At 44.9% G+C, this 60468-nt stretch overlaps 4 protein-coding genes across 5 annotated transcripts; 1 reads left to right on the forward strand and 3 right to left on the reverse strand.

Moving 5' to 3' along the window:
* Positions 1-1235: 1235 nt before the first annotated feature.
* On the reverse strand, positions 1236-10638 carry ddx4 (DEAD (Asp-Glu-Ala-Asp) box polypeptide 4). Of its 2 annotated transcripts, none has more exons than XM_087836566.1 (23): positions 10554-10638; positions 9887-9917; positions 9757-9808; positions 9596-9643; positions 9465-9518; positions 8387-8407; positions 8249-8308; positions 7955-7999; positions 7845-7874; positions 7715-7759; positions 7336-7371; positions 7228-7263; positions 7100-7141; positions 6874-7016; positions 4584-4736; positions 4359-4513; positions 4146-4275; positions 3903-4069; positions 3631-3776; positions 3431-3530; positions 1906-2176; positions 1704-1811; positions 1236-1630 (listed from the first exon to the last, which is right to left on the reverse strand). In XM_087836566.1, the coding sequence occupies exons 2-23, from the start codon at positions 9905-9907 to the stop codon at positions 1544-1546; spliced, it is 1950 nt and encodes a 649-aa protein (XP_087692692.1). In that variant the 5' UTR covers positions 9908-9917; positions 10554-10638; the 3' UTR covers positions 1236-1543. The 2 variants fall into 2 exon arrangements, with proteins under 2 accessions (XP_087692692.1, XP_087692691.1); XM_087836565.1 differs by having other exon boundaries at positions 8243-8308.
* Positions 10639-15475: 4837 nt separating this feature from the next.
* On the forward strand, positions 15476-29368 carry LOC102780446 (ubiquitin-protein ligase E3A-like). The gene is made up of 11 exons (XM_087836907.1): positions 15476-15786; positions 16387-16431; positions 17121-17425; positions 17507-18759; positions 18900-19044; positions 19951-20156; positions 20317-20481; positions 21331-21486; positions 21566-21639; positions 24166-24309; positions 25865-29368. Exons 1-11 carry the CDS (start codon positions 15710-15712, stop codon positions 25983-25985), a joined length of 2691 nt encoding a protein of 896 aa, XP_087693033.1. The 5' UTR covers positions 15476-15709; the 3' UTR covers positions 25986-29368.
* Positions 29369-30235: 867 nt separating this feature from the next.
* On the reverse strand, positions 30236-40759 carry LOC102780152 (cyclic nucleotide-gated channel alpha-3-like). The gene is made up of 8 exons (XM_087836908.1): positions 40627-40759; positions 40192-40411; positions 37453-37535; positions 36851-36907; positions 34907-35065; positions 33274-33375; positions 33087-33193; positions 30236-32997 (listed from the first exon to the last, which is right to left on the reverse strand). The coding sequence occupies exons 3-8, from the start codon at positions 37524-37526 to the stop codon at positions 31643-31645; spliced, it is 1854 nt and encodes a 617-aa protein (XP_087693034.1). The 5' UTR covers positions 37527-37535; positions 40192-40411; positions 40627-40759; the 3' UTR covers positions 30236-31642.
* Positions 40760-45394: 4635 nt separating this feature from the next.
* On the reverse strand, positions 45395-51103 carry LOC102779876 (sodium/potassium-transporting ATPase subunit beta-233-like). The gene is made up of 6 exons (XM_087836035.1): positions 50890-51103; positions 48817-48945; positions 47401-47556; positions 47031-47215; positions 46857-46940; positions 45395-46767 (listed from the first exon to the last, which is right to left on the reverse strand). Exons 1-6 carry the CDS (start codon positions 50981-50983, stop codon positions 46507-46509), a joined length of 909 nt encoding a protein of 302 aa, XP_087692161.1. The 5' UTR covers positions 50984-51103; the 3' UTR covers positions 45395-46506.
* Between the last annotated feature and the right edge of the window lie 9365 nt (positions 51104-60468).

A 60468-nucleotide genomic window follows, 5' to 3' on the forward strand; every position in this document is an offset into this window, starting at 1 on the left:
AGTGTGATGGTTTGGGCGTGCTCGGCTGCCACTGGGACACCGGACAGAAGCAGCTGGATGAACTCTGAGAGAGACCGTCAGCCCACATAAATGTAGTCACAGTGATTGGGCAGCGTTTGAATCAAGTAATAGAAAGAACTTAAAGTTAATTTGTCCAAATACTGAGTCTCTGAAATGAAGGGATTCTGTTGAAAAGAAGCTTTAGTTCCTCACATCTTTATGCAATCTTTTTGTCCAACCCACTGAATTAAAGCTGAAAGTCTGCCCTTCACCTGCATCCGAGTCTTTTCATTTTTAATGTGTTCTAGTGTACAGAACAGCTGCTGAACCAAAACGGCTCTGCCCATGTTTTCAGCTAAATTGCTGGACATCCTGGTGAGAAGTGACCATCAAGGCAGAGCAGTCACAACCTGACCACTACAGCTACTTTAGAGCAGTATTTCCATTGACCAGTAGAATAAATGTGCTAAATATTCAGCTTCCTGTAACAAATATAAATGTTGGAAAAAGTGACTAAAAAAACCCCAAACATGTTTTTTTTTTTAAGGTTTGGAGCTAAATGTAGAAAAATGTTGCTGTTAATTTCAGCATGTTTCAGTTTACAAACAGCGCCCTCTATGGCTGCTTTAAGAAAAATAAAGAGCAGTACTTTATCAGTTTTGTTGCAGGTAATTGTACGCCTTGGTGCTCTTGGTGTTGACCTAGCGAACACTGGGCCATAGTTTATATCATCAGTCTGTGGGAGGTGGTAGGGAGGCACTGCTAATGTATTGTCCTCGCCACTTATTAAAACATATCTAGTGTATCCACGTCTTGCTATTTCAGCCAAGTGAAAGAAACTGCAGTGAGAGAAACGTATGAACCCTGCAAGCATCAACAGTGCAAGCAGGAAAACAATTAATTTTCCGCTTTCAATCAGGTGTAATTGCACAAACTCAGGAATACTGTGGATATTAAAGGCCTTCAGCCCAGCAACCTCCATGGAAACGCCCCATCTGGGTCCCAGTGCTCAGCGAATGAATACATCGTGAGGTGCTGGGTCCTCCTGATCCACATCAATGATCTCTGGGACTGGAAGCAGACCTGCACACTGGGACTAAGCACCGGTCTGGAAATGGATATAATGTGAATGAATGAATTTAATCGATTTCCAGGCAGCAGCTGGGTTTTCCAGGTGTGTTTGAATCATTCCTGAAGGACTTACTGAGCCGGCTGTAATAAATGAACGTGTTGCTTTAAACATTTATTCAGATAAGAAACAGAACTACAATGAGATTGGCTTTGAGTAAGACACACGCTGTTTACACAAAAAATGTTTAACTCCAAAAAATTAAGTAATAATACTAAAAAAAAAAAAAGTAAAAAAACAAAAAGAAAACCCCCAAAACAAACAGACTTTACAACATATTGATAACAGTACTTTATCTGTACTAATATTTTAACTCTCTGGCCTGTGACAAACTATTCTTCCAACAAAACTAAAAACACCAACAAGCTCAACAATTTAGAAAATTGGGATCATTGCTGTGCGACTGCGCCGTGCTCACTCCCATTCTTCATCGTCAGCAGCCGTCTGTGCTGCCAGCTGACTCGTTACACTGCTGTCCTGGAAAAAGCCTCCCTGTGGACCCTGAAGAAGGACCACAATGTGAAACACTACAACATCTCAGAGAATTCAGTGTAAAACAACGTGAACCAGTTACCTTCCTCAAGTCTGTGGAGGCAAAATGCTTCCTGGGTGGGTTAAAGCCAGAGGGGCCATGGCCGCTAAACGCAGCCGTCTCCAACCACGAGGGAACCTCCTGCTGGGCCTGCCAATCCCAAACATCTCGCTTAAAGCACTCAGGTCTCACCTTACGCACTTGTGGTGATGCACATTGTGTAGTTGTAGTGCAGCGTTCTCACCTTGGACAGGATTGTGACCAGTGATCGAGCCAACTCGCTGTTAGCTTCTGGATCATAGAAGGACACTGCCCTCCCGGTGTTGCCACAGCGGCCGGTTCTACCGATACGATGGACGTACTCGTCGATATTGTTTGGTAGGTCAAAGTTCACCACGAGCTGCACATCTGGAATATCGAGTCCACGGGCACCTACAGAGGTCGCCACCAGGATAGGACATTTGCCAGAGCGGAAGTCTCCAAGCGCCTGCTCTCGCTGCCACTGCTCACGGTCACTGGCAGCCAGCACAGCACATAGAACAGAATAGATGTACAATGAGATCTAGAGCATCTCCAGACATGTGGGGGAAGAAAGGTGAGGTCCACAGTTTCTGCAGCACTAAATACATATGAACAGTTAGGGCTGGGCGATATGGCCTAAAATTCATATCACGATATAATTTGAAGCACGTGTGGTAACGATATATATCACGATATATTCTTTTCTTCTGTATAACATATTTTCCACACTAAAAATCCTTCAATTTTCTCAAAAATCAAGAGTGTGCCTCATGTATGAATTCTGGTTGTGCTCACTGACCTTGAACCGATTTTGGCTGCAGAAATCTGTTAAAAAAATGTTTTAGTGCAACTTTGGTAAGCCGCACTGCTTGATGGATTGTCAGAGCATTACAGCTGCCGTAGTGAGGAGCTTCACGGAGTAATCTGGGTCCAAAACTCCGTCCATTTCAAGTCCCAAAGTCAAACGAACACTAAGAGTTAAAAATGGTCTAAATTCTTTCATCTTTAATTAAATCATCAGCGTTGCTGCTTTACCAGGTGTAACAATTAAGTTTTACATCCATGAAAACAGAATTTATTACATTTAACGGAGTTAGAAGTTAGCAGGAAGTTAGCTCGCTAGTTTACACCTAAACATTTCATACCATGTTCTAATTCAAACGTACAGCTCTGCTATCACTTCCAACATAAATGAAGACAGAAAACTAAACAGCAGTGACGTTTGCAGGGTTACTGAAGTTGGACTACCTGGGATATAATGTTGTGCTACGTGATTGCTAGCGACACAGCTATGTTAGCATAACATTAGCACAGTGAAGCTGGAGGATGAACGCCAACTTTTTTTCACTCGATAAAAGTTAACGTGAAGGATTCTGGTGGTCAGGGACAAATGCTATCGCATAGCAGGATGCTGTAAACGGGCCAAACTTCAGTCAGCTTGATGACATCATCAACATGCGCTATCGCGATAGAGCGATATAGTCAAAATCTCTATCGTTGGCCAAATTTATATCGTTTATATCGCCCACCCCTATGAACAGTATTTAGAAAAAGAAAACTGTGTGTATATACATATATACACAGTTTATTTACAGTTTGGGTTATTGCACAAAATTAAGTATAGCACAGTGTTAGTTTACAGAGGCACGTGTGGGGGTGGAACTGTGTTATCAGTGCATGTGTGAGTACGTCACACAAAGGACAACCATCTTCATGAACGCCACAGTAAACACACAAACACCACTTACCCGTGAATGCTGGTAGTTGGAAACTTCTCCTGACACAAGATTACAGCAATAAAATCCGCCTGTCTCTTGGTCTCTACAAACACCATGGTGCGCTCCGATCCTGCACACAAACCCACAACACACAGTTCGGTTACGCTGAGCTTTCGTTTGTTTTGACCTTTAGTTCTTCTCAACACTGGAAACCCAGAAGCTTGAAATACCTGTTGATTTCAGGAGGTCTAAAAGCTGCTCCCTCTTAGCGAACTTGGTGACCTGCACAAATGTCTGCTCCACATCACTGCAGGCTCCGCCCACAATTCCCACGGCCAAGAACAAATAGTCAGTCTTTAGAAAGTCAGCTGCCAGCCTATAATCACACACACACACACACACACACACACACACACACACACACACACACACACGCACACTGAGATGAGCTGGCAGGCATTCAGACCTGGTTGTATGTCAGGAGTACAAACTGGCAGCAGACCTCTGGATGTCCTCGGGGAAAGTAGCGCTGAACATCAGAGTCTGACGGTTCTCTTTCGATGGCATCCCAGGAGAGCCCACCAGGCGGCGCATGTCAGGCTCAAAGCCCATATCCAACATGCGGTCAGCCTCATCCAGCACCAAGTAACGCACTTTGGTCAAGCCAACCTGGAACATATTTATTAGCATCTTAAAGCGCTGCACAATTTTGTCATCCAATCGATGGTACCTTTAACGGCCTTACCTTTCCTCTTCCAATCATGTCCAGCAGGCGTCCTGGTGTTCCACACAACACATTGCAGCCCCTGGAGAGGTCTCTCATTTGGTGTCCAGTGCTGACTCCACCATACACTACAACAGGTCGCACACATGTGCTGAAGAGTGGAGACAAACATCTTGATTTACCTTCTATCTACATGTTGGTGGAGTTCAGTTATTCTTTGACAAAGAAACGCACCCATAGGCAAACTTCCTGGCCTCCAGGTAAATCTGGTTGATGAGCTCCCTAGTTGGCGCCACAATGATGGCTTCAGGCTCCTGCGTCTCACTGAAGCAACTGGCCGCCGCGCCATCTGCCATCAGCTGTTGAAGGATTGGTAGCAGGAAGGCAGCCTGGTGGAGGGAGACCACATTTAACCATTGTCCACGCGCAGGTCTACACCCAGGTTCAACCAAACCGTACCGTTTTACCAGACCCAGTCTGGGCGCAGGCCATGAGATCCCTGCCAGCAGAAATGATGGGGATGCCGTGCTTCTGCACAGGGGTGGGCTTCACATAACCAGACTTGCTGACGTTTCTCTTTAGGGACTCGCACAGCGCCGCTTCATCAAACGTCTGAGAGAAAGCAGAAGAAATGTACACCAGCATCGAGGGCAAGTCAATATTGCTGTGACACCATGCTTTAAATTACTTCAGGTTTCACACAGCTGTTTGAACTAAGCCTAAGAGCTGCTTCCAAACAGCTCCAACTTCAACCAGTGTGGGAAGTCACCAGGAATCTGACCAGAATGGTGTCCAGCTGCACGGTCATACTAGAAACTAGGGCTGTTCGATATAACCACATATATCGGATGACGATATAAAAACGTCTGTCGTTTCATTTTACACCATCGTTTGTTTCGTGGTGTCGTAAAACAAACAGTTTAAAGCAATATTTTTCATGGTTTTGATGGTCACTGTAGTGGCTATATTAATTTCTTACAGTTCTCTCTTTCTCTTATATTTAATGTAACCACACTACGGACGGACAAGCGCCTGTTTTTATGTGTTTTACAGTAAAACCATCGCGTGGCTCTGCTCTCCACTTGTTTGTTTTCCACGTAACCCTTTCACAATAAAGCTCAAGATCCTGTTGAGACTTTTCAAAATAAACTGAATCACATCAAAGAGTATGCAGAGAGTTTACGGATGAGAAGCAAAAAAGAGCCGTCAGGTGCTAAAAAAATAAAGCTTAGACTCAAACTTTGAGAGAAAACGGCGTCTGTTACAACTTATGTCTAAAAATGTATCGTTTCATGCATCGATTAAAACACTCGAGTCCAGGTAAAGGACGCCCAGCTGGAAACACTAAACACAAGTCGAGCTGCCCGAGATTCACAGAAGTTACAGAAAATGTTACATTTTTGTGATTTATATCGTTGTCAGGACGATAAATGTCTTGTATCAGGATGAGATTTTGGTCATATCGCACAGCCCTACTAGAAACTAACGCAAGTGTTGCAGTCTTGTGTATTAACTTGCTCCTGTGTGCCGTCCTACAAGTTAACAGCCATCTTACAGGCTGCAGAAAGTCTCGCCTTTCTGTCAGCTCAACATTTGCATTATTAAATGGCTCACAGCTGTCCCTGAAATGCATACAAACATCAACTTCAAATAATAAAACTCAATTCTACAAGTCAGTCTCACCACTTGGCAGCCATCTTGGTTTAACGTTAAAAATAATACGTTATTTTGCTTGAGTAAATGCAGGCTCTAACATGCCACAGCAGGCAATTACATTCACACAAATATAACGTCTTTGATAAGCTGCTTTCAAAGCGGAGCCAAGGAGAAATAAGTGCCACTGATGATGGAATCACAATCACAACGTGAGCTGCTTTGGCTTTAAAAATAAGATCTTAACAGGTTTTTTCCACTAGACTGAACTAGTTACACAAAATCTTTCATGAACAGCTGATCTGACCGGACCAACTCCATTTCCTTTTGGTATGCAGCGGTCCCTCGTTTATCGCGGTAGTTACGTTCTAAAAATAACCTGCGATAGGTGAAATCCGAAGTACCCAACTTTATTTCTTTTACAATTATAGATGTTTTAATGCTGTAAAACCAGTCACTACACACTTTATACACTTTTCTCAGACAGATTGAACATTTTCACTTTTCTCTCTTGTTTAAACTCTCAAAGTTCAAATGTAGAAAAATAAGTCCAGTATTAGAGAATGAAACCAAAGGCACCCGCAGGTGACGACGTTTCGTCGACATCGCTGTGTTTGTTGGAGCGAAAACTTACAAACATACAGTGCAGCACTTCAGAGTCACGCTGCTAGCGATCGAAGATTTATGTGAATTTGACAAGCTGAATGCATTCTGGACTGTACAGGAGACACAGCAGGAGATTGACAATGATCTACAGCCAATTGCAGAACACAATGTGCTGTAAAAAACTAAACAAAAGCATGCAAAATTGCATAAAAACTTTAAAAAAAAAATAAAATATAAAAACCCAGCGAAACAGAGGCCACGAAAGGTGAAGCGCGTTATAGCGAGGGACCACTAACGTGTCAAAATCAGTCACAGTGAGCCAAAATTAACTAAGCATCGTCACTAGGATAGCTAGCATACATGTCATGCACCTGTACTGTTTGCATACATCAGTGTGTGACACTGATGTAACCAGTTTTGTACCAAGCCAGCAAAGAACTGCTGATAACAGATTTGTGTACCTCCTGGATTGCCCCCTAACATCTCTTACCATTATAGCTGGTGGTGGGTTGGTTCCACTGACATCCACCAAGATCTCATCGTACTTGTCAAAGTTGACACCGGACTCATAGTGGGAAAAAATGGACTCCTCATCTTCAGAGGGTGGTGGGGGAACGTAGGTAACCCTGGGTCCTGCAGTGAGAAGCAGAAATGCTGCACATAATGGAAGATAAAGCTGGCACGCTGCAGATCTGTGAACATGAAGTTTAACCTACTGTCACTCTCATCTGTCTTCTCTGCAGGTGTATCCTGTTGCCCTGTGTTACACACAGATGCCAGCCACATCAGTAAATCTTTCAAACTTCTGTGCACTGAATCATTGAGGTCAATAATGAAAAACAACCTTGAGCAAAGACCTCTTCATCTTTCCCACGGTAGCCTGCGGCACAACACAAATTACTCTGATACCTCTGACAGATTTGCACATGATCAGAACTGCTCGTTCACTCACCTCCTCCAAAGCCACCTCTGCCACCCTGCTCGCCACCTTTAAAACACAAGTCAATTAACTGCTATTCTTACTCAAACTCCACACTGACTGCAATCAAATTTCTTTGCATTTGTTGAGGCTCAGGAGGTCTGCAGAGCCACAGCGGGCTACTAATCGACCCTCAGCTTTTCCAACCCAGGTGCACCCCGACGTGCACCCACTGGAGTGCGAGTGTGTGAACATTTAGTTTACACAGTGCTTAGGCCATAGGAAAAACAATACATGCATGAATGCATGTGTGATTAAGGCTTGTAGTAAAAAAGCACTAACATGCACAAGTCAATGTGGCATTTGCACGCAGTGGAAACCCCCCCCACCACGAGTGGAATCAGACTCGTACCTTGCCTATAGCTTCCTCCTCTGCCCCCTCTTCTTCCTCTCGACACTGAAAAGCAGAAAATGCTGTAAACACTGTAAACAAGCATTTCTTTCAGTCTACTTTTGTGTCTTAATGGGAATATTCACACTACCGTTTGTATTGTCACCATTCTCTTCATTGGCTGTAAAAATAAGAACATCAAGTCAGACGCGTTCCAGCTCAGAGCCAAACGGACGTACACGTCAATATTCCAGTTATTACCGTCGAAATCACCGTGATCCGTTCTGCCGAAGCCTCTGCCACGCCCTGATAACACACAACTGTTATATTACAATTCCATTTATTCACTACAGCATAAATATGCACACTGGCACAGCATCACCACTGCTCTACTGACTGAACCAGCTTGTTAATCCTCGTTCACGCTGCTAGTTGAGGGTTTTTCTTTCAGTATTTGTAATTTGAAGTTTTCATAATCTGTGAAACTTTATTACAAATGCCAAACATTCCACTGAGATGACCAACAGCATATATCCCCCCCACACACACCCCCACCACGGCCTCCTCTTCGGCTGAAGCTACTCCTTTCTGCTGTATTATTCTGGCTGTCACCATCTGAAAGGAAGAAACGCAACACTCAGGAAACACAATGAGGAAAACTACAACAGCTCATGTAATACTCTTCATACTTACCGTTTGCACCGTCCTCAGCACCTTAAAAAAATAAAAATCAGATAACTAAAATTAGATACCTTCGACAATCGTCTGAATGCACCTACTACAACGTGATAACCATTTCTCCCATCACCTGCATGCTCCTCCATTGGCACCTCTGTGATAAGTACTGTGTGTGACAGTATCAAGCAAACCTTGTGGTCTGAAAACTAGAGCCAAGTGCCATAACACAACATTCTCTAAACAGCCAGCAGGGGGGCAACTGTTCTAACATTGTCATTTTGAAATAAGAGCTGGGTCTGACTGAAAGCACACACTGAGTAATGTCTGGAGCACAGTGCATAAATCTGACACAGAATGATCAAAATGAACAAGAACTGACACGTTTTATTCAGTAGTGACCAAATTGAGACATTAAGACCATGAAGTCATCAGGAAAAGTATTTTCAGAGCTCAGGACTGTGTGCAACAACGGCTTTAACCCCATGGAGGCTGATAAACAGGTTTAATGCACTATTACACTTTTCATCTTTTACACTGTATGGGCCGGTGTCCTGCAGGTCTTAGATGTGTCCTTGATCCAGCACAGCTGATTTGAATGGATAAATTACGTCTCCAGAAGCCTGCTAAGGAACTAATCATTTGATTCAGGTGTGTTGACCCAGGGTGAGATCTAAAACCTGCAGGGCACAGGCACTAGAGGCCTGAAATTGGACACCCCTGCTGTATGCAATCCCAAAAAGCATTCTTCCCCATCAAATCTACTCCAATTTGTCATCCAGAAATGAGGATTATCCAGGACAATTTCACCACTAAAATGCCAAACAGTGTCAGATTCAGTGTTTAGATGCAGCCCTTGCACATCATATCCAGTTTCCCTTGCTCACACGGGTCTTCACCAGGCACCAAAAAAAGAAACTTAATTGCTGCAGGTGAAACTCCAGATGTTTGGATATTTTTTTATTTAAAGCCATGATTGCATACACACACACCTACTGGCTTTTCACCTCACAGCTCATACATAATGCTAATTTTCATACGTGTTTACTTGCTAGGACAATTATACTACTTCTTAAACAAAGTGTTAAATGCGCACCTGAGAAGGATGAGTTTTTAAATCCTCCTCTTCCTCTACCCCGTCCACCACGACCTGGAAGAACACATTTAAATCACTCAGTGTCACGCAAGACGCTTCCTGTAAGGGCTCCATCGTCTTTCTGCACTCACCTCCTTGAAATTCACCACGATCAGAGCTCCAGAAATCTCCTTGTGAACCTAATAACATGTTTGTTTCAAATACAGAATAAAACCAAAATAAATCTTAACCTGCCTCCAATCTTTATTTTAATCCTTGGAAGAAAGAATTAAAGCAGACAAGTGGAACATACCTCCATTTGAGGTGTGGCTGGTGAGTGCACAAGTACCAGAGGTAGCGGTTTCCTGTAAACATGGGCAGTTTCAGTCGGACGCTGCCTGACTGGCTCAGCGAAGTGGCCTTCGGATATTACACTAGCTTACCTGTTCTTCCCACTCGTCCATTCTTGCTCACCTGAGGAAAAAAGTACCACAAGAAATTTTGTAAATCACATACGATAACGAAGACACCCCCCCCCCCCTTTTTTTTTTTTTTGTCGCTTTCATTCCGACATTAAAAGCTAAACTTTTCCTGAGAATCTGGCACGTGACGACTACCACGCGAGAAATGATATGCACTTAAAACAATACAATTGTTTTAACAAACACTTACAATGCTCAAGTGTCTTTAATCAAAACGTCGACTGTTGCAAAGCAAATGTGGCTCTAAATGCTCACTCTGAAGTACAGAAAATGACTTCGCGCTTCTTCTAGCTAATCAAGACACATCGAGCACGCGGGAGCAGGGCGGCGGCTAACTTCCGCCCTCAATTTAGACGCAAACACGAAATAATGCTTTAAGTCATGTGTTTGCACAGTTAAAATTAGTCATTTTTAAAGCGCTTTTTCGAGAATACACTCACAACCAAAAAAAACTACAAGTGGACGTAAAAGGCGACACCTGTTAGCATTGGAAGCGCTATTTTTAGCTATAACTAAAAACAGCAAGACGGGATTAATAAAACTGATAATAACTACATCTTGTTCTTCGAAAATTGGTTTCATAAGTGACAGTAATGTAGTAAAACTAGCCCAGGTAGAATAACCGTACTTTGAGTGTCTTCACAGATGAGATTCTTCCTCGAGGTGCAGCCTGCTCGTGCGCTCACCGAATGGGGCGCGCGCATGCACAGCGCACAACCCGCAAACTTGCAACTTCCGCCATTTTCCCGCCCAACTGGATTTTTGAAAATACAAGAAATAAATATGAAGAATTATAAACTTTCCCCCTGTAAATAGCTTCTAATAGAACATTTTTAAATATAGTTCTGTTGGCAAAATTGTAGAACTTGAAGGCTGTTGCACAACTACTGGAAAATGTCATTCTGCTTTCTTTCAGTTTTTAATATTCCTTTATAATAATAAAAGAATATTAAAAACTTTTTAAAAAGTTGTTAGTTCAAAAAGTTTAAAACGCTGTGTAAAAAGTAACCCTTTGCAGTGGATGTGATATATAAAAGCCTTATTAAACTACCACTAAATCCTTTACACTAAATTCAACCTATTGGCTATTATTTTCAGTGCAATAAAATAAATCTGCTAGTGTTTACCGATTTTCTATCTCCAAATAATATCATTCACAAAAAATTAGAAACTATTCACCTGCTCAATCTCGTTGCGCATAGAGTCTGCACTGCTATCTGCTGGAAAACTACACAATTGCACGTCCACTGCTAAATGTGATTGTCACATTGCACACACTCATACTTGTATTGCTATAACTTTGACCAGGCAATAATTTAAAAAAAAATAGAGCAAATAATAATTGCTGTAAGTTTCTGCTGGGAGGCCAACAGACTGTGTATTCCTATTATTGTTCCCAAGCTCCCCAAGACAAATGGGGAGGACAGAACAGTGTAAAAGCAGTGCCAGATCAAAAATGGAGATTATTAGGAATGAGATTTCCATATCAGTTGGGACCCAAGTTAACAACACTTATCAAACACTGACTCTCTGATAATTGTATTGGAGAGCAGCTCATTGTTCACTATTTTATATGTGCGCTGAAGCACCCAGCGGCTGAACTGCCAACCCTCCAACTAGCAGATGAGCTGGTCTACCTGAGCTACAGCCTGCTGACAAGACAAGAGGAAGGGGGGAAGGTGTGTTAGGAGGCAGTGAGGGTGACAAAAAAGCAGGAGTGTGGAGGTGAGAGGTGGGACTATGACTGATAAAGGGAGATGGCAGATGGTATGTAGAGAAGGAAGGCAGTGTGTTTGTGTGTGTACAGGAGACCAGGTGGAAGGGAAGCAAAGCCAGGAGCACTGGAGGTGGATTCAAACTATTCTACCATGATGGAGAAGGAAAAATAGAGTAGTGGACAGGAAGAGTATGGGAATAGTGTTGTGCAGGTGAAGAGAGGGTCAGACAGGGTTGAGTTTGAAGCTGCAAATCAAAGGAGTGATGTGCAATGTTGTCAGCGTGTATGTCCAAAGGGCGGATGTTAGCTAGAAGAGAAAGCTAGATGAAGTGGAGGAGGGTCTCCCCAGGGTGGAGAGCATTGTGAGGGGGATGTAGGTGAAGGCTGCCGATGGGGAGGTGTTTAGGAGGCATGGTGTTAAGGAGAGAAATGCAGAGCGTCAGATGGTGTAGATTTTCTGAAATGAATGGAAATGGCTGTGGTGAACATGAACTTTAAGAAGGAGGAGGCAGATAGGAGGACGTCAGAATTGAAGAAAGTGAACACAGGTGGACTCGTGCTGAAAATGCAACATGAAAGTGGTAGGAGACTGTAAGGTGGTGGCAGGGGAGGAGGTAGGGAGCATCAGATGGTAGTCTGTAGGATGGCTTTGGACATCAAGAAGAGTAATCAAGTGAAGGTAGAGCCAAGGATTAAATGATGAAAGCTGAAGAAGGAGGAACGTCGCACAGAGTTCAAGAGGGAGTTGAGATGCTAGGGAAGAGTTACCAGCTGGGAAACTACAGCTGAATTAGTGAGGAACAGGTCAGGAAGGTGTTTGGTGTATCCTCTGGACTAAGGAAAGTGGACAAGGACACTTGTTGGTGAAATGACAGCGTAAAGGAAAGTATTTAAAGGAAGAGGTTGAAACAGTCAAGGAGAGATGGGAGTGCAAAGACTGGCAAAAAGGAAAATGCTTCACTGAGGAAGGAGAATGAGACTCAATTAGTTAGCTCCAGATGTCACATCAAATACACCAGAATCTGCCTGACTATAAACAGATCTATAGACTAATGTACACATATACTTGTCATCTGTGTGAGCTAGCTGAAGCAGTTTATGTAAGCCATCTTTTATATCCTATGCCTTGTCCTTAACACTTCACTTATATATTCTTTATAAATGCTAAGATCTTTCAACTTAAACACCGTGATCCATGTACTTACGCAATAAGATAAAATGATATAATCTATATTTATAATATAATATATCTTTTTTCCAAATTGTTTGACACAAGCAATAACAAAATGGGTTATCCATCCATTAATACATTTTTTCCGCTCATCCAGGGCCGAGTTGCAGGAGCAACAGCCTAAGCCCAGACTTCCCTCTCCATAGGCATCTCGTCTAGCTTGTTCCCAGGCCAGCCGAGAGATATAATCTCTCCAGTGTGTCGCGGGTCTCCCCCAGCGCCTCGTCCCAGTGGGACATGCCCTTAGAGATAGGATGAGGGGCTCAGAGTAGAGCAGCTACTCCGCCACATTGAAAGGAGCCAGCTGGGGTGGTTTGGGTATCTGACAAGGATGCCTTTCCCAGGAAATGCCCAGGAGGGCTTCCTGAAAGAGGCCAGCCACCCTTCCAAGAGAGCTCCTGTCCACTGCTATGATGTCATTCTTTTGGTCACCTTGAGCTTGTAAACATAGGTGAGGGTGGGGATGTAGACTGACCAGTAAATGGAGAGCTTTGCTTTTAGACTGGTACAGCGTCCTCATCACTGCAGCCACAGTACTTAATACTGACATACTTAAACCCAGAGTGGGCACTCCACCCCTTTTCCAGCTGAGGACCATGGCCTCAGACTTGGAGGTGCTGACTGTCATTCCCACCACTTCACACTTGGCTGCAAACCACTCCAGTATGAGCTGGAGTCCGCCATAGGATGAAGCCAACAAATCCACATCATCTGTGAAAAGCAGAGATGAGATTCTGGACCACCCAAGTAGAAGCCCTCGTGCATAAAAATTATGAACACAATCAGTGATAAAGGGCAGCCCTGATGGAGTCCAACACCTACAAGGAACGAGGGTTAGGGTTATGTTAAATAAAGCCAAATAAACGCATTGTTCTATAAATAAGAAAGGAAAGGAGGACCATTAAATAGAAAAAACATAAAATAATACAATCAAATACAATAAAAGGTAAAAATTGCAATCACAATAACTAAATACAGAAAGAATCTAGACAATATACCAAGTGGCTGACGTTCAGTTAATAAACAACACTAAACAGACTCCAAATTTTGAATGACCAGAGCATCAAGACTCTTGTGAAACCTTTATGTGACTGTATGTGCACGACTATATTTTGAATGTTTGTGTTTTTGGTCAAGATTTAGAAAATGACCAGTGATCGTATCCAGAACTGTTAGAAGCGTAAATTTCCATTGCAGCTGACGCTCTTTATTATCCAACCCAGATGAAACAGTGATGGTTTGGTGTGGTATATGGGGCACAACGATAGTGGGTCCATTCTTCATCAATGGAAACCTCAAGGCCACTGGATATTTGAAATTGCTACATGATGATGTGTTTCCCTCTTTATGCACTGAAGCTGGCACGTTCCCTGAGTTTTTCCAGCAAGATGGTGCACCACCACATTATGGGTGCCAGGTCCGAGCATTCCTAGATGAACAGTTTCCTGGAAAGTGGATTGGTCGTCGTGGGCCAGTTGAATGGCCCCCAAGGTCTCCCGATCTGACCCCCTTAGACTTTTATCTTTGGGGTCATCTGAAGGCAATTGTCTATGGTGTGAAGATACGAGATGTGCAGCACCTGAAACTATGGATACTGGATGCCTGTGCTGGCATTTCTCCTGCGGTGTTGCTATCAGTGTGTGAAGAGCGGGAGAAGAGGGTTGCATTGACAATCCAACACAATGGGCAGCACATTGAACACATTTTATAAGTGGTCAGAAACTTGTAAATAACTCATGAAACAATAAAGTTACGTTGAAACCAAGCACACCATTGTTTTTCTTGTGACATTACCAATAAGTTTGATGTGTCACATGGCCCTCTTCCTATTGGAAAAACAAAAGTTGTATCCAAGATGGCCGACTTCTAAATGGCCACCATGGTCACCACCCATCTTGAGGAGTTTGCCCCTCACATATACTAATGTGTCACAAACAGGACTTTAATATCACCAACCATTCCCATGTTATTACAGTGTATCCATACAAATGGCCCCCCCCGTACTCTGAAGTCAGGTTGACCTGAAAATCCTTGTCTTTGTTACTTCCAGCACAGACAACTGTAATTACTTATTAGAACGTCCCCATAGGTGTCTGAAAAGCCTCCAGCTGATTCAAAATACTGCAGAGAGTACACTGATGGGGACTGGGAAGAGAGTCATGTTTCTTTTATTAGCATTTCTTCTCTGGTTTCTTGTTAAAGCCAAACCAAGATTTCAAAAGCTTTGCCTTACATGCAGAAACCTCAAAACCAACCTTCATAACGTATACCTTAATTACAAAATCAGAGTGCTCTCCTGGAAAATCAGCTCTCCGGTGGGTTTTGTTTTAAAGGCGTACTGCCTTGACCTGTAAAATGAAGCTTCAAACTGTCCATTTTCATGAAAGCTGAAGCTGTAACTGTGGATGGAGGCTGAGAGTTGATGAGGGAACTCCTGTTTTTCCTCTCTGCCCTCCCTTTACCTTCCTACGAGTGCTTCTAGGCCCAGTATTTACTCTTTTTACTTATTATTACTTTATAAAAAACAACAACACTTGTATATAATATAATAATGATGCAGTCCAGTTCCTTGTGATCCATTCCAGTAGCTCTTGGAGCTAGAACGCAGTGCATTGTGGGACGTAGTATGATGGTGAAGTCAAGATGGCTGCGAAGCTCAGGCAGAGGAGAGAGCCTGTAGTAGGAAGGCCGTGAATGAAGTTTTCTATAGAAAATCCTTCGTCGGTGCCCGATCGGACTTAAAGCAGTGTGCTGTTTACGTTGGAGACAAGCCGCGCAGGACCTACAACACCCACAAACAGCAACAGGATAACAAACTGCTGGCATAAAGTCTCGTATGAATTCCGACGAGAAGGAGGACTGTGAGTGTGCGCCACCACAGGCCGAGACGAGCTCCGCCGGAGGAGCCGATAGGTGGGGATGCTCAGAGGAAAGGCTCGGGATGCTAGGACGATCAGTCAGAGCGGGGGCTAGTTAGCTGTTGTTGGAGGCTGTGTGGACGTCAGTGCTCCTTTGTTTCAGGCAACATATTGGGGCAAAGTTTAAAGCAAGCACTGGTTAAACGAAAACGAAAGAAATCTGCCCGCGGGTTACTTTGAAGACATTACTTTTGTATGAGTAACAAAGTAGGCTAACTAGCATTTGCTGTGTTAGCTTGCTAAAGTGAGCGACAGATTGTCCCAGTGGCAACATTTTTGGGCTTTACCAGCCCGTCCAAACTGGACTATAGGATTTAGGTTACATTTTACAAAAGAGATAAAATGAATAATATATATAGATAATTACATTTACTGCGACCTCAGTCACTCTGAGTGGAAGCCAGTGCTTAGCTTTAAAAAGAGCGAATGTGGGTTTGCTGGTTAGACTGTTGTCCTCTGATAGACAGCTCGACCAATTTCCTGAGCAGGACTCTGACTTTGTTACCCCACAGCAGAGCCAGCAGTACTCTGAAATGTCAGTGTAGTCATCATGACCTGTGCCGTGGTTCTTACCCTTGTTTGTTTGTTCATTTAGAGAACACGAGGAGCCTGAAATAGAAAACCCAGAAGCAAGCCGAATGTAAGTCAAACTCATTACCTTTCATGTGTGGAGTTCATTCAGGAGCTTGGTGTTAGGGTCTGTCCTCACTTCTTTATTTCTTGTCTTCATCTTGTGTCTTGACTAAATGTTGTCAGGTGTATTGTTAGTGTGATACACACCCAGTTCATCCCAGTAGCTGTCGCACTGTTTGCTCATGATGTGAACGTTTGAAGGCTTAAATAAAACATAATGAAAGTACTTCAGGTTAAAGTGCTTTAATTATGCATGGGATTTATGGAGCTTTGAGTTTACATTATCAATTGTATCTGTACCTGTGAATGTTTCAGTGTTTACCAATACGACTGCAGCTGGAAAGCTGCTGTCTTCCGGACAGTTGTATAATTAGCAGAATCAGAAGGTTTTTGTCAACGGCAAAGTTTGAATTTATTCTAAACGCTAATAATAAATCTGTCGTGACACTTGACCTGAAAGTGGCTGGAAATGCAACACGTCCAAAGCTCCATAAGCCCGAGCTCAGCATCCAGCCTGAGACCAAGCTCAGCTCTGGTGTTGTCTGTTGACAGAAACTCTGAGTGATTCTCAAGTGGCAAAAGCATTGCAGTCGATCTCGCGTCTCCCATTATTTCCCATTGCACTCAGTGCTTTATGAGGATCACAGTGGATTCACGCAGTGCTTTTACCGCCTTGTGTTTTACCTCTGATCACAGGAAGCGAGCAGCTGCCAAGCATCTAATAGAGCGCTATTACCACCAGTTAACGGAGGGCTGTGGGAATGAGTCTTGCTCCAACTCGTGGTGTGCCTCATCAGTTGGCTTCAGCCGCATGGATAACAACGAGGCAGCGGTCAAAGCTCTGGAGCTCTACAAAGTCAACGCCAAGCTATGCGACCCACACCCTTCAAAGAAAGGCACCGCTTCCACCTACCAGGAGAGCAGCGCTCACAGCAACTCTGCGTGCAGCAACAAGAAGATGAACCATAAAGACATCCACTCTGTGCGAGACAATTTTAAAGGTGAGCAGATTGCGCTGTTTCACTCGTGCAGTTTGTGCTTTTACGTTTTTCTTTGGTAACAACATTTGTGTCTGTGTGTAGATGTAAATTACCTGACAGAGGAGAAGGTGTATGAGATCCTGGACACCTGTGGTGAAAAGGAGGATTACTCCCCTCTCATCCGAGTGATAGGCCGAGTTTTCTCCAGTGCTGAGGGACTGGTGCAGAGCTTTCGCAGGTCCAAACCACACACCAAGGAGGAGCTCAAGTCTCTCCAAGGTAAGGACGAGGACAAGGACGAAGATGAAAAGGAGGCAGCTGCGAGTTCAACTACAGCTATGGAGGAGGATTCCCCCACCTCCTCATCATCATCGAGGCTCGGCGAGTGCTCGTCGGGAGAAAACGACGTCCAAAAGCTGGCCCCCGATGAGGTTTCGGTCGATATCGAAGCCGTGCGAAGGGTCTACGAGCGCCTCCTGTCCAATGATAAAATCGAAGCCGCCTTCTTGAATGCGCTGGTCTACCTCTCGCCTAATGTGGAGTGCGACCTGACGTACCATAACGTGTATTCACGAGACCCAAACTACCTGAACCTTTTTGTAATAGTGATGGAAAACAGCAACCTCCACAGCCCCGAGTACCTTGAGATCGCTCTCCCGCAGTTCTGTAAGGCCATGAGCAAACTCCCGCTGGCAGCTCAGGCCAAGCTGGCACGTTTGTGGTCGCATTACAGCGCCGAGCAGATCCGGCGCATGGTGGAGACCTTCCAGCAGCTCATCACCTACAAGGTGATCAGTAACGAGTTCAACAGCCGCAACCTGGTCAACGACGACGACGCTGTGGTGGCGGCCACTAAGTGCTTGAAGATCGTCTATTATGCAAACGTGCTGGGCGGCGACCTTGACATGGAGCACAACGAGGAAGAAGACGAGGAGCCCATTCCAGAGTCCAGCGACCTCACCCTGCAGGAGCTCCTGGGTGAAGAGCGCAGAAACAAAAAGGGCCCTCGAGTAGACCCGCTGGAGACGGAGTTGGGAATCCGTACGAGCGATTGCCGGCGGCCGCTCATTCCCTTTGAGGAGTTCGTCAACGAGCCTCTGAACGAGGTGTTAGAGATGGACAAGGACTATACTTTCTTTAAAGTGGAAACTGAGAACAAATTCTCCTTCATGACCTGTCCGTTCATCCTGAACGCCGTCACCAAGAACCTGGGTCTGTACTACGACAACCGCATCCGCATGTACAGCGAGCGGCGGATCACCGTGCTCTACAGCCTGGTGCAGGGTCAGCAGCTCAACCCTTACCTGAGGCTCAAAGTGCGCAGAGACCACATCATTGACGATGCTCTGGTCAGGGTATGTGCATTCACGCTGACTTCAGCGTCCCTTTGATTAGTTTTGGATGGTTTCAATTTTATTTATATTGCACCAAATCACAACTGCAGTCGCCTCGAGGCGCTAATGTTTGTGAATGTGTCTTCTGTGTGTGTCTGCAGCTGGAAATGATAGCAATGGAAAATCCTGCAGACTTGAAGAAGCAGCTGTACGTGGAGTTTGAAGGAGAGCAAGGTGTTGATGAAGGAGGTGTTTCCAAAGAGTTCTTTCAGCTGGTAGTGGAGGAGATCTTCAACCCAGATATTGGTAAGAAAGCATCGCGAGCAGTTTAGTTTCAGAAGTGTCGCACATACACGTCGAACTGCTGATGCTGGCTCAATAATTCACCTTGAACGTGGACCTGAGTGTGAAGCTGCGGCAGTACGTGTTTGCTGTTTGGACTTTATCACAGTTCAGTCCAGCTGCTGTCACGCTCCAGCTCTGTGGGCGATACAGTGCCGTTCACTGTCTGCCCGTTAAATCAGAATCCATTCAGATCCTTGATCGGAGTGATCTGGTCTTTCTTAGCATTGTTTCCGGTCAGCCCCCCTTCAGGATTTCATAGACATCGCTGCTGCACTGCTAACTGAATCTGAATCTCTGACTGGCTTTTCAAAGCCTCGTTTTAGGAAACTGGAAAGTAAAGTTTGTGGGGTTTTGCTTTCTTCCACCTAAAGCACAGGTGTCGAACTCCAGGCCTCGAGGGCCGGTGTCCTGCATGTTTTAGATGTCCTTGATCCAACACAGCTGATTTAAATGGCTAAATTATCACCTCAACATGTCTTGAAGTTCTCCAGAAGCCTGTCAATGAACTAATAATTTGATTCAGGTGTGTTGAAATAGGGTGATATCTAAAACCTGCAGGACACCGGCCCTCGAGGCCTGGAGTTCGACACCCCTGACCTACAGTGTGTCAGCTGTCATGTTATCGAACTGTCTCTGGTCAAAGTTGTCTGAAAGACGTCCTTCCAGACCTGAGAGGGTTCTCATGTTCCCATTCAGGTCTAATGGAAACAAGCTGAGTAGTTTTTAGCTAACTTGACATCAGACAAACACAGTGATAGAGAGCAGGGAAACTGATGTGTGTTGCTTTTTCCGTGTGCACATGGAGCGTCTCTTCCTGCTGCTTCGTATCCCAGGATTCACGGGCATGTGCTGTTTTTCCTGCTGCAGGCATGTTCACGTATGACGAGCACACCAAGCTGTTCTGGTTCAACCCGTCGTCGTTTGAAAATGAGGGCCAGTACACACTGATCGGCATCGTTCTCGGTTTGGCCATCTATAACAACTGCATCCTGGATGTCCACTTTCCCATGGTGGTCTACAGGAAGTTGATGGGCAAGAAAGGAACTTTCAGGGACTTGGCTGATGCCAACCCGGTAAGCATCACCTAAGCAGCTGTTTGTGTTGTGCTTTTGTTGTTTTTCTTTCTAATGGATTTAGTTTGGGAGGAAAAGCAGCCATGTTTGTCATGTGATGTATGCTAATGCTGGTGTGATGCTAATCATAACGTGTTGATTGTCCTGAACCGTTGGACAGGTTTTATACCAGAGTCTGAAGGAGCTCCTGGAGTATGAGGGCAGCGTGGAGGAGGACATGATGATCACGTTCCAGATTTCTCACACGGACCTGTTTGGGAATGCACTTATGTACGATTTAAGGGAAAATGGGGACAAGATTCCCGTCACCAATGAAAACAGAAAGGTGAGCTGAATCGTGGAGTCGTTTGTCCTCCTGCTTTTCCACTTCATTCAGCTTATCTGACCCACCCTTTCTGCTGATTGTGATTTATAAAGAGGGCGGAGCTTTAGGGTTGCATGATCCTGTGGTAGCACCTGAGCAGGTCCTGAAACTGTTAGCATGGGGAATTATTGAGCTGATTAGTGCACAGTCCCAGTTAGGAGTCTCCCAGACATGGCTGCACCATGTTTACGTCTGGACTTCCTCCTGGGATCAATAAAGTTTCTATGTCAGCCTGTAAAAAGAGGGCAGTGACATTTCTTCAGCCTTGTAAACCTGACGTTTGGCCACATTTTCAATATTAAAAGAGAACCTGAGGAAAGCTGCTTTGCAGCCACCACTCGAAGTTGACTTTCAGCTCACTGTCACAAAGCGTCGTAGCTTCTCTTTGGCAAAATCTGATTGGAAGAGATTCGATGGCACTGATGCTGTTTAATGTTTGCTGTTTACAGCTGTCATCGGTGCTTTCTGGTAAAGCTTGATGCCTCTTTTCACTGGTTTAGACTCCACCTGGATGTCTTCCATTCGAATTGAGTCGCTCCTCAGCGTGCATGGGCTAGTTACAGCAACGTCCCGTTGTATGCGACACAAACACAACACAAGGTTGCCGAGGTGTGCACGGTGTTGCCATGGCATTATAAAATATTGACTGTGCACTATCCAGCTCTCATTGATTACAGTACTGTACTTTGTTTTTGATGAAAATGGAAATGTTAAAAGTAACACAAAGATAAGGGACGACATGGTCCTCAAGGCCGCTGCCCCTCAGAGCTCACGTTTGTTAAATGTTCTCACTGATGTGTGTTCACGTAGGAGTTTGTTGCACAGTATTCAGAGTACATCCTGAACAAAAGCGTGGAGAAGCAGTTCAAGGCGTTCAGGAGAGGCTTCCACATGGTCACCAACGAGTCTCCGCTCAAGTACCTGTTCAGACCAGAGGAGATCGAGCTGCTGATTTGTGGAAGCAGGGTGAGAGTTTTATTAATGGATGTTTGTATGTGGTAGTGATGTCATTCAGTCGTTCATTCATGTTTGTCTCCCGCTGTAGAACCTGGACTTCCTAGCACTTGAAGAAACAACAGAATACGACGGAGGTTATAACAGAGATTCTCGGATAATCAAGTAAGAATCTGACCTGAAAACCAAGCTCAGCGCTCTGTGTCTAATTTTTATAACCCAGTTCAAACTCCACACTAATCAAAAGCATTTTTATATCATCATAAAGTCACGGCCCACAATCACAAGCAGTGGAGACCAGTTCTCACCATGTGGCGTCCAGCAGACGGTTACTCAGTGCTTCACAGTAGGGCGTGGTATCGCCATCGATTCGATTTGAATCGGGGAAATTTTGCTGCAGTCAGAAATATTATAATTCTTATCATTTATCAGTACGTATTTAATTTTTATATCTATAAAAAGAAAACTGACACTCGTGAGACTTTATTAAAGGTGTGAGCATCACAGCGAGGCCTTTGTGTCAAAGTAACTGAGGATAAAACAGAAAAACATGAAGGTTTTCCTGGTCTGGGATTTATACAAATATTCTGCAGTAAATCAAAAACAAAAGAAAACCATGAATCAACACATGAACATGACCTGATGCTGCTGAAGTGAAGCAGAGCAAAGTTACAGAGGTTTGATTACAGACACAGCTGAGAGTTTTGCAATTTTGCATAATTTTAAAAAGTTTTAATTTATTCAGTATTGAACGGCAGAAATGAGGCTTTGTTTTCAGAAGTAAAAGGGAAAAAAACAGCGTCCGACAGGCTGTAAACTACGGCAGTCTTGTGCGTAACAAGCAAGCGAATAATGCAGAAAACAGATTTATAGACGGGAAACTGTTCTTGAAGTACAGAGAGAGAGAGAGAGAGAGAGAGAGAGCTGTGCATGGAGTGTGATTTTTATCTGGTGGAAGCAAAACAGTAAAAGTCAGAGTGAGTTAATGACGATGTTTATGTGAAGCTTAGTTTGGATCTTCTTTTGCTGCTGGTTCAGTCAATGTTGTTTGGAGAGAGATAAAACCTGCAGATTCAGAATCACTGTAAAAAGGACGTGAACACAAAGCTCGACCCGCCGACCCATCAGAATCAGCGAGCTGTCGGCTTTCAGCCCGACCGTGTCCGTGCCGTCGGTGAGAAAGTCACATCTCACTGATTCTGATGCGTCGGCGGGTCGAGCTTTGTGTTCACGTCTCTGTGCAGAATCCGTGTTCCTGCTCTCATTTACTGTTTCAGCTGTTTGGTGGTTATAGAAATTTTGTGAGGTTTAACCTGAGATTCTGGCGTTTCGGCCAAAATAAATTTATATTTAAAAATCGATTCAGGATTCTAATGAATCGATATCACGTTATCTAAGCCAGAATTGATTTTAATCGATAATCAAAACCCAGCCCTACTTCACAGGACTGCAGTGTGGGAATATCAGCCAAAAGCTGCCCACACTGGGTGTGTGGATTTAAACTCTCAAAACCAATGAATGATTCTTCCTGTAGTGGCGTGTGAGGGCGCTTGTTTCCTCACCGATCTGATACCAAAAGTTCAGGCCGGCAACAAATGGGATTGTGTAGTTTTAAGGCTGCTGTGAATTCCTCTCAAACATCAACACAAAAAGCTGAGCCTGAATGGAAGTCACTGTCCTAAATTCAGCAGGCGTGATGCATTTTTACAGCCATAATTTGCATGTCACTGTGACAGGCGGAAGAAGAAGTAGTTCCTACCAGTCATTTAGATCCTAACGATAAAGTCCACTGTGTTCCTGTTAATGATGGACTACAGATGTCGATATTTTAATCTGAGAACCAAAACTAGAACATAAATATCTGCTGTTGGAAGAATCAATATTTCAGTAACACGGTAGCTTCAGTGAAGTGTTAGATGGGTTCACTGAGGCTGTGTGTCTGTGGCTGACCGTGGAGGACGGCAGAAGCATGAGCTGATGTCATCACAACATGTTCTTCTCCATCACGCTGCTCGTCTCTGTTCCTGCACAGAGTGCAGCTACACAGCCTCTCAGCTTTTAACAGACCATAACTAGCAATTCCCAGCATGCAACTGGGCAAGTGGGAATGTGTTAATTGGCAGTTATTATTGTGAAGTTGATGAAGTAAACAGTATGCTATGCTGGCCCATTATCAGCTCCAGTCAGTGCTGCACAGCTCGGCCCAGTCTGCAGGTGCATTTCCACTGCATGCTCTCCTGCACCTGAGACTGAGAACAGAATCGCCCTTTATTGTCACCGTACATGTGCAACGATGTTGTGAGTGCTCCACAGCAACTGTGCAGTAATAAAAAGTATGAATAGCAGGAATAAATAACAAACATGAGAAATGCATCCAAACGAGGAGGAGTGAGTGCAGCGGGCGCGGCACGAGTGCAGTCCGTGTGTGACAGCGCCTCAGCATCTGACATCAGCACTGCTTCCTCCTCAGTGTGCAGCTGCAGCCTCGTCACCAGGCACAGACTCCACCTGAGAAAACATGAGTTTATTTTGGAAGACAAAAAATATGCAAAGACTGAAACAGTTTTCTTTGACCTCGCTCATCGTTAACTTGTTTAAACGGAGCACACTCGTCTGTGCATCTACTGGCTATGTTTTTAAATTAAATTCATATATATTTGATGAAGCTGTTTCCTCGTGTTTGTGTCGTAGGGAGTTTTGGGAGACGTTGCACTCATTTGGCGAAGAGCAGAAACGCCTCTTCCTACAGTTCACCACCGGCACCGACAGAGCGCCGGTGGGCGGGCTGGGCAAGCTGAAGATGATTATCGCCAAGAACGGCCCCGACACAGACAGGTGAGCCGCAGTCGTCCCGTTTCCTGTCCCTCTTCTGTTGTGGTGCACGTGCGTGCACTCAGTCTTTCTGCACAGCTGACTGTGTCCTTGTTTCAGCTGCAAACATTAAGGAGTGCAGTACACAGTGTTTAAAATGTGCTTATCAGGAAGTAGACGTGAAAGAACGTGGCTCATTACGACTGGTATATTTTTTTATTAGTTTTTCTGTTTTCACAAATAGTACATAATTACATAACATAATAAAGTGTACAATTCAGAACCAAAAATAAAAAAAACACACAATAACAAATAAACAAAACAAAAACAAACAGACTGATAACTAAGCTCAGTTCCATCTAAAATAAATAAATAAATAAATAAATAAAGAGAGAACACAATACCTGTGGTCCCAGTAGTACGTTGCAGTTTGAACCCTCAAGAGAATCCTTGTAACATAATATTAGAAACATCAGGTTCCACATAATTCAAGTATGGTTTCCACACCTTAAAGATTAAATTGATCTGTTCTTGAGTGCAGTACACATGTAAGATATTCCAATGGCACTAGATCCAACACTACTCTTTGCCAACCTTTAATAGTTGGTGCTTTTTCATAAATCCATTGGAGTGGTATATTCTTCCTCGCTGCATAAGTGAGAACACAGTACAATCTATTATTCTTGGATATTAATCGCCGGCTGGGGAGGCCCAGTATGAGAGACAGAGGGTCCATCTCCAATTCACAACCCAAAATCTTCTCCATTCCAGAGAACACATTAGACCAATATTGCTGCAATTTCAAACATGAGCAGAAGCTGTGAGTTAGGGTCCCAATTTCTGTCTTACATTTGAGAGTGAAAGGGTAGGATTATATTGATGTCTGGTGCATTCTGTGTGTGATTTTTAACGGTGTTGCTTTGGTACGATTACAAACTGAGATTGATTTGGCCTAACTCCAGACATCTTTCCACTCTTCATCATCAGTTGCTATACCTAACTCCTTTCCCCATGTGCCTTTAAGCCTCTGTGACATCACTGAAGGTACAGAATATAAAGCCTTATTAAATATCTTCACTTTGTCTGTTAAAAATAATAATTTTTCAACAGGAGAGACTTAATGACTCTCACTAAAGTTAGTACTATGTAAAATATAATGCCTTATCTGTAAGTAGTGGAAAAAGTCATGTTTGGGGAGAATATTTCTCAACCATTTGGTCAAATAGCATAACTACATTGTTGGAGAATAAGTCCCTCAGTCTCTGGATTCCTTGGTAGAGTTGTCTTTAAATTCAGCTTATTTATCCAACAATATCCTTTTTCTTCATCACATGTTGTAAAACGATGAGGAAACTGATCAGTCATCACACCAGTGCAGGTATCTCTGGCATGACTGTTATGAAGTGTGCACACACTGGAAGGATGAACCAGTTAAAGCTGTTTTTGTTGGACATAAAGGAGACAGATTGACAGCAGCAGACACCACAGCCCTTTGTGAATCATGTATTTTGTCTCTGCATACACTCGGTGTTGCTTCGTTCCTGACGTGTTGTCTGTGTGATGTGTGGTTTCTCGGCAGGTTACCGACTTCCCACACTTGCTTTAACGTGCTGCTGCTGCCCGAGTACAACAGCAAGGAGAAGCTGAGGGAGAGACTGCTGAAAGCCATCACCTATGCCAAAGGGTTTGGCATGCTCTGAACCCCTGCTCCCTACAGACTCAGAACGCCCATAAACCCTGCCCTGCCCTTCCTGTATCAGACACAATCTCAACGGTGACCAGACAGGCCAGAGTATGTTTCGAGGAAAAGCAAGTGAATAATGAAAGTGGATACGTGGTTCTAATAAATCTCTCTAATAGATCCGCTGCTGTGCCTGCATCATCACACATCAGTGTAACCGTAGAGACCTCCTCGAGTCCCCGCTCCCACATCCACACATGTGAATGTGCTTTCTGTGTACAGAAAGGATCATTTTCCTCGTTATTTATTTGAAGGGTCACATTTTTCATGCCTGCCTGTTGTGATAAATGTAAAAGATTTAATGCAAATACAGGACGACGCGTTTCCAACTCGATAAACCCGACGACAAACTCTCGCCCACAGCTCCCACAGAGATTTAGTTTAGTGTTCGCTACTACATCGTATTCCCACTGACCATTCCACTCTAGCGTAGTCATTGCTCGTCGTTTCCACCCGGTCTGTTTTGAGGTGAGCGCGTGGAGAGATCGGGTCCAGGACGGCACATCGGATAGCTTGTTCTCCTTCTCAGTTTCGGGCCTTCTTCCTTTGGGGGACATGCAGAGATGTGTAAGTGCACTTAGACATTTTCAGAATGTTTGTTCTTTGGTCACAGGTTGCCATTATTGTTCGTTTTATTTCCTTGTCTGCCTGTGTTGAGGATTCTAAATAAAGTCAGTGTTTATATATCAGTGCATACCGTAGCCACGCTGTGGAGGACGTACACATGTAGACCAGTCGCTGAGAGTCAGACACTCTCCTTGTGCCAACAGCGGACAGGTAGAAGCCCAGCACGTACTCGGTGTCGTAGAAACGGCTCACGCTGCATAGCCCCCCCCCCGTACGTCTGCAGACCTGATAAAGCTTCGTCTGTTGCTGTGGTTACACCTGGAATCTAACGAGCCATCCTAGTTCACGGTGACGTGAGTCTGGAGTGTAAAGCTGGACTTTGATCTGGTCAGCTGATGAAACATCTCCCTACCATCAGGTGACGCGTAAATGTCTTCTCGTTCGCATCCAGGAGCCATGAGGCGAGCTCTCCTCAGTTTGTCTCTTTGAGGGTGAAAGAGGCCGTGCTCGCCGTGCTCGTCGTGCTCGCCGTGCGCCTGCTGCCGCTTTGTTTTGTAAGCTTAGCCTGACTTGCTGTGGACCTTCACACCTCTCTGTTTACACACAGATAACACAGGTGTGTCTGTGTGGACACAGCGCTGTGACCCGATCAGTGAAACAGGTGTAACCACTGTGTCTCTAATAAGGACTGTGAAATCATTTCCCCTCAGAACAGCCAACGCGTCTATTTCGAACGCTTTTCCTCCTCATCGGTCAACAGGCTGCGTGATGTTCTCGTCACGCTGCTTCAAACTTCGGTTGTCTTTTTAAACATCCCGCTGTTGTGTAGTCTGCATATCCATCCTGTGACACAGTCGGCGACGTCATCGGGTCAGGCAGCACGAGCCGTCACACAGAGGCGGGCTTACAGCAACGCTTTGCCCAAATCGTTGACATCACTCACTTGGAAGTGAAAACGCCACTTTGGCAACAGCTCATGTAACCATGGTAATAAAGGTACCATGTAAAATAGCTGCTCCATCAGCAGACAGTTGATTTAAACACTTGATGTCATCGAGTTGCATTAGTGAAATGAAACACAAGCCTGTGGCTGTTCGAAGACGCTGAGATGCACTTCCTCAAATCTACATCCATGTGTGCAGGAACACGGAGACAGGGTGAATGATTTGCTAAACCTGCAAACTACCAGGATGTCTCACTTACAAATGAGTGGTTGTGACCATTTGGACAAACTGGACGTAAAACACGCACGTGAAGCTGTCGTTGAAAGCTTTCCTTTGTGTGACCTCACAGCTCCTACACGCAGCAGGTGTCCACGTGCGTACTTCCTTATGAGGTGCTGGGTGGTGTTGTTCTGTGTACAGAGACCGTTTGTGGCGTGTACCGTGACCTCGCTCCTCCAGTCGCTGTGGTTAAAGGTCTGAGACCATGGACCCGAGTGTGTGGACTGCATCACGTCTATTGCCAGAAACCATCTTTGAACAGAGAGCTCTAACGTCATCTAACCCTGCCTTGTATCTTCTCTCTGGTCATGTGACCGTACCTGCAGTCTGGTAAAGCTGTTCAGAGCAAACGTGTTCGTTTGTGGCGGTTGGCTGGAGGTGGGGGGTCTGTGGTTTGTCCCTGAGACGCTGATGTACCTTAAAGAGGAGCGCGTGGAGCACCACGATGCCCACAACATCCCACTGAGAGCACAGTGCTCAGAGCACCAACCTGAGCCAGTCTTTATCTCCTCCCTCATCAGCTACTCCTAAACTAGTTTAGCCTTCGTCTGAGTCACAGCACTAGGAGTGCCTCAAAATGTGGACAGCACTGGGCTGTGCTGGGCAGTCACCACAGTGCACAGCGTGCGTGCATTGCTCTACGTACTGCAGTAATGCTCACTCATGTGGAAGGCTAAGCAGTGCAGCCAGGTGTAGTTTCAGCTGTGTAACCTTACCCGTACCTCCATGTTTTAATGCTGAAGACGCTGCTTGCTGCACACGTGAGCCGACTGCAGGTTAAGGGGTGGACCTGTCTGGGAACAGGAGGCAGATTTCCTCAATTGGTTCAATTAACAGTTAAATTCTCCCACATAGAAACAGGTGAAAGGCTCAAAGTATTCATTGTTGTGAAACATGCTAAATAAAGACGACTGCTTTTTTCCAACAAGCCTGATTTGACTCCACAGGTTTCTTGGTGTCCCGATTTCAGAGCAGGCCCAAACGTCACGCCACAAAGATGCAATAAGGCAAAAATCTTTTTTACTTTCGATGAGCAGGACACGGTTCCTGTTAGGTGTTTCCTGTGGCACTCGATGCCTCGTTCGCCTGCTCACATGGATCGGAGACTCGGGGTAAGGATCTTGTCCGAGGATATTTGTACCTCCTGAGCTGCTCTCTGGGTGACGTTGAAGGGTGGACATTCTTAAATTTGGGTGGGTCAATGAAATGGTCATTTTGGTTGGTTCTAATGATGGGTTATACACAGAAATGTGCTTGTTGCATTCTTTTGAAAGCTTATTCGTGCTGTGTGCTGGACTGTGTTTGGAAACAAGAAGCAGGCAGACAGCAATAACATTTTTGTCATGATTACAAATAAATGCCAGCTGTAGTTGTTTGTATAGTCTGGCATCGATTTAAAAGACTGCATGTGTAAGTATGACTTTATTCCTCACTCCAAAAAGTTCAGAGAAGAATCAGGATCACACGAAGAGCCAGAAGATGATGACACAGCCAGCAGAAGATCTGTGGCAAGTTCATCATATTCAGTTCCTTTATTATGAGTTCATTTTTTTATAGTAGGAAAAACAAAAGAATACAATTCTCAAGAGAATGAGGAAATCCATCCGCAGACAGCTAAAGATCTCACATGGACTAATGTCCAACCATTCATCCATCATCTTCTGCTTATCCGGGGCCGGGTCGTGAGGGCAGCAGCCTAAGCAGAGAAGCCCAGTCCTCCCTCCCTCTCCACAGCCTCCTCCAGCTTATCCGGGGAACACCGAGGCATTCCCAGGCCAGCTGAGCGGTATAATCTCTCCAGCGTGTCCTGGGTCTACCCCGGGGCCTCCTCCTGCCCCGAACACCTCACCCAGGAGGCATCCTGGTCAACTAATGTCAACACTGTTAATCATACATACCGACATAAAAAACCACTTTAATATTTTGGAACAACACAACTTATTTTCTTTGAAATAAAGCGTGCAAACTCTTGCTTACTAAACTAAAATTGCTCATGTAGTAGATGCTTCCTCAGTGACACCTGCAGAGCTCTGCAATCTAAGCTTTCGCTGCCTCGTGCACATTAGCGTTCCCTCATGCTGACTAAGATCACAGGAGCCTAACTGATCAAATGTTGAATATAAAAGCAGAAATGGAAACCATAAACCCTGGACTTCAAACTGAAGCCTGCATGGAAGTGCCAAAACCTGCAGCTCCTGTAGTCATGGCCCAGACTCAAATTTCAGATGTGAAAATGACTTGTAAAAAACAGTTTTGGTGTCTATTGTTTGTTGTTGAGGCTTAAAGTTACCAGATGTACCAACATCTGCAGTCTGCATGGCCCTACGTCTGCTAACATGACTCGGTGAACTTGAAGTCTCTGCTCGGATGGAGACTTTGGAGCATGTTTCAGGGGAAAGGAAACGCCACTTCTCAAGAGTTTATTGTCACTTTATTTATTTTTTATTTACAGAAAGCACATTTCTTTATATTTCAAATAAAAATGTGATGATACATATTTTGAAATGCTTTTATAATATAATATTTGTGTAGGTGTACAGAGGCCCATTCAGCAGATATGTTCCAGTGGAACCTCCTGATCTATGTTCATCATGGTAAAGGTCTGCCTGAGCTTTAGAAGAAAACTGTTCAAAACTATCAGCACAGCAGTTTGCAGCTGTGCTGAAGGCTGAGGCGGTCAGTTAAGAGCAAGAAAACAGTTACCAGTTTGATTCCAGCTGCAGACACGAATCCGTTCAAGGTTGCATCTGGTATAAAACTCTGTCAGTCATCTCAGAACACGCAGAGGCGAAGCAGCAACAAAAAACAGCTGTTAAATCTCCAGATCTGGTTGTAGTTTCAAATCTCTCTCTCACACTTTAATCACCAGAACTGAAACTTGTCAGGGTGGTCTTGTTCTTCTAAATGAATGTAGAAAATATTCATAAAAGGTCCTTTTTAGGAATTTTTTGACTAATTGCGTCCTTCAGAAGAGTTATTCTGATCACAATAAAAGGAGAAGGTCCTGTATGTGCAAAGCCCAGGTCATGGTGTCGTTGCTGAACGAGCCACTCTGGGATTCTGGGCAGAGTAGTAAAGAAAACGTTTCCCACCAGTATTGGTTGGATGCTCACACCGATGCTAAAATAGTGCTCTTGCTTGACTGCTGCTGTCAATTGGTGGCAGTTTTGTCTTTGCTCTTATTCCAGGTTTGTCCCTCCACATGTTTCTGATCATTGCGTGCAGCCTATTATTGTTATCACTAACACAAGAAAAGACAAAACGATCCACGTGGTGGTACGACCCATTGTTATTGTCTATGTGTGAAAACATTGTTTGAGGGCAGTCTTATTATTTTTGCATCTTTGGAAGTACTGGGCGGATGCAGTGTACTGCACGATCTGATATCCTCGTGTTGGTGTTGTTCCCAGATCATCATACTAAAGGTTGTTCCAGGATCAATATTGCAAGTGACCAATCAGAATGTTGTGATGTCATACTTTTGCGACTTCGGGAAAAACCGGCGTAAAACAAAAAACTGTACTTAAGCTGCGAGAAACCGTTAGGGTCCGCCGATCAACGGACCCTAACCCTGACCCTAACCCTTTAATAAACGCTAAGCAGAATTGATATTGTCCTTGCAACATTGGAATTTCATAAATGCACGAATGGGTTGGTGCGCAAAAGAATAACGTCACAATAATGTGATTGGTCACTTGCAATGTTGAACCTGGAACAACATTTTCATGATGATCTGGGAACAACACCAACACGACGATATCAGATCATCCCAGTGTACTAGTCCCTGTAAAGACGAAACTCCCTAAGTTGCACTGATGGCCAACCTCTACTCATCTACTCTGAGGGTTCTGACCTGGTTTGATAAATTACTGAGGCGCTGCTTGAGTTTACGCTGAGAGGAATCGTATTGATTCGTCAGCTTTCGAAATTTTGCTGACATGATTTCGAAACTGGCTTCAATCTGATCGACTTTGTTCTCCAAGTCTTTAGCATCGGTAGCACCGACAAGCGACTCATCTATGAGATTGTCTTTCATCAGAATGGCCCTGCCTTTGTCCTCCAGAGCATTCTTAGCATCAGGATACTCTGTTAGTGCCTCCATGAGATCATCTTTGGACAGGGCAAAGAGATCAGAATAGCCCACGCTTCGAATGTTAGCTGTTCTTCGGTTACCTGCCTTACTACCTTTGATCCCAAGGATGCTGATTTCTCCAAAATAAGCTCCGTCACTAAGGACCACAAACTGGGTAACACCATCGTCTGCTACTACAGCGAGCTTTCCTTCTTTGATGATATACATTTCCCTACCAATATCCCCTTTCTTACAGATGTAATCCCCAGGACTGAAAACTTGAGGCTGGAGCTTCAGGACCAACTCAACAAGCAAACCAGCTTCACAGTCTTGAAAGATGCGCACTTTTCTTAGGGTTTCCAGATGTACATTAATGGCTATCTCTGCCTTCAGCTTGTCTGGCAGATTTTTTAACACCTGCTTTTCATCGCAGGTTTTCCCCTCAGTCCACAGGTAGTCAAACCACTTCACCACCCTCGCCTCCAAGTCTTTAGTAACCTTCCGAAATTGCATGTACTGCTTGATAGAGTCGATCTTCGCCTGGAACTCTACACGTGCAGCATTCATGTTGGAGATCATGGCTCCAACATTTCCAACAATTGTTGCAAAGATCAAAACCCCAGTAAGAAAGTCAACCACGACAAAAAAGTATTCCACGTCTCGGACCGGCGGCGGTGTCTCACCAATAGTGGTCAAGGTAAGAGTGGACCAGTAAAAGGAATAAATGTACTGTCTGGACAGCTGAGAAAACTCTGGTTTTTGTGGCCCGGGGTAGACCCAAGTGTCTGACCCAAAACCAAGTATTTTTGAGACGGCAAAGTACAGGCACCCGTTCCAGTGGATGATGATGATGATGTAAAGTACAAGATTAGCGATTCGGAAGATGTTTGGAAAATTGGTTCGCGTTTCAGTCCGGTCGAAGAACTCAAAGAGACGGCCTAACCTAAAGAGACGGTTGAACCTCCACTCTGGGTTGTGGATTCCGATATAGAAGAAAGCAATGTCAGTAGGAATCAGTGAGAACATGTCTAACTTGTACTGAGGTGTCTTCATGTACTTTTCTTTCAGGATCTTTTCATCCTTTACAAGAAGTCCTTGCTCCAGAAAACCTATTGACAAACAACAAAACGATAGTCATTATCATATACGGTATTGAAGATTTTATATAATGACAAATTGAAATAGTTTCCATCAGTACCTGTCCTGGCTCTCACAAAGATGTCCATGCAGTAGAGGGCATCTGACGCATAGTCCAAAACCAGCCAGAGTGTTGAATTTTGATACTGTAGCTCATTAAAACAAGCTCTGTATGGAAACAAACCATGACTGAGACCCATGAACACTAACAACGATAAGAGAAAATACTAAATACCATGAATTCAAACCTTGCCACCAGGAATATCAGATTGTAGAACACTGGGACAGATATTGTGAGCAACCAGTAGTAATACATATCCGTGGCTGGGTCCATGATCCACACCTCCTTCCTAAATGAGAAGAAGTTCCCTTTTAATTAAAAGTATGCATTTTTTTTAATTACAAAAAGTTTGCAATGTGAGCTTAATTTTGGTAGTAGTCACAGCCGATCTGCAGCCTGGTTCATGGATAAAGTGAATATTACCTAACTGATTGGAGAGTAGTTTCTGGAGGTTTCAAGGAGGTAATGTGCACATGCAAAAAAGCAGTCTTACATATTTGTTTAATATGTGCGTTGAAGGACATGTCCTGGTCAAAAACGACTCCAAGGTTCCTCACAGCGTTACTGGAGGCCAAGGTAATGCCATCCAGAGTAAGAATCTGGTTAGATACCATATTTATAAGCTTTTCAGCGCCGAGTACAATAACCTCAGTTTGATCTGAATTAAGAAGCAGAAAGTTAGCGGCCATCCAGGTCTTTATGTCTTTAAGACATTCCTGCAGTTTAACTCATTGGTGTGTGTTATCTGGCTTCATGGACAGATAGAGCTGGATGTCATCTGCATAGCAGTGTAAATGTATGCTATGTCTTCTAATGATGCTGCCTAGGGGAAGCATGTATAATGTAAACAGAATTGGTCCTAGCACTGAACCCTGTGGAACTCCATAATTAACCTCAGTGTGTGAAGAGGACTCTCCATTTACATGCACAAACTGGAGTCTATTAGATAGATATGATACAAACCACTGCAGTGCAATACCTGTAATACCTACAGCATGTTCTAATCGCTCTAACAGGATATTATGGTCAACAGTATCGAATGCTGCACTGAGGTCAAGAAGGACAAGCACAGAGATGAGTCCACTGTCAGAGGCCATAAGAAGATCATTTGTAACCTTCACTAAAGCTGTTTCTGTGCTGTGATGAACTCTGAAACCTGACTGAAACTCTTCAAATAAACCATTCCTCTGCAGATGATCTGTTAGCTGTTTGACAACTACTCTTTCAAGGATGTTTGATATGAAAGGAAGGTTGGAGATTGGCCTATAATTAGCTAAGACTGCTGGGTCTAGAGATGCTTTTTGAGTCAAGGTTTAACTACAGCCAGCTTGAAGGCCTGTGGTACATAGCTGATTATTAGAGATAGGTTGATCATATTTAAGATCGAAGAATTAATTAACGGCAGGACTTCTTTGAGCAGTTTTGTAGGAATGGGGTCTAAAAGAAAAAACTTTACTTTGAAGGCAAACAGCCTCTGTTTCCATTTTGTGCACCATTCTTCACAATCTTTACAGAAAATAAAATAAATAGATCAACTTTTTGAATGCTGGATTTGAAATTACACACAAAAGATAAAATTGTCTGGATGTTCCTTTAACACAACATTAAGTTTTGAGCAGTATGATTAAAATGGTATTATGAGCGGTTTTTGCAAACTGTATATTGAACCATTGGTGGACTCTGCAAACTCTTATGTGGATAACCTTTGCTTATATCCACACAACCTTTTCTCTAATAGAGATTTAATTATTTCAGGCTTAATATTATGAAATTCACAATATTCCCGTTTGTTACATCCCCAAAAAGTATGGTGTACTTACGGTTCTTCCTTTTTGTCGTCCTTTTTGTCGTCCTTCTTTTCGTCCTTTTTGTCGTCCTTCTTTTCGTCCTTTTTGTCGTCCTTTTTGTCGTCCTTCTTTTCGTCCTTTTTGTCGTCCTTTTTGTCGTCCTTCTTTTCATCTTTCTTGTCGTCCTTCTGTCTGTAATGTTCATAAACAGGTAAGGGATGTACTCTTAATATCCTCTGTTTTCCTGACATTTTCATCATCTTCTATCTCCTCCTGTGTCAGAATCATCCTCTTCAATCTCATTTATATAGCACCAAATCACAACAACAGTTGTGGCACTTAGGTGACTGTTGATACAGTAGCCCAAAAAGCTTCTAATAACTGGCGGAAGCTGCTAGAAGGTGGATCTCATCCTCGTTTTTACAAGCTCTAGCTCAGAAATGATGTGCTTGTCAAGGGATGCGTCCTGTCTTTAACCCCAGTGATCACCAGACAAAATGACGCCTGAATGACAGTTAACAGTTTAGTATAAAAAGTCAATGCATGAGAATAAAAGAGCCTTAAATTCAACTGAGCTCCTTTGATACAGTCTCAGTATATTGAGAGTAAATGTCATAACGAGGGAGCTGAAAAGGTCACGTTGACACGCTAAATGCTTCTTGACACACTTCTAGTCTTTGTCCCACGTTTAGTTTGTTTGATCTCTCTAAATAAAGTCCTAAAATCAGCCCTTACACTCCACCTGAGCCTCTAGTCGAACTCAAGAATAACACACATCTCTGTCACAAACATCCTACGCTTGCCTTTGATGGCGACGATGCGTTTAGCGATGAGACCTCTGCTCACTGATTGCTCAGCCCCGAATCAGACCCTCATCTGAACAACAGATTTGACGCAGCACTGATTCGGCTGCCTGAGCTGACAGATTTGTGGACAGCTGTAGAAATTGTACACGGACGTGGAGAATTTCTGACTCATCAGTGAGATGATCAGTGTTGGGGAGTAACGGAATACATGTACCGCCGTTACGTATTTAAAATACAAAATATGAGTAACTGTATTCCATTACAGTTACCGTTTAAAAAGGTGGTATTTAGAATACAGTTACTTTGTTGAAATAAATGGATTACACGGCGGTACTTCCCTGTTTCATATTGTGGCGGGTCAGGACTGTTTGGGTTTTGTTTGACAGCTACGTTCTGTTGTTCCAGGCAGCGTTACGGTTGCCATGGTTACAGGGTGACGCTGCCTCTCTGCGTGTTTCCTGGGTGAGAGAGCGCCTGTTGTTGTTGTTGTGCTAAGCTAACAGGCAGAATGCTACAGGTATAGCTCTAAAGAATGTAGCATCATGGGCAGTGTAGTCCGTGCTGCAGGGAGAATGGACTGCCATACCCGTTATGTGTCTGTGAGCGAGGGAGGGAGAAAAAGGAAAAGTACGAGCTGTCATCGAGCAAAAACGGGAGCTGGAAGCATGTAAATATAATAATAACCACTGCAGCCAAGAAGAGAGCCTGACGAGCCCAGCTGTAAGTAAGCTATTAAGACTCGACTGTACACCGTGTTCCTGTTTTCCTCTGAAACAATAAGTTCTGTTGGAGCAGCCTTTCAACGCCTCTCTCTGTCTCTGCTAGCAAAGTTGACCCAGACAACAAAGTAAAGCTAGTTTTCAGCTACGAGCCGACACAGAACCCACCGTATTAGCCAGAGGTCCCTTTACTACGGTTCGGAGCCGCGGACCTTCAGTAACAGTAATAAATCACAGCAATAGTACATTCATGTAGTTGTAAACAGCATGATAATATATTAAGTAATCCAAAGTATTCAGAATACGTTACTCTCATTGAGTAACGTAACGGAATACGTTACAGAATACATTTTGGGGCATGTAATCTGTAATCTGTAGTGGAATACATTTTAAAAGTAACCTTCCCAACACTGGAGATGAGAATAAAGATGTGTGAGAGGACGTCGTCTTACCCGTCATTGTTGTTGCAGTTGTTTGTGTTCTTTGCGGCGAGGACCCGTTGATCATCGCTGCAAGATCGATAAATCATTGCATGGATTTGCGACCAAGGAACAATTTAAGAATGAGCGCGGTCATAACGGATAAACACACATCACACACACACAGGTTAATTATGAGAATGGGGTTTGAACACGTGAATAATACAAGATCATCTGTAAATACATGCAACACGTGTCAGCGTGTCCACAGTGGGAGCGTGTACATGAGTGGCACAACACAGGAAACCTTTAATTCATTTGTGTTTCCTGACATAAAGACGATAGCAGTGCCACCCTGCTCTCTGCTGCAGCTCTCAGGACATTTTGCATGCATCCACTAACTCCTTCATACTCTGCTCCCTGCTGCTTTGTTTTATTCAGCTTTGTTGTGTCAGAGCCTGGAATCAGATTCCTTCGTCCTCTGCTGCGTTGGCTGTGTCTGACTTTGTTTCTGGAAATCTAATTGTCAAACAGTTGAAACTAGTTGTGTTTTTATCACTTTTGAAAACAGCGTATTGGTGTTGGGTCCATTCAGCATAATAATGTTCTGTTGCAGCTTCGGGTTGAAAGCTCACCTGTTCCCCACGGCGCCGTCTCGTCTGCTGAGGACGGGCTCCGCAGGGCCGATGCTGCTTCTTCCAAAGTGCATCCTTGATGACTACCTCGAATAAAAAAAACCAAGTGACATATTGGATTACAGGAAAACACGACCTGCACTGAGCCTGTTTCACTGGGTCCAAAGCTGCATACAGGCTCTGAGGTCAAAGGGCGCTTTGCTCATGTGCATGCAGCCGTCTTAGTTAAAGTGTGAGCACAATGAGCACTTTAAATAGAAGTAAATAACTTTGTACATTTTGAAGCCAAAGTCCCACATTCACAGCACTCGTTGGGCTTGGTAGTGTGATTGAATTCAATTCAGTTCATTTTATTTATACAGCACCAAATCCCAACAACAGTCACCTCAAGGTGCTTTATATTGTAAGGTTGACCCTAGAAAACCCCAACAATCATATGACCCCCTATGAGCAAGAGCTTTGGCAACAGTGGGAAGGAAAAACTCCCTTTTAACAGGAAGAAACCTCCAGCAGAACCAATAAAAACTAATGATTCAGTGCAGAGAGGTCTGTTAACACATAGTGAGTGAAGTAGAAACTCCCAGTGCATCATGGGAATCCCCCGGCAGCCTACATCTATTGCAGCATAACTAAGGGAGGATTCAGGGTCACCTGGTCCAGCCCTAACTATATGTTTTAGCAAAAAGGAAAGTTTGAAGCCTAATCTTAAAAGTAGAGATAGTGTCTGTCTCCCGAATCCAAACTGGAAGCTGGTTCCACAGAAGAGGGGCCTGAAAACTGAAGGCTCTGCCTCCCATTCTACTTTTAAATACTCTAGGAACAACAAGTAGGCCTGCAGAGTGAGAGTGAAGTGCTCTAATAGGGTAATATGGTACTACAAGGTCATTAAGATAAGATGGGGCCTTAGTTAGGTGTGTGATGTGATTTTCAAATGCAGTTTGATATGACTGCAGCACAGAAGTGGTGGTGATTGCATAGAGATGGCTTGGTTTTGGGGTCTTTCTAAGAGTCACATAGTTAGTAGTTAGCGGTTACAGTTAGCAGTAAGTGTATTTCATACTCTTCAGTTGAATGTGCTTCTTTCAACATTAAATCATGTGTTTGATTTCATGTGGACTTGTGTGCTGAACATGTCAAACAGACAGAAATTAGTATTGGAGCAGTTGAGACGCATTTTTTCTAAACACCGGGTCTCTGTGGCTTTTAAACCCCAAAACACGCTGCAACAAAAACTGGTCCACCCGAAGGATCGGGTCCCCGACACAAACAGAGTAACATAGTGTAGCTGTTAGTGCAGGATTTATACATCGCAGAAACCAAACAACCTCTGACTAAGAGGATGCAACAACACAGAAGAGCCACCTCGTCAGGCCAGGACTCTGCAGTCTGTTCACACCTACAGGCCAGTGGACACTCTTTCAATGATGAGGATGTAACATCCTGGACAGGGAGGAACGCTGGTTTGAGGGCGGAGTCAAGGAGGACATTTACGTGAAAAGGGAAAGACCATCTCTGAATGGAGGAGGGGCCTAAGGGTACATTTGTCACCATCTTACATGCTGTGATTGCAGCCATTCAACTCTCTGTGAATGGGACTAATGGTTATTGATCAGTGGTTGTTGATCAATGGTCATGAGAATTTGCATAATTATGATGAAGGTGACCTCCCAGCCCATTGCTCCTTCAGTGGGCTGGTTTCAGTCATTATGCAAATGTCCTGTTTATAAGATTGAAACCTGCAGCTGAGACTGAAGACGTCACCTGATGATGACGAAACGTTTCTCCCACTGAAAACATCCAGATGAACAGAATCAACTTTTGGGAGAAATGAGTACAAACTGCATAAAGAGATAAATGCACCTAAACAGCAGCGCAGTGATCCCAATCACACCACCAACGTCACCACAGAGGTTTGAGGATGAATAAGAGGAAGATATGTGTGTGAATGGGTGAGTGAGGCATGCTGTATAAAGTGGAGGCTACAAATCATCCATAGCCACTAACTGTTGGATGTTCAGCAGCATGTTCTGTTTTATGTGACTTGTTTCTGTCTGGGAACTATAAATGTTTTCTATCTATAAAGTACTTTCTGTATCCACCGCCCCAAACGTGTCAAAGCACATGGTTGGATGTTACTTCCTGTTAAAAATGTTTTTTTCTTCTCACTGTAACCAAGTGCTGAAGCTGTCCGATTGTTGTGGTTTTCTCTGTGCTTTGATTTACAGGACAGATAAAGACCTGTGGAAAAGACTCACAGATTAATAATAACGATTATGTAAGTAGCGGTATATAAATAAAACTGAACCAAATGAAATATGAGATTATAAACTGTAGCGTAGTTTCATTTCAAACCTAAGGAGCAGAAACGTCCAAACACATCTGACCTCAGCTCTGAAAGCTACTCTGTGCCTGCAGTTATTAGAGAGCATGCTGATGACGTCTGTGGCTGATCAACAGAAACATTTGCAGCTTCATACATGTTTCATTTCATTCTTTTTTCTGTAGAAAATGTGTTGCATTCACATGAAATCAGCAGAGTCTGCGTTTAGTTTACGGAGCAGCAGATAAAGAGCTCCTGTCTTTATTTAGCCTCGTTGGCTCTGCGTCTTCTTCTTTAGCTCAAATCCCTTCACTCCCAGATCACAGCAGCTAAAATTAGAGTTTCAACCTGACGTTTAACTCTAACTCTGGGCAGTTGTCTTTGTGCGATCACAGCCACGTCTTATTGTGTAAACTTACCTGAATGTGAGAGATGATGATGCTGAGCAGCTTCAAGCTGTGAAGGGAACTGAAGATGAGCGTGGAATAAATCCCACGTCGCTCAGGTTAGTTTCCTCCTTCAAGAACCGAGCCGAGGACACCTGCTCACGTACTTCTGATGCAGAGTCATGCTTTATGGTGGATGAGCTTTCCCTGTGGTGTGGGAGTTTCTGCTTCTTGTGCACTCTGTAACACCTCCCTGCAGAAGATGGAGGGAGGGGGAGGAGACATGAAGGAGTCGTTTTCTACATACAAGAATCACCAGAGACAAAGAGCTGGTGACACGTCTGTGACAAACCATCGTTTTTCTGGACTTTGTGAGTCTGAACTTCACAGAACTCGCTTGAACTCGTTGAACAGGCGTCACTGCAGCAGTGTGACATGAACAGTGTGTGTTAGTGCTTCAGTACTTACAGTTTGCTTTTGAATCCCACTGTGACTGTGTAGTGCTGGTGTAATCTTCATACATTAAAATGTTTCGACATCATTTCCTGCAGGTAGAGAGTAGAGACACGTCACAATAAAGAGTTACTCTTTATTTTTATCCCTTCCAGTCGGAGTAAATCCTCTTACTGCGTGGACGGCTCAAGTAAAACATCAGACTCCACCTGCAGCAGGGAGGAGCAGCACCTCCTGCAGCAGCTCTAATCTGAGCTGGACCGCGAGCTCGCCGTCTCTGCTGCTCGAGTGGATGTGACATCATCTGACTGAGGTCTCCATCAGTGAGGTAGTGGCTGTGGCTTCACATGAGGAGAAATGATGCAGCTGTCACTGGAAGACGTGCTCGAGTGTGTGTGTGTGTGTGTGTGTGTGTGTGTGTGTGTGCTGCAGCCACTCAGATTAGGAGCTGTAAATGAGATTGGAGTTAAGCTGTTGATGCCTTCTGGCAGACGAAGAAGAAGAAGTGATGATCAGAGTTCATGTGTCTAGTGGCAGAAAACGTTTCATACCAGCAGCTCACCACGACACACTGCTGTGTTCAGTGTTGACCAGTTGAGGGACCTCCCTATAGGAACTGTAGAGGCCGTGTCTACCAATAAACAAAGCGCTGCAGCTCAAATGAAAGTGTGAGTCCTGGTGCTTCAGCAACTACCAACATCTGGTCTGTAAAAGCAGGCAGGCTCTCTCGCTGTCATCTCTCTGCTAATTCCCAGACCTGCTGATGTGTTAACAAGCTGCTGACAGCCACTCGTCTCACTCACCAATTAAATTCATTACAGCCTCAGTGGCAGCTCCACCTGCGTCCCCAGAGGAGCATCCTGCAGCATCATCATCATCATGTGCCTTCATACGAGACCGTCCAGCTTTGCAGAAACGAGAAAACACACGTCTAAATAATCAGCACAGCTGGTGAAACCTGAACGCACACAGATTTATTCTGTGCTGCCAAGAACACCAGTCCCACCTGGTTCCCAGAGCACAGCCAGGTTCTCCTGTAGCGTCAACAGACACAAACCACTGATCGAGTCCTGAGTCTCCTGTTTCCTCCTGCCTGTAGCTGCTGAAGTCTTTGCACACGTCAGTTATTTGGTGCAGACTGAATCTGTGTTGATGCTTTTCTGTGTGAATCTTCCTGATTGTGTAGCAGCGCGTCACAGGCACGGCCTCACGGAGCGCTGCTGCCCTCTTGTGTTCACAAATAATCAGCAAAACATCAGAGGTTCCCAAACTTTGTTTGTTTTACAAGAAAAATGTTCGCGCCCCCCATGCGCACACATCCTCCAACCACACACACATATTTTGCTCCATTGCGGTTTATTTCACACCTCAAACATTTAGTAAACAATTAAGCAAATACAAGTAAACAGCAATAAATTACAGGTAGTAAAATAAACTACTAACTCTTTTACGCTACGTCCGCACCTACACGGGTATTTTTGAACACGCAGCTGTTTCGCCCACGTAAACGATGTTTCCAATCACCGAAAACTGAGATTTTTTAAACTCCTTTTTTACGTTTCTGTGTGGACGAGGAATACAGAGTTTATCAGGCAACATCAAAGGCATGTGGCCTTTTCACGTCACACTGTGTGCACGTTATTGTTTACATGAGATGAATTGAAGAATAGCAGATAGAGACAAAATACTGTTAATCTGACTGTCTGCAGGTTTACACACAGTTACTGTCCCTCTGTTTACAAAGTCAGAGGCGTCACGCTGTCATTATTTTACATGTAGTTGTTTTTTCCTGTGTAATAATGTTCAACATTGCTGTCAATACATTTTTCAAAAAATGCCTCACTGTGCAAAATGGATCTAAAAACATAAACAGCTGTGGGATCCTGTTTGTCCTGATTTGAACGGGGGAACAAATCGCTGCAGGATCAGCCTGATGTTATTTGTATCCTGTAACTTTACTGTATAAAGAGCAAACATCTCCAACATGTCAGGAGTAGTTAGTCATTACAACAAGTGTTTGTGAACTAAACATCAAGAATGTGGGATCCTGTTTGTCCTGATTTAAACAGCCCAGCGCTGCTCCTGATGAAGGGAAACCCAATCCTGCAGGGAGACCTACCTCTGCACCTGTGCAGGTGAAGCCAAAGGGCAGATTTGCTTCATCATATTTTCTCGTCTTTGTCTTAGAATGAAGTTGGTTTGGAAACATATTCAGCGATGCTTCATCTCCTGCTTTAGGTCTGCATTAGGCCCTTCGTTATTACTCATTATTTGTGAGCTTACTGAGCTGCTCAGGGTCACGTATCCGTGGGCACGATACTGACCCCTGGGTTTGTCCTGATGTGTTCAGTGGAGTGTGACTCGTGTATGAATCCTTGGCTGCTCGGATAGAGAAGAAAAGCAGAGTGCATTTACCAAACATGCTTCGGTGTTTCCCACACATGCATCAATGCCCCCCCCGCCTCCTGTAGTAAGACACCTGCTCACTGGTGTTGGCCGGTGGGCCTTGTTGCTGTGGATTGATTCTTTTTGTTTGCCACACAGGTGTGCTGATGCAAACAGATCGTACCTGCGGTGACAGGCGAGCAGGTTGATTTATGCAGAAGGAAAGAGAGCTGAAGGAAAACCAAGCAGCAGAGAACATGTAAAGATGAACAGTGAAACCAGGACACACGTGTCCGGGGGCCCAGAGGAGCTCCGTTTGAAGCAGCTGCTATAAACATGTCCTGTTAAAAAATCATCTCATCCTCCACATAGTGAGTGCTGAAGGCTCACAGGTGCAGCTCGCCGCCGTAGCAGGAGACGACTCAGACCCTTTTAGTGCATCTGTGTTCGTGAGCACACGGGAAACGGATCAGGATCTGTGATTGGCTGCAGACCCGACACCTGAACAAGCTGGAGTCTAAAGTGCTGTCCTCTACAGATTCATTCATTATTAACAGTCATTAACATGAAGCACTAATTCATTATAAGTCAGTTACCAATGAGCCGTGAGACTAACCAGAGCCAGCTGGTTCCCTGAAGACGTCAGTGGTGGTTGTTCTCCAGGCTCACTGTGGCTTCAGAGGAGACTGTGCTGACAGTGTGATGCTATCACTGTGGACAGACTCCTGCTGGTGTCTGTCCACAGTGATAGCATCACACTGTCAGCACAGTGTCTCAGTCTATTCTCTGAAACACTCGATCGGCTCTGTGGATGGCGCCGACCGAGTCAGGGAAGCTGGTCGGCTCGGTCAGTCCTGCAGACTGAGCATGTGCAGAGTGGGGAGGCCACAGGGCCCTGCAGAGATGTTTGAAGGGCTGAGTGCTCAAAGCTAAAGAGGGGCACCCAGAACCAGGGTGAACCACATTCATCAAGAATCTACTCGCTTCACAACTCTCACACCAAACCCATCATAAAGTAATGACAGAAACATGTTACATGTTGTATGTTACACATAAAACACGCACACATACAGTAACATTTTATAGCTTCTCCAGAATACTGCACATGCTGTGGCCACAAGTTTGCATCATGGTGCTGATCCAGAAGCCTTCCTTGTTATTCCTGGAGCTCTAATAATAAAGTAATGAGAATAAAATTATGTATTTATGATGATTCAGTTTGCTTGTATATCCACTCTGTGCAGGTAGAACGCTCATTAAATGTTTATGGTAAATGGCCTGTATTTGTACAGCGCTTTACATTCACACACTGTAGATACAATCATTCTGCTGCTGTATGATCAGCATTTCTTATATCTATCATCATATTTGGAATAATCTCTAGTATAGTCGGTTTCTGTTTCTTAATGTATTTTCTTTAAAATGCACTGAGGTTTTTTAATATTGTAATTGCAATAATTCATGCAGACATGCATAACAGATCGTTTGTAGTGATGCTTTTAGTGTGAAAGCTGCATGCCAGATCGTTTCATTAAGGAAAAATGGTGATAATTTTACACACATTAAAACAAAAACAGCCTCAAGTAAAGGCGCTTTGCCCCCCCCCCGCGCGCCTGAAACAACACCCCTGTGTTCGCCGCACACAGCAGCTTGCTCCTGTAATTACAGAAACTCAACACTGGACACTCAATAACCGAACAGGAACAGAAATCGTCCAGTCACGGCGCTCTGCCCCCGAGCCAACAACAGTTCATTCATCACGGAGGCCAAACAGGAAGAGGGGGAGGGCCCTGTCCTCTGTCACACAGGAGGGCCGGACAGAGCTAGCAGACACTGTACTCAGTGTTGAGAAAGACTTTGTTCACTGAAAGCAGCTTCTGACCTGTTTCCATGAAGCGTGAGATGGAGCTGAGAAAGAGCTCGACAAGGAGTTAAACATGAAGTTCAGCCTGGATGACACGAGCACGCTTAAAGCTAACTTTGTGGTCTTTTTCTTGTCATGTGACTGAACATGAAAGGTCCTGCACACATGCACTCTGCAAACAGGATGGCTCCCAGTTCACCTGCTGAATGTCTGCTTAGACACAGTTTCCTGTTTTATAGAGCCGATAGCTCGAGCTGGATCCTCTCTTAGCTAGCTGCTATAGCTCTAGGCTGCTGGGGGATTCCCATGATGCACTGGGAGTTTCTCCTTCACTGTTTAATCATTAACTATCAGTCTCTGTCTCCTGTAGTATGTAAACACTCTGCTGCATTACGAGCATGACATGAAGTATAAAGGATTATTCCGAGCTGCAGGACTCCAGACAGGAAGGACAGAGCCCCGCGTTGATGGCGTGCAAACACATGATGCAAATCTGACGCGGTCACGAGAACAGACAAAGAGCACGACAGCAGAGAAGGTCCAGTCGGACTTTATTGGTTCTATCTGATTAAATGAACAGATGAAAAGTTGACTGGAGGTAAATTTACGGTCGAATGTTTTACATCAGCATGAGATCCTACAGAATATGAAAGCCGACATCATCGTTCATCGAAGCCACAGAGCTCTGCGTGAACTCGATGTCTTTGGACAAATGCGTGGACGTCAGGACTGTGGAAGTTAGCCGCCGTTTAGCTCTTCGTTACGCTCGCCTACATTCACGGCCAGAACATAAACTCAGAGTTAACCATCAAAGGTCGCGAGGCAACACTGCGTCGCTTCTGATAAAGACTCTCTTACACTCGTCACTTTGGTATTGCATCATACATTACAATATTTTGCAAAGAAATAAAATGTACAACTGCATAAATATAAAATTCTTCCAACATGTTTCATGGTTTCAAACATTCAGAGAGTTGCCAACAAAACAAAAACAAACCCTTTAGTTAGCACCGTCGCCCTTACAACAGGCCAGGGTCTAACACACTGAACGCGTCGACATTCAAGGCAGAATCAAAGGTTAAAGGCAGGAAACAAATAAAACCCAATCACACAATCGAACGATTTAAGGTCTCCCATGATCAGCTGTAAAAGAAATAAAGAGGAAAGGTTTCCTGGAGTGCAGCGTTTTCCTTACATAGATCACAGCTAGGAACCATTTTATTATTATTATTATTAATATTAAGGACATGTCTGAGACACGTGGCTGAAGCTCGCTCCTACAGTAAGACGAGGTTGAAGGACCAGATCTGTGCACTCCAAAAAACTAGCTGCTAAAACCACACAGGCAGCGACACAGAGGGGACAGACGGCTCGCTACGCAGCGCACAGACTCAGTGCAAATGTCCCGTGGCTTGTTTAGAGGTATCGTTTACAGCACTAAAGATTTTCATTGGCCCTATCGCTACTTTCCCCTAAATTTGATTCTAAGGCTAAGACAGAAATACAGAAGCAAGTGATGAAAGCAGATTACACAACAGCGTTTCCCCTTCACTCAGTCAGCACGAGCTAATAGCTACAGCCTGCCCCTCTCATACAGCTGATTGATACTACGGGGGTGCGGGGCGGGGGAGTGGTCCTGATGGCGGTCATGATTCTTCGACCTGGATCTTGACCTCAAAGCGTCCCTGGTAGCGGTCCTTCTCGCTGTAGTCGATGTTATCTCCGAACACTTTGCACTCGATGCGGAGGTCGGTGTTCCGGGTCAGGTTGGTGAACTGCAGCGCCACCAGCGGCTGCAGGTACTGCGGGTGCAGCTTCTTGCCGTAATAGGGGTAATACTGCAGGGGGAAGCCTTCGCCGATGCCGTAGTACTTAACCTCGCCGATCTTATCGGCGTCCTCCTCTTTCTGCAAGAAAGAACGTGCATACGTGAGTTTGTTGTCAGACGACAGCAGGAAGGACGCCGTGCTACGTGCTGAGTGCGGGCGGTGCGGACCTTGCTGGTGCAGTAAATGGGGATCACGTTGGGCTGCACCTTGGGTTGAGCCTCCTCAGGAATGCTCTCGTTAGAGGAAGGAGGCTGAAGAAAGAAGACGCGTTAGCCAAACCGCTGCTGGGCTTTGGTAAGGTGACATTTTCATTTTTCTAAGTAAACAAAAGAAGAAGTTACCCGTGGGCGGTAGTTGACAATTCTGTTCAGCTTCACAATCAGACAGGGTTTGCCCTCCTTGAAACCAAACTCGGTGTCCTCCAAGCCAGAGCAGGGTCCCAGCAAGGCCCTGGAGAAGCGACAGGCCTTTCGGACCCCCACATCACTGTCCAAGTCACCCCGGTTCTTGTAGTCTGCAGGTTGATCTAGAGGAACAAGTAAAGGGTTACGTTTCCTAAAGCTGGGTTCTTCCAGGTCATGCATCTATCATAGTGATGGAAAGGATCTCAAACCATCACGTGCAAGCTCAGCCGAGCGGAGCAGTAATGCACAGATGTGTCACATTTCATCACAGTTCTGTTATTTTCCAGCAGAAACTAGTGACGCTTACCTCCACAGTCTTCAAACTTCATCTGGTCCTTCTGTTTACTCTCATCGTACTTGTCCAGGAACTCCCTCAGAGCCTTTGTGTGAGCCAGGAAGGTCTCCACGGCTCTGGGGTTGAAGGCGAGCTCAGCTTTATCTGACCGTGGGGTGTGTGTAAGGCCTGCAGGGGCACAATCAGAGTCCTTTGTTATCGCCAACATTAACAACTATTGTGACGTCACCCAGTACGGTTTTCAAATCCAGTGACTTTGGAGGCAGACGCCATATTTACATAGTGCTTATAGATCGATCAGGTGAGTGTGGAGACGAGTGGCTCAACAGGTGGGCGTCGGCTAACCGGACTAATGGCGCTGAAGCCAAAGCTGCCCCGCCCCGTATGAGAATGTGTGCACAGACTGCACATGTTTATAGGACTGACTTGCTTTTACAGCCTCAGGTGGCCATTGAAGGAACTGCAGTTTTGCACTTTCAGTGCTGCTCATCATCAGTGACACCGGATCTACCGACACAATAAACTCTTGTTATACAGACAGTCTTACTGTCACAGCGTCCAAGCAGGAGGTCACAGGCATCCTGGGAGTAGCACCACCTTTAAAGCTTCCACACATTCAGAGTTACAGTGAAAACACACACGGCTGCCAACTGGTGCAGAATCAGTGCAACATCGACCTCACGGCAGCATCCCAGGGACAGATAGTGTTTCCCTCGGCTTTCAGTCATTGTGCTGAGATGTGCTGAATACAGTCTGAACTGGGACTCGGATGAAAGCGATGACGACTGGATATGAAAGCTGATAAGTGATTTTAAAGATAAACAGGGCCGCACAGCAGCGTGCGCTTCGTGTGTAACATCAACTGATCGCTACACGACTTTAGCTGAAGACAGATGAGGATGCAAAGAAGCTAACTGCCCCAGCTTCAGTCTGTCACACACAGCTGGCCCTCTGTCATGGAAACCAAGCCGTGGTGTGTACACAGCAGAGGCAGCGGCGCCATTATGCGGCGAGTTCTTCTCCACAACAACGTCAGCAGCAACACAGGTGCTTTAAAGGCTACTTTCAGATTTGGAAAAGTCTTTTTATGTGTGCAGTCAAACACGTGATGTCCAGCTCTGTGGTTACTGTATGTGAACGTGCTTCACATCTGCACCTCAGACACCCCAGATATCGCTCACTGATCAAGAAAACAACTGAAAAACTTCAGATGATGTCATTAAACTACAAGCAACATAACAATCTCTCTATTTAAAGTTAAACCCTGAAATGTTGGAATAATAAGTGGGAATTTTGTCAAAGGGTTGTTGACTAAATCGTGATACCAGCAGCACTTTATAAAGACTGAGTTCAGCTCATTGCTGCCTCCACAACAGTCCCAGTTTATCATGTGACCCTTAATAAAGAAGATCAGCATCCATCTCTTACCAGGGGGTGCAACTCTGTCCTGCCAGGTGGGCTTGTATTCACTCAGAGTGAGCAGCATTGCTTGGATGGTGCCGATGAAGATCCCGGCCAGGCAGCCGTAGAATATAACGTAGAACAGCGTAATTTTGACTGTGGGGAAAAAGGAAAAAGAGAGTGTCAGCACAGAGAAAGTAAAAAGTGCTGAGAACATGGAGGAAACGGTGTTAGTTACTGCTGACTGGAATCAATATTTTAGAGGCGGTGCAGATGTTACATGATCTTCAGACTAATCATATGGACTGTACAGATATGACTCAGAGTGAAACTACAGCGCTGATGAGGAAACAGAAACAAGGTCACCAAAAAGGAAAAAGGTTAGAAGCTGACTCAGCACAGGCGACTGGTTTCCACTGTCGGTAGAATTAATGAGACGCTGCACATAATGAATAAGCAACACGATAAGAAGAGCCTCAAACCTGCAGGACGGACGAGTGCTGGTGAGGAAGGTCACAGTAACGTCTCACTGTTACGTGGTAAGAACAAAGCTGCTGCATTACACACTTTGTCTCCTAAGGGGACTTTCACAAGACTTCACTAAAATTAATGTGATAAAAGACTCAGTTGAGCCGAGTGACAGCAGAACCTTTGACCTGACAGAGCTGCAGTGAGCCGGCTGATAATAGAGTCTGCAGATTCATTTAGATTAATGAGGCTGGAGCTGCTGTGCACAGATGAGACAAAGTGACTGCAGAGCCATACGTCACTCTGACGGGGAAACACGTCCCAGCAGTTTAATGAGTGCTTTGACTCTGACATGCCAACACTTCTATAGAAACAATGTAAAACACACTTTTAAGGAGTTTGAGTGAACTCGGAATGAGGCTCACAAAAGATTCCCAACTACATTCCTGTATCAGTAACACAGAAACACGATCCTGTAACGTCTGTAGCAGCCACTGTCCTCACAGGACTTCTCATCAGCACACGCTGCAACTCAACCCCGAATGAATCCATTTATCCTGCTGTCAAGTTTATTCCCAAAGTCATCCAAACCCCACAGCCACGATTCACCTCGCTGCATGCAGGGTGTGGGTGCACGCGCCTGTCCTCACGGTGTCACAAGGTCACGGCACCTGAACCCGTTATGTGACATTTTACCGGAACTCGTTACCCGCAAGGGCATCTGAAACTCCAGCATCCTCCGGGCACTCCGGCCCTCAGTGCCAGGACATCTGTAGGACACACACTTCAGTTACCACACACACCTCGTGCCTATGGTACGACAACTTTTCTCCGTGCCCCTGGTACACTGCGCAGAAACACCTTGCCCCCCCCCCCCCCCCCCCACACACACACACACCTTATGGAAGAATCAGCCGAGGCTGGAAAATTCTGATTCTAGCGATTTAAACTCCTTTATTAAAGCGTGCACGTGAGCGCGCGCGCTCACGTGTACCGCTATCGCAGCACTGCGCATGACACTGAAACGCATCAGCACTTTGCGATGACCTGAGAAGGACGAACCGTAGTCCCCGCTCAGCTCCAACCCGAGCACACACCGGACTGTACCGGGAGTCCACCGAGGACAGATGAAGCGGTGACATTCACACAGGGGCAAGGACATGCGCACTGCCGCTGCCGCGAAACGGGAGAAGAAAGGTCGAGCAACTTAATGACCGCATTGTTCCTCAGACGACAGCGACACCTGAGCGGAGCCCGGAGCCTGGAGCCTGGCTCCTTCACCTTGGCTCACCTTGGACTCTGATGCATTTTTAACCCTTTGCTTTCCCGCTTCGCACCTGCCGAAAGACACCTTGACCGTTTTACCCGACAACAATCAGCCAGCGCGGGCGACTCTAAGCTCCAATCAGCGCGCGCAGCACCGGCTCTTCGCGCTGCAGCGCGCACGCGCTCCCTGAATGGACAGCACGAGCACAAACATCACGAGCCCGCTTCACTGAATGAGCGCAGCGGCAGCTCGGGAGTTGTGTGCCGTGTGTCAGTCACAGACACTCAGAGAAAGTCTGCTCAAACAGGTGCTTGGAAACACAGACGGCCGTGAACGCGCGTTTCCCCAGTCTGCCCAATACTCACACCAGCTGCCCCCAGTACGGCCGAGCAGCTCCCCTGTCTCCGAATTCCACAGGAACTTCTTCCATCCGCCATCGTCCTTCTTATCGGAGGGCATGTTGCTATAGTTCCTTTAGTCGTCCTGGGGAAGAACACTCCGCGCGCTGTAACCAATTCCCAGCCTGTCCGAGAGGCGCCCAGCGCAGTCCTCCCTCAGGCTCCCCAATATAAGCGCTCGCCCCTGACTCCGCCCGAAACTCCAGCAGTTTACCTAGGAGGAGGGAGGAGCAGCGCTGACCAATTAAAGGCCGCACACCGAGTGTGCGTAACTCTGACGTGAGACAGAAAGCGGCGCAAGTGGGCTCAAAGTTAAAAAAGTGGACATATAGTTCTGTACATACTCTACAAAAACCATAGCCTGCTCTAGCCTCTCCCTCTCCCTCACACACACACACACACACACACAGGATTTCCATTTCACCGTGTTCACATGAAGTCACTGCATGGGAACAAGTCACATCCTTAATGCGAGATTACAGTGCAGCAACCTGCAATTGTCAAACACGCCGGCTCCTCTAAACAGTCATTATGGTGGAAACAATACAGTCATTTCATCCCCTTCACCAGCGAAACAGAGCGCATTCAGGGGAAGCTTGAGGGCCTCGCTCTCAGACATGTTCCCACTTTAACTTGGTGGGTGTCCTGTGCTGCTGTGTGCAGTGAACCCCTTCAAACACACCTCGGGGATAATAGGCTCTAGTAACTTAGCACATACCATATCCTGCCCTCTGAGGCTGCCTTCAAGGGCGTTTCAGAGGGTCATAGTAATCTGATGTCCTACCTAAGATCAAAGTATGAAGCATTCATTTCATATCTTTTAGAATAATACAGCATGGATGTGAATTCAGTTAGGAAACAATAAAATGAGTCAGTTTGAACCTGAAACCATTAGCTCAGCAGCCTTCTGCATATTTACGCTGTGTGTGTGAAATCACTCAGCAGTGTGCTGCCCTCTGGCTTTCTTCAGCTATGTGCATTTGTTTGAATATAAACATTCGTGTGTAGGTATGATTGGTCAGGATTGTGCACATGCTGGTTTTGACCTTTAAATATCACCTCAAGGACAAGATGAGTCATATTGAGCCACCAACACTGTCCGGCTCTGTGACACTATCATGATGGAAACCTGCCTGACCTCTTGCTCAAAGTCAGGTCCCTTACTCTTTCTCCTTGTCCCGACACTCTCGCCCTGTCCACACACTGATGTTTATGGAGGGCTGATGGGGAGGTAAGCCTGCTTCGGACAACAAAACCTCCTCATGGTTAATCAATGCTAACCACCGCGTAGCACAGAGAGACAAACTCTGGCTTTAAGCCTAAACTTTGATGAAGAAAACTCAACGTAATCAGAGTTCAACCACCTCTGAAATAATAATACAAACTAATAAAAAGCCACAATCAATGGATCAAGGAAATAGGGGAAGAGGAGAGCTTTGGTCTGAGTCCACTGGAGCAAAGAAATCTGAATGCCTGCCAATGCTGAGAGGCGTGGAGAAAGAAGTCGTTGCTATCTAACTCTTTCATCATTTAGCCTATTTTCCTTAAGAGATGATAAAGTCTTGCTGGACTCCTCCTTATATTAGATTTGTTTTTAAAATCTGCTCAATCAGCTGTAACCTGGCAGGAACTGGTGATGCTCGCTGACAAATATGTATAAACAACATGAGCCAGTCCTAAAAAGCAGGACTTCAATTTTAATTATCATTCATTACCTTATATGTTTATAAAAGACTCTACAATAATACAGAGAAACACCAACAATTAGCGTGCACTTGGTGACAGTGCATGATGCTAGCTAGTGAAAGAGTTGCTTCAGTGCAGTCTGTCACCAGACAAGAAGAAAAATACTTGCTTTTAATCAGTCTCATGTGTCTAAAGCTCGACGTGTTTTCTGTGCAGTGATTATCAGATTGAGGTGGAGTCGCAGACTGCACGGACACTGTAACGGGATGTTCGGGATGCTGCTATGACGACATCTTGGTCCCAGATTTTTATGTCATAATTGTATGAAACATTTGTCAGATGTGCAGGGAGCGATCAGGAGGAGATGTTACCGATGTGCTGCACCAGCCAGGTTTATTTGTAAGGGAAAAGCTACTAAAAGCTTGCATGTCTTAAAGCTAGCTGTCAGTCAGACAGCGGACAGCATACGTTCTAATGTTGAGTCACCGCATGGATTTATGGCAGGACTAAAACATGGAACGAAAGCGCTTAATCCTGTAAAGTCAGCTGTCACAGACAACTTTAAGTTGTTTCCGTATGGACCACTGGCAGGTATTCAAACCTCATGTCTACAGACATCGCTGTGATAGAGGGAAGTGAATCAAGCACTTCCAATACATAGAATAGAATAGAATAGAATAGAATAGAATAGAATAGCCCTTTATTGTCAATGTATATGTACAACGAAAGTATGGGTACTCCACGCCAAGTGTGCGGGAGTAAAATAAAGACATCAGGAATAAATAAGAAATATATTCAGAGGAGGAATGTGTAAAGATCAGTAGAAAGGCTCTCACACATCGGAGAGCAAAGTGCAAAAGGACTTGGTCTGGGTTTAGAGTCTGTGTGATGAGGGTTACTCAGACCGTGGTTCACACTGGTGAGGTGGGTGAGGTGGGTGGGGTAGTGGAGTGTTTGTTGGCAGTCTGAATGGTCCAGGGGAAGAAGCTGTCAGTGAGTCTGGAGGTGTGGGACCTAACTGATCTGAGAGGGCAACCAGAGGGCAGCGGGTCAAGGGGTCAGCTCGGATGGTCCTGGTTTTTCTGAGACTGGAGGATCTGGCGATGGCCTCCAGGGATGGCAAATTACCCTCGGTGCAGCCTTCCTGTGCAGAAGGAGAGCCGCTCTCCACTGAGGAGCGGTAGAAAGCCAGCAGCTGCTGCAGGTTGTTCTTCCTCAGGACACGGAGGAAGTGCAGTAACTGCTGTGCCTTCTTTCCCAGGACGGTGTTGTGGGTCCAGGTGAGATTGATGGAGATCTGGGTGCGCAGAAACCTGAAGGTGGAGACAGATTCCACCCGTTTTTCCTTTATAAAAAGAGGGGAGTGGAGGTGTCCGTGCCTCCTGAAGTCCGTCATGAGGTCTCTTGTTTTAAGAACGTTCAACTTCAGGTTGTTTCCTGAGCTCCAGTGGGACAAGTTCTCCACCTCTGCTCTGTTTCATCTCCATCACAGATGAGCCCGACCACGGTGGTGCTATGGGCGATGATGTTGGTTGCATGGGTTGGTGTACAGTCATGTGTGTACAGGGAGTAAAGTAGGGGCTGAGAACGCAGCTAGATGTTGTTTGGCAAATGTGAGAGAAGCCTTTTGGTCAGCAGTGGTTTCTCCTTGAACTCTCCCATGGAGGTTATTTTTGTCTCTTTCTTATTGTTCAGTCATGAACTCTGACCTTTACATGAGAACCTGCACTTCCTTAGATGCTGTTCTGGGCTTTTTCATGATCTCCTGGCTGAGTGATTGATGTGCTCTTGGAGTAATTTTGGTAGGCCGGCCAATCCAGTGGGAAGGTTCCCCACTGTTCCAAGTTTCCCCCATTTGTGAATTATGGCTCTCAAGTTTCATATCTGCTGATATCAGCCTTCCAACACATGTGGTTGATCACAGTTCATTCATGATTTGCAGAGCGTTTCTCCCTTTATCAATAAAAGCATCATTTAAACTGCTTTTTGTGTTTACTCCGGTTACACTTTTCTGCACCACTGTAAAAGCCTTCGGTGATTTTGGGTGAGCTGAAGGCACGTGTGATGTTCACAGTAAGCCGGGCAACACAAGGTGCACGACAGACACACCCAGTCACGTCCCGTGCAGGCCTATTCGTTCATGTGTGGACTTGAGCGGTGGCGGAAACCAAACAAACGTTACCTGGTTCGTCTCAGAACGACTGCAGTCGACACGGTGCACACCTGAAGCCTGTAACAGTGGGACTGGTGTTTAAGAGAGAGCACAGCGAATGTCTTTATGACAGCTGAGCGCTAAGCAGGAAGAAGACAGAAAAAAGAAAGCCGACACGTCCACATCCCCTCAGACTAACAGAAAGGAGCAACGAACACCACGAGAGTCCAAACAAAGGAGGTGGAAATGTCGTTGGGCTTGAAGCTGGTATTTGTGCAGCGTGCTATCATGACATTTAGGTCCTCCTAAATCCTGCTTTACGTGCTTCATCTGACCCCTGACCCGAACCTTTTAGTCTGATCATGGAAACGAGGTCACATGGTGTAGGTTTGACATGCAGCAGGTGCCTCACGTCTTATGGTGCTTTCATGAATATCACAGAAACGGGACCAGTGTGAGTCAGACTCGCTTCACCTTGATTCCACCCTTCCGACTACTACACCACATGTTTACTGTGTACACAAGCTGACAGAGATCTAGGCGTGGTCGCTGTCAGACAGCAGGCTCCATCATTAGAAAACCGTCAAGCTTCTCTGATTTCAGCCTCTCACACCAGCTCCACCGCATAAACACAGGAAGTGAGCATCGCTGCTGAGCAAATTATGAGCACGTCTGTTGAAGTAACAGCGTGATTCTCAGCAGCTCGTCTTACCTGCTGAGGCCTAAGTTTTAAATGACAAAGTAAAAATCAAGAAAATATGTTGGTGATTGTTGTTCATCATGAACGGAGGACAAACAGACACCGTCTGTATCAGGCGTGATTGTGTAGGATTCACCTGAAAGCCTCTCCGGCACACATGATCCTGTCTGCTGTCTGTCATGCTTATCACGTAGTTGTAGTTACCTGCGACAGTTCAGCACATCCAAACAGTAATGACGCACGAAGGCTTCCTACACACACGAGAAGATTAAGGCGGTGAATGTCGAATATGAGGCCAAATATGAGGCTGTTGCTTTGCTCAGAGGTTCATCACTGACTCGCTGAGTCAGCGTGTGGATTACTGCTGTCTATGTTTTGCCTTCTTCGTGTTTCATAAGCAAATGAAAGGAGTGCGACTGAGGTACAGGGACGAGGCTGAAGTCCGTCTCCTTCTCAATAATTAGCAGTTAAATGGAGCTGCAGACGTCCTGGGCAGACAGATGCTTCTAAAAGCAACAGCTTCTTGTTTTAGCTTCATTTGTGTCTGAAAGTGGATTTTACCACCAGGATACAAAATAATAATCAGTCAGCTTTAGAAGCAGTGGGGATATGTTTGTTGTAGTCTCTGTGAGGGGCCGAGCTGCAGGCAGTGTGGGCGTTATTTACCCCCAAATAAGAAAGAATATTTAGAAAACATCTGTGAGGCTCTGGTCCCACAAAAGGTCAGAGGTCACAGTAACTTCACAAACAAACCAAACTGCAAACACGGAAGCAAAGGGTGCTGATGTGTGACTGACCAGACCACAGACAACAGCACAACAACCAACTCCAAATCTGTGCTGTGGCAACACAGAAATACCCACAACATGAGATTAATACCACATCATTATGTTACCATGGCGCCTGTTAAAGGTATGGATATATTTGGATGAGAGCAGAGGTTGAAAATATGCAGGACAACTGGCAAACTGGTGTGAGGGTCCTCAAGGCTCCCCGAGGGAGCAAAGGCCTCGTTGCAGCCAACGAGATTAGCTGCAGCACAACGTGAACACTTTGCTGCTACACAGAACGTCGCTCTGCGTTCATGACGATGTTACTCACAGACCCTGTCAATCACAGCAGCAGCGTTCCCTGTTTGCAGTGGCTCCTTCATCAGGATAATGTGTCCTGTTCTGAGGAGCATGGCAGGAAGTAACTGTGTTTCAGGACAGGGTGGTGCTGCAGTGGTTCACAGCAACAACATCTAAAGTTTGAACCTTGCCTGGGCCCTTTCTGTTCTCTCTTGTGTGGCTCTCCTCTGGGGCGTGTGGGAGGACTACATTATCTGTGAGTGTATGAGGCAAGTATAGTTACAATGCACCTCATCAGTAAGACAGGAAATACAAGCACATTACTGGTGTTGGCCAGAGGGGCCGATGGTGCGATATGGCAGCCTTGCCTAGCCTTGAGGCGACTGTTGTTTGGCGCTGTGTGAGTAAAACTGAACTGCTGAGCTGTCTCCCGGCGCCTCGGTCTTTCGTTTCTGCCGTACTCTGATGCAGAGCAGATACTAACGAGCGCACTAAACAAATCCCATCGGTCCGGCCAGATAACTTTGTTAATATCAAACAGCTGTAATGGCAGCGACAGCAAACTGTGAGGTTAATGCTGGTAAGTGAAATAGTAGAGAGTCACACTACAGGACGGTGTTTCAGGCCATCACTGTCCAGCAGAGCTCCTGACCTTGATCGCACTACGCTGCTGTTTACAGGCCAAACACTGACAGGAACGTTCCTTTCTCTCTTTACTTTCATTCACCGTATGGAACTGGATTTACTCACAGTGTTGTCAGTTAACTGGAGCATGGAAGCCTCTGACAGGGCTGCACTGTTGTGTTTTACCTTGTAAGTTGCAGTACAACATTCATCTGAGTATCCTTGTATCTCAGTTAATCTGATTTAATCTAATATCTATGCTTGCTTAAAGAAGTCATGTCACAACCTCACACACCTTCGATGACTACACCAGAGCCTGCCGCTGAAAGGCTATTGTGTTTAGACAGCAGAACAGAACAAAGGCTATTGTTCTGTTGATGAGCAGCTGCTCTGGTTTGGGGAAATTATATCTGCAAAAGGACATCGTTATTTTGCATTTTCATATGAAGCTGGATGATGTTTGAAATGAAAGGTTTAAGTACTGCAGGGAGTCAGATAATAGCCCTCCTGTTCTTTTCTCTTCGCTGTCTACAGTGTTGGGGAGTAACGGAATACATGTACCGCTGTTACGTATTTAAAATACAAAATATGAGTAACTGTATTCCGTTACAGTTACCGTTTAAAAAGGTGGTATTTAGAATACAGTTACTTTGTTGAAATAAATGGATTACACGGCGGTACTTCCCTGTTTCATATTGTGGCGGGTCAGGACTGTTTGGGTTTTGTTTGACAGCAGTGTTGCCAACTCCTCAGTAAGGAAAATCGCTATTGGCTGTCCTAAAAGTCGCTAAATGATGTCATCACCTAATTTGCATAATTGGTCATGCTTATGTAATTGTAACCTACGTTGTTGGAGAGAGAAATAACATCGTGGAAGAGACATAAAGTGAGTAAAAAACGTCCTAAATGCATTTAGAGTTTATTTAGAACTACGAATTAAATTTCTTTTAGCAATTATTGTTTTTTTTTAATGTCACAATTCCAACCCTGCTCCTTAATCCGGGCTTGGACCGGCAAAAGTGACCCGAAATAGGCACTCTGGTGGAGTTACTTTGTGTGTGTGTGTTTATAAGTAGTTTAAACCTTGTGATCCACAAAACAGCATAAGAGTAAAAGAAGAACTGACGACGTTACAGCACCCGCTGCTTGTTGAGAGTAAAAGCGATATGCGCTTTCACGTCTTTTTTTAGCGACTTTTTTTCTAAAAAAAAGTCGCTAGGTCTGAAAACTCGCTAAATATAGTCGCTAAGTTGGCAACACTGCAGGCGGCAGCGTTACGGTTGCCATGGTTATAGGGTGCCGCTCTCTCTCTGCGTGTTTCCTGGGTGAGAGAGGCCTTTTTGTTGTTGTTGTGCTAAGCTAATAGGCAGAATGCTACAGGTGTAGCTCTAAAGAATGTAGCATCATGGGCAGTGTAGTCCGTGCTGCAGGGAGAATGGACTGCCATACCCGTTATGTGTCTGTGAGCGAGGGAGGGAGAAAAAGGAAAAGTACGAGCTGTCATCGAGCAGAAACGGGAGCTGGAAGCATGTAAATATAATAATAACCACTGCAGCCAAGAAGAGAGCCTGACGAGCCCAGCTGTAAGTAAGCTATTAAGACTCGACTGTACACCGTGTTCGTGTTTTCCTCTGAAACAATAAGTTCTGTTGGAGCAGCCTTTCAACGCCTCTCTCTGTCTCTGCTAGCAAAGTTGACCCAGACAACAAAGTAAAGCTAGTTTTCAGCTACGAGCGACACAGAACCCACCGTATTAGCCAGAGGTCCCTTTACTACGGTTCGGAGCCGCGGACCTTCAGTAACAGTAATAAATCACAGCAATAGTACATTCATGTAGTTGTAAACAGCATGATAATATATTAAGTAATCCAAAGTATTCAGAATACGTTACTCTCATTGAGTAACGTAACGGAATACGTTACAGAATACATTTTGGGGCATGTAATCTGTAATCTGTAATGGAATACATTTTAAAAGTAACCTTCCCAACACTGGCTGCCTAATATCCTGGAGTTAGTCTCAGTCTAACAGTATAAACTCCTTTTTGTAGCTTTTGTTCTCCTTTGAACAGACTGTCTCACAAATGTAGAGTTTGTTTTTATAAAGCTCACAGTGACTTATTGAAACTTCTTTGGCTTAGTTGAATAAGACGGTCAGTTATATGGTAGATACTGCAGCACGATCACTGAATGCATTTCATGTTAAAGGCAAGTGTAACACAGTAGCAAAGATTGTTGATGAAATATGATGAATGCTCGTTCTTATACTGTCCTACTGAGCATTTTATTCAGTGCAGTTTTATTAGCATAGCGCCAAATCACAACCACAGTTACCTCACGGTTCTTAAAGAGACATGTACGCTGTAGCAGCTGTCCACTCCAGTGCCCACTCTGCATCCGAGGGTTAGCACAACACGCCTCTTTCACACAAGCACTTTTTCTGCACCGACGTGCTTCTTGTGTGTGATGAGATTATCCCAGAACAACGTGAGGTTGAGTTTGTTGCTTAAGGACACTTTAGCAGCGAGCGATCAAACCACCAACCTTCTGATTAACAGATGTTCTACCTGCTCTACCTCCTGACCTACAGCTGCAATATCAATGTGATTACTTTTTAGTTTTCAACCACTTAAAGGGTGTTTCTCGCATCCTTTTACGCAGATGGCCCCCTCCCTCAGCCCGGCTCTGCTGGAGGTTTTTCCTTCCCACTGTCGCCAAGTGCATGCTCAGAGGGACTCGTCTGATTGGTGGGTTTCTCTGTGTCATTGTAGGGTCTGTATCCTACAATACAAAGCACTGATTGTTGCTGTGATTTGATGCTAAATCAATACAGTCGATGCTTTTCCCTGTAACAGGAAGTGCAAGTGATCTGGATGTGTGAGTGTCACTGTGTGTGTGCAGCAGGGTGATGGGGGCGCAGCAGTAAAACCTCGCTGTGCTTCTCCTTAACTTTGCCATGTCTGAAGTCCTTTTGTTAGTCGCCACCCAAGGCCACACAGTTATGGTTCAGAGGTCAATCATTGACAGAGGATCATAGTGGAAAGTTTAAATGTCCTCGGGGTTAATGTGTGGTGGAGCGTTGTAAAAAGGACCTGTAGTTAGGTCTCACTTGTTCATCCTCAGCAGCTATGCTCTCACCATCCATGAACCCAGTTCTGCACTTCTGAGAACATTCCCATGCAAATGTCAGTGTACCGTGTGCTGCTTCCTGGGAATGTGAAACTGCTGGTTTAGCCGAAGCTATATAACACTGGAATAACAGGAAAGGGACAAGAGATGGTGGGAATAATGAAATAAGGAAAGTGTAGGACTACA

This window comes from Neolamprologus brichardi, chromosome 23 (genome assembly GCF_056152115.1).
Source record: "Neolamprologus brichardi isolate AB-2024 chromosome 23, ASM5615211v1, whole genome shotgun sequence".
NCBI classification, from domain to species: Eukaryota; Metazoa; Chordata; class Actinopteri; order Cichliformes; family Cichlidae; genus Neolamprologus; species Neolamprologus brichardi.

Coding starts and splice junctions, on each gene's coding strand:
- LOC102779876 (XM_087836035.1), bottom strand. CDS start 50,983: ATGCCCTCCGATAAGAAGGACGATGGCGGATGGAAGAAGTTCCTGTGG. Junction 47,216..47,400: donor GAAGTTTGAAGACTGTGGAG/GTAAGCGTCACT, acceptor TTGTTCCTCTAG/ATCAACCTGCAGACTACAAG. Junction 46,941..47,030: donor TTGTCAACTACCGCCCACGG/GTAACTTCTTCT, acceptor TTCTTTCTTCAG/CCTCCTTCCTCTAACGAGAG.
- ddx4 (XM_087836565.1), bottom strand. CDS start 9,907: ATGGACGAGTGGGAAGAACAG. Junction 8,309..8,386: donor TGCTGAGGACGGTGCAAACG/GTAAGTATGAAG, acceptor TCTTCCTTTCAG/ATGGTGACAGCCAGAATAAT. Junction 1,631..1,703: donor CCTCCACAGACTTGAGGAAG/GTAACTGGTTCA, acceptor GTCCTTCTTCAG/GGTCCACAGGGAGGCTTTTT.
- LOC102780446 (XM_087836907.1), top strand. CDS start 15,710: ATGAATTCCGACGAGAAGGAGGACTGTGAGTGTGCGCCACCACAGGCC. Junction 21,487..21,565: donor TGCTGATTTGTGGAAGCAGG/GTGAGAGTTTTA, acceptor CTCCCGCTGTAG/AACCTGGACTTCCTAGCACT. Junction 24,310..25,864: donor AACGGCCCCGACACAGACAG/GTGAGCCGCAGT, acceptor GTTTCTCGGCAG/GTTACCGACTTCCCACACTT.
- LOC102780152 (XM_087836908.1), bottom strand. CDS start 37,526: ATGCACTTTGGAAGAAGCAGCATCGGCCCTGCGGAGCCCGTCCTCAGC. Junction 36,908..37,452: donor GACGGCGCCGTGGGGAACAG/GTGAGCTTTCAA, acceptor TCGATCTTGCAG/CGATGATCAACGGGTCCTCG. Junction 33,376..34,906: donor GACGACAAAAAGGAAGAACC/GTAAGTACACCA, acceptor CTTCTCATTTAG/GAAGGAGGTGTGGATCATGG.